At 37.9% G+C, this 60,948-nt stretch overlaps 4 protein-coding genes and 1 long non-coding RNA gene across 8 annotated transcripts; 2 read left to right on the top strand and 3 right to left on the bottom strand.

The window, feature by feature from the left end:
* Positions 1 to 5,838: 5,838 nt before the first annotated feature.
* LOC110884731 (kinetochore protein NUF2 homolog) lies at positions 5,839 to 9,142 on the top strand. The gene is made up of 11 exons (XM_022132443.2): positions 5,839 to 6,164; positions 6,245 to 6,466; positions 7,169 to 7,259; positions 7,341 to 7,520; positions 7,732 to 7,821; positions 7,940 to 8,047; positions 8,141 to 8,194; positions 8,308 to 8,422; positions 8,500 to 8,657; positions 8,753 to 8,848; positions 8,919 to 9,142. Exons 1-11 carry the CDS (start codon positions 6,004 to 6,006, stop codon positions 8,982 to 8,984), a joined length of 1,341 nt encoding a protein of 446 aa, XP_021988135.1. The 5' UTR covers positions 5,839 to 6,003; the 3' UTR covers positions 8,985 to 9,142.
* Positions 9,143 to 10,664: 1,522 nt separating this feature from the next.
* On the bottom strand, positions 10,665 to 15,478 carry LOC110884730. 2 transcript variants are annotated; one of them, XM_035978495.1, is made up of 12 exons: positions 14,999 to 15,255; positions 13,782 to 13,836; positions 13,086 to 13,414; positions 12,926 to 13,003; positions 12,706 to 12,808; positions 12,488 to 12,576; positions 12,092 to 12,203; positions 11,961 to 12,014; positions 11,825 to 11,873; positions 11,604 to 11,704; positions 11,279 to 11,397; positions 10,665 to 11,101 (listed from the first exon to the last, which is right to left on the bottom strand). In XM_035978495.1, exons 1-12 carry the CDS (start codon positions 15,010 to 15,012, stop codon positions 10,756 to 10,758), a joined length of 1,449 nt encoding a protein of 482 aa, XP_035834388.1. In that variant the 5' UTR covers positions 15,013 to 15,255; the 3' UTR covers positions 10,665 to 10,755. The 2 variants fall into 2 exon arrangements, with proteins under 2 accessions (XP_035834388.1, XP_021988134.1); XM_022132442.2 differs by lacking the exon at positions 13,782 to 13,836 and having other exon boundaries at positions 14,999 to 15,478.
* A 3,696-nt stretch (positions 15,479 to 19,174) lies between these two features.
* Positions 19,175 to 24,033, bottom strand: LOC110884729. Of its 2 annotated transcripts, none has more exons than XR_002561496.2 (3): positions 23,719 to 24,033; positions 23,565 to 23,632; positions 19,175 to 21,542 (listed from the first exon to the last, which is right to left on the bottom strand). It is a non-coding gene; the product is annotated as an uncharacterized LOC110884729 (long non-coding RNA). The 2 variants fall into 2 exon arrangements; XR_002561497.2 differs by having other exon boundaries at positions 19,233 to 20,113.
* Positions 24,027 to 25,912, top strand: LOC118482858. Its single transcript, XM_035978494.1, has 2 exons — positions 24,027 to 25,367; positions 25,607 to 25,912. Exon 1 carries the CDS (start codon positions 24,240 to 24,242, stop codon positions 25,302 to 25,304), a length of 1,065 nt encoding a protein of 354 aa, XP_035834387.1. The 5' UTR covers positions 24,027 to 24,239; the 3' UTR covers positions 25,305 to 25,367; positions 25,607 to 25,912.
* A 2,845-nt stretch (positions 25,913 to 28,757) lies between these two features.
* LOC110884727 lies at positions 28,758 to 37,286 on the bottom strand. 2 transcript variants are annotated; one of them, XM_022132441.2, is made up of 7 exons: positions 36,769 to 37,286; positions 35,489 to 35,817; positions 35,329 to 35,406; positions 33,873 to 33,978; positions 33,655 to 33,743; positions 31,260 to 31,714; positions 28,758 to 31,181 (listed from the first exon to the last, which is right to left on the bottom strand). In XM_022132441.2, exons 2-7 carry the CDS (start codon positions 35,506 to 35,508, stop codon positions 29,155 to 29,157), a joined length of 2,775 nt encoding a protein of 924 aa, XP_021988133.1. In that variant the 5' UTR covers positions 35,509 to 35,817; positions 36,769 to 37,286; the 3' UTR covers positions 28,758 to 29,154. The 2 variants fall into 2 exon arrangements, with proteins under 2 accessions (XP_021988133.1, XP_021988132.1); XM_022132440.2 differs by having other exon boundaries at positions 28,758 to 31,714; positions 36,769 to 37,284.
* Positions 37,287 to 60,948: the final 23,662 nt, after the last annotated feature.

The raw sequence follows: 60,948 nt of genomic DNA, 5'->3' as shown, positions 1-60,948 counted from the left end.
CTTCTTTCATGTGTTGATGCAGTGTTTGTCTCCACGAAAATCGGGAACTGATACAATGGGTAATGATCTTGTGTCTGGAATGATTGGGTTAACTTATAACCAGCCATACAATTTCTCTCTAATGATTCTCCAAGCTCTCAAACACCAGATCGGTCTGAAGGCAAATGATAAGCGATTGATGATTTTGTATCCTTGATTTCTTTGTCTTATTTTTCGACATTTGTTGCCGAATCTTTCATTCGAAGGAACTTTGCCTGCCTACGCTCTAGCACCAATGCCTAGTCGTATTTTCACTGATTGTGCCAAAGTTAACAAGTCCACAAGGACTGATGCACGTCCAATTCCGACTCCCTTGTGTGGTGTTATTCTTCAAGACAACTACAATCCAGAAATTGATTCGAATTGGTTAAACATTAGAGATGGTATTGATCAAATCTTAGTTGGAGATGCTCAAGAGCCCGTGGTTGTTCAACCTCAGGTTGATCTTCAACAACCACCGGCTGCTATTTCGGAACCTGAACCTGTTCAAGAGCCAGTGAATTCTGAACCAGTTGTTGTTGCTTCTATTCAAGAAGCTGTGCCTGTTCAAGCTCCAGTCTCTACGTCTTCGGCAACAGGGGTTGCTGTAGAAACTGATGATGTGATTTTAGAGCTTGATGCTGCTTTAGAAGCGTGTCCGTCCTCCCGTACAGTTGACAAAGGGAAACGGCCTATGGAGGAAGTTATTGTGGATGAATTGATTGATGATATGCCATCCGAAAAACAATATCTTCGTTTAGTAATGAAAGAACTTCAAAATCGTCTTCCACCCCCGAAAGAAGAAAGCTTGAGTTATTTCGAGCGAAGGTTGCTTCTCTCGGTCCCTCTTCCGATTGGAGTATTCGCCTAGCTAGATGGAATGACAAAACAAATGATTTAGATTCCATTGTGTATAGCTCGTCTTCTGATGATGATGATGATGCGCACCGTCGACGTCCTGTTTCTGATACGGTTCGTGTACCAGTTCCTTTCAGGGCATACAAGCGACAACGTGTCGCTGTTTCGGATCTTCAGTCTTCTAGTCCGATGGTTGCTTCAGTCACAGTTACATCCAGTTCTGCTCCATCAGACTCCAGAGGTCTTCTTAATATGGAGTTATCGGTAACTCTCCCGTCACTGTCTTCCTCGCTTCCATTTCCTTCCTTTGTGGAAGCTACCAGTGTGGTTACTTCTTCTCAACCGGTAACGCCGATTATGTCGTCTCCAATTCCTGTAGTACCGCTATTTGAGTCGTTAGCATCTCAAACGGGTACGGGCAATTTGTTTGCCTTATCAGGAAGTTCCTCTCTGCCAGTGCAACCTAGTACTCTCACTGATTTGCCAGCATCATCAGAGTCACGTCAAGCAGGTCCGAAGGTCGCTTACGGTCGGAATCCGCCAGCAGTGCGACCGAAGAAAGGTTCTTTGCGTCCTCCAGTGACACCATCCTCAGGTCCTAGACCATCCAGGACACAGCCGTCTGGCTCAAGACCGCCTGCTCCTAGATCTTCTACAGTTTCTGCTTCGAGACCGTCAGGTTCAGGTCAAGGACAGAACTTTCAGCAGTTTGTCCGTGGCAAGTTTCAGGATGCAGCCAAGGTTATGGTTCAACACAAGGATCAGATTTCTAGGCAACAGGAAGAAATTGCCTTCTTGAAGAAAAGGGATGCAGAACGAGACCAGCAGATGGCTCAGCTTTTTCGTTTAACCAAGGATCAGAGTGTTCAGTTGGGTAAGTTCATAACCCAAGATGCCTCGACGGCTGCTCGACAACAGACCTTGGTTAGTACTACGGATCGGCTTCTCGGGATTGTGACAGATCTCGTATCACTCCTTGCTGCTCAGGGGGAGATTTCGGCTTCGGATTTTCAGGTTCAGGCTAAGTGCAAGATGGATGAACTAAAGAAAATTAGAGACGATCTTGACAAGGACAAGGATCCCAACGCGTCGAAGCAGGGGGAGCAGTCAAGGAGCGCACGTGCTCCTGAAGCTGCAATCCCGGCTCATGTTGAGGGGGAGTCCTCAGGTGCAGCTGCAGGGGGAGATAAGGGCCCTGCAGAGGCTGATGCTGAATTGGTTTTGGAAGCTGGTGAAGTGGTTGAGGAAACGTTTGAGGATTGGCGAACAGACGACGACTTGGCTGGCAAGTTCAGTTTCATTGAGACTGCGAAAGGGAAGACAATTGAGTATGAGTCCTTACCGGTCAACAGCGATATTATCAGAAGCTTTGTGTTTGGCGTTGAAATGCCTGAAGAAATCTTCAACCCAATACGAATTCCCAAAGAAGTCAGTGTGGCAGCTCGCAGATGGTTTAGGGATCTTCCAGATGACACGCAAAGGAAGAGATACCTATCGACAAAAGGTGAGTACTCGGGTCAAATTCGTAGTTGGGATTTCGACGAGCAGCACGGCGTGGTGATGATCAAAAGGACCGATGGGGTTCAGTACTTCAGGCCTAGGGCTAAGGATCTTCAGACTCTTCCAGCACGTGATCTTCATCACATTGCTCAACTCGATCTCAACAACCATACAAACGTTGCCAGTATCAGAGGATTGATTCCTCATCTAGTTGCTGAGAGTCGTGAGAGCAAGTGGAAGCTGTTCAAGCCAGCAGTCGGTCAAGGAGTTAAATATCTAAATAAGTTCACTAGTAAAGAGGAATGGAAAGTGGTATACCCTCCATCGAGTTGCCTTCGTAAAATACCTATGCGAAAGTTCGATCTCGACAAATTCGACAAAATAGGTTATTGGTATCTCAATGGGAAGACTGGGGAAGCCGTGATTACTGAAAAGAATTTGACGGAGGAGATTGCTAAGATTCTGGATCCAATTTGGCTTGCCAACCTTAGAGAAGCTCAGTTGAAGAAGCTTCGGCGCCTACCTCTAAAGTACAATGAAGAAGATCGTGTTCTTGCGGACCAGTTCATCAAGGTGGTTCAGTTCTGTGTGAAGAACAAGGTCTGGGCAGGAAGCAGCTTTTCGAAGAGGGTTTGAAGATCTCAAGTTCAATGAAGACCATGCACTGATCAAGGGGGAGTTTGTTAATGCACTTTTGGTGATAAGTGCATGTCTCCCAATTTATTAGGGTCTTTATTGTACATATGCTCAAAATTAGTCCCAAGATGTTCCTAGGGACAACTTGTCCAAGTTTTAGGAGGATTTCCTTAGTCAGAGTTTTGTGTTTAGGACTAAGGTCAGAGTTTTGTATGTGTAACTTTTTGTCTGAGTTTTTTGGTTAGGACTTTTGTCTGAGTTTTGTATAGGGACAAAAGTCAGAGTTTCTTTGTGTAATTGTTTTGTCCGAGCTTTCTAGTTAGTCTTGAAAGTCCGGGCTTTGCCTTGTATATATACTTTAATGTGGAATAGACAAGGCGGCGATTCTGTGTGAAATTCTGTGCACCTAACCCTAATCATTGTGTTTTGTCTGGCGGCTGCTTTGTGTGAGTGACGTCATTCATCTTCATCAAGAATACTCAGTGTATTCTTGATTTTTCTCTCAAATCCTTGCATTCTAGTGTTTCATCTACAGTGGTTGATCATCAGGTGGATTCCGTACACCTGTTGGTTGCTTCAGCTGAGTGAGATCTTGGATTAGGAGGCCTTACAGAATGTCAGTGTCCCCAAATCTCAAGGGGTAAAACTACCGTTTACTCATAAATCAATTTATTAAAAGTACAGTAAAATCTTTATAAATTAATAATGTTGGGATCAGTTTATTTTATTAATTTAGCAAGATATTATTATATCGATAAATTAATAAATTATTAATATAAAGAGTTGGCTTATATTCGTGAGCAACTCTCAAATTAATGCATCGACCTTCAAAATTTCCATGTTTGTTCACTTTACCTATTTAAATAAAACAGAAACAAGGACATTCAAAATTCCCATGTACATTCACACATTAATGAACTTGTCAAGTTTAATGTACATAGATCTAGATTGATCACTATAAATTGTCCAATGATAAATTTTAAAATCACCTCAAATATGGCTTTTAAACTCTTAACTGCAATTGGGAGATTTAAAGATGAACTCAATATAGATTTAAGGTTCACAAAAAACAACTGACTATAGATTCATTTTTTACTAGACAATCCTAGAATTTTGTAATATTTTAGTAATTATTAATTTATAATTTCGTTGGAACCAATATATTTAGATTGGGATTTCAAAAAAAATATTATCTTATTATTTTATCTATTGGGGTCCAATTTTGTACTGGTGCCAAGTTAGGACCGGACAAATTATTAATTTTATCCAGGTTATTAATTTATAGAGGTTCTATTGTAGATGATAAGGTGGAGGTTTGGATTGTTTTAGTTTTGGAGGAAAAAATAAGAGTTATGTGTCTGGTTGGTCCCCGTGGTTTGCAAAAATTGCAGACTTGGTCACAATGGTTCACTAATTACACACTTAAACCAAGTGGTTGCAACTTCTAAACCCGGGTGGTCCTTAACACTAACATTTGTTAAATTTTCTAGTTAAGTTTTTGTGAAATGACTAACTTGTCGCTTAACAATTAAAAAAAAACAAAAAAAGAGATAGACACCCCTCATCTTCTTCTCCCCCAACTCTCTCTCTCTCTCTCTCTCTAACCCACCACCACCACCTCCACCTCCACCTCCACCTCCACCTCCACCTCCACCTTCAACCCATCACTACACCACCACCTCCACCTTCAACCCACCACCACCACCTCTACCGTCAACCCACCACCACCACCGCAACCTTGACATGAATTTGACTAATATATGTTACAGAGCCAAAATTTACCATAAAAAATGTCAACAATCAACTAATTAGAGGAGCATGGGCGGTGATAAGGGTGTGCGGGGAGGACCACCGCACAGGGCCTGTGATTTCGAGGGGCATGTGTTTTTTTATAAAAAAAAATCCGATACATATGTTATTTTTTTAAATAGTTACCTATATCGGCTCCAAAGATAGGCCCATTTACAAAATATTTTTTTATGATTTGGAAGTTAGCCCATTGGTATTAGCTTTAGTGAGCCTAATACTCATTTGATTTTAAAATTAAATAATAATAATAATAATAAAATATTACAGAAGAACACATTTTTCAAGCTCGAACAGGGTACATGAATTCTCAGAGACGCCTCTATAGATGAGCATCTAATTAGATCTACAACATAACAATCACCTAAAATCAAGTAAAAAATCACCTGACAACCGTCAATTTCATGAGCCAAAACACGGATATGCTGAATTGCTCGCGCTTCAGAAAACCGATCGAGAGGAGCATCGAGACCTAACAGCGTGATGAACTTCACTTACATAACGTAATACACCACCATTGACAACACTATGTACATAACCGCCAACGAAAACAGTAGCTTGAATCCGGCAACATCGTCGGAGCTTAACCGGAACATAAAGTAAAACCGTTTCGGAATATATTAGTCAAATTCATGTCAAGGATGTGGTGGTGGTGATGGTGGGTTGACGGTAGAGGTGGTGGTGGTGGGTTGAAGGTGGAGGTGGTGGTGTGGTGATGGTGGGTTGAATGTGGAGGTGGTGGTAGTGGTGGGTTAGAGAGAGAGAGAGTTGGGGGAGAAGAAGATGAGGGGTGGCCCATCTTTTTTTTTAATTGTTCAGTGACAATTTAGTCATTTTACAAACACTTAACTGAAAATTTTTACAAATGTTAGTGTTATAAGGACCACCCGAGTTTAAAAATTGCAACCATTAGGACCAAGTTGCAATTTTCGCAAACCACAAGGACCAACTTGGCATTTAACTCAAAAAAATAACTTTTAAAGGATAAAGGTGGGAATTATATGTCTTTGATTTTGAATTTGGGTTTATATCACAGCAAGGCCAAATGGGACCAATGTTCCGGACTTGCACTTGACCTGGCGGGAAAGTTGAGACTAAACCTTCTTCGTCCAATTTGAGTGTCCTCTCTCTCTCCCTCTCTCTCTCTCTCACACACACACACACACAATCAGAACCAGAAACAATATGTCAAAGTTCGAATACCCTCGGCTCCCCAGAAAAGAAATCATCGCAGTACTCGCCGAATCCCAAATCGCTTCCATCTCAGAACACGATCTAACCAACCCTACCTCCGATTTCGTCTCCAACCTCTACGCTCAACTGCTCATCCACATCGGCAGTCTCCAGTACGTTTTAAACCCTAAATTTCCCTTTTAAACCCTAATATTCATTTACTTTTAACAACTTTTTGTTCAATTTTCCACAGGGAAGATAGTGGGCTGTTGGAATTTGCAGACCTAGATCAACTGGAGAACCCTGATTTACATGTTGATTCAGTTAGAATGATGAGTTTGTTTAGGAAAGTTAGAGAGGTTATTGATGCTATTTGCCCTAAGATGTTCGTCTTCACGTTGAGAGATCTTGTTAAGCCTGATCCTGATCGGACTGAGTTCTTTGTTGGTGCTATTCTTAACTTTTGTCTTTATAGGTATATAAATTTTTAATTTCTTGGTTATTGTGTTATTTAATTTTGAGAGCCACATGTTACTGGTGTTTTTAGATTGTTTGAATTGGGCATTTCAAACTTCAACGAGCATCGAAATGAACATTTATGCTTTCAAAAGAGGATCCCGGTGCTCAAATCGATGTTTGTAGGAAGCCTTGAAGTTGCCTAACCTTTGCTAAAACTAGAATTCAGTACTTAGACCATGCGTAGTGGAAGACACCCCACCCTTGGGCGTTTTGCGCCATGTGACAGTCCAGTCAGCAATAGGGCATTATGGGGCGTTTTTGTAAAATGGGTGTAGTGGGGATGTGGGCATTATGTTAAAAGGGGTGTAATAGAATTTAAATTAAAGAAAACCTTCAAAAATTGTTATTGGCCAACCAAAAAGAGATGCATGGTGATTGGCCGAAGAATTGGAACTTTGGCGTGGAAAAAAGGACACCTCTTGCATTTTTTTGGTGAAAAACGCCCAGGGGGCGGTTGAAGGGGCGTTTGGGGGCGTTGTTGGGCAAAAAACGCCCAAATTCTGTCCACTACGGGTGGTCTTAAATTGATAGCTTTATGAATGTGATTGGTTGTGCTTATCTTGTAATATCCATAGTACATATCGGCTTCTTCTAACCATGAGAATTGTTTTATCATCGTCATCTTGGTGACTTACATAGTCTTCTTTAAACATTATAGAGATACTAAAATGAATATGATAAGGCCAGCTGTGGATGAGTTGACAGCTCTTGATGAGCAACGACAAGAGCTGGAGGCTAAAATATTGCAGGTAGTGTAGGAAACATACTTGCGTAATTTATCAACCAGATTGAAATTTAGTTAAATTAACTTAAGTTTATATTTGTTCTAGTGGAATGCAGAAATATCAGAGCTCAATGAACTAAGGGAGAGGGAGACACCTGACATTAAAGAACTCGAAACCAAAATCGAAGAGCTGAGACAGGCCATTGCAGCTCGTAACAAACAACAGTCGTCCTTGCAAGCTACAATTAGAAAAAAGAGGGACGTGTCTAAGGAAATGGATGAAAAGGTACACTTTATATTTGTTATAAAGCGACGTCTTGACTGCTGAAACAGGTGGACTTTGTTTGTATGTGTAATATCATCCAATTCACTAAGAAACGGAGATCCTGATACTCGAGTATTATCATTAAATGATTCTATTGGTGTTTATCTGAAATTATTGTCTAATAATTTGTATTTACTTGTTTAAAGTTTATAGTTTATTCTGTTTTTGTTAGATTTCTAGTGCTGAGTTTGCTTTAGTACAAAGTGCTCAAGAAAATGCCAGCCTGCGTTCAAAAATTGTTCAGTCTCCCGATAAACTACAGGTACAACTTATTCTAGCTTGTAATTTCTAAACTACTGTAGGCTGTCTTATGAGAAGAGGACATATACGCACATTATTTCAAACTCTCTTAAACTATTTGTTGGTTTAATATATTGAAGAGGAAATTGGAGGAGAAGAAAACAGCTCTAACTGAGGCAAAGAACGCAGAAAAGGCAGCAATTCAGTCTTTTAATGAAAAAACTGCCATCCTTGAAGTATATTCAAAGGTTTTTAGTCAGATATGTGATATGTCAAGTTGTATTTTCCGTTCCAACTTGTATGCATGGTGGTTAATAGTTGTGCGATATGTTCTTTATCAGGCTAGCAAGAAAATGAACAAGCATCTGAAGCTAATGCAGACTTTACAAGAGCAGGTTTTGTTTCTATGGTTTACACCTGCTTGTTTGTGAACGAGTCAAATTTGGGCTGTGATTTGTCTGAAACGGGTCAAATTCTGAAATAAAAAAAAATGGCTAAAATTGAACAGGTGAACTCAGCCAAACAGGTTGAGAAAGATGTGAAGGTCCTGAAAGCTAAGAACAGTGATGATGGGGTGTTGGATAAATCACTTGAAGCCAAATTATTTGAACTTCAAGGCAGAGGTGCTTCTTGTTAACTTAACGTCGTAACCCACCCAAAACTTTTAAAATTATATTTTTTTAAAAAATCTGTTTATCAGTGGACCAGTTAGAGGAATTACTAAAACAGTTGCAAAAAGAAAGAGATGTCAAGTGTGAAGAGGCTTCCAAAGAGCTAAATAATGTGAGATCACAAATGGAATATGATCACTGCGGCCTCGAACAAAGACAAAGGGAAGTAGAAGCTCTTGTTGCAGAGGTATGTGTGTTAAGAAATTCTTAAACGAAAAGCATTTATAACAACTGAGATTTTGCTGATGAACGTTTCCGAGTTTTTTTTAAATCATGGTAAAGGGGGACGCTATCAATGAAAAGTTCAATAAAGAGAAAGAATCAGCAGCAGCTAAGCAGCAAATGTTACTCCGCAAATGTGAAGAGATCACTAAAGAGGTCAGAGTCCATTGGACATTTTTATTTATACTTCCTTTAGCTGAAAGCATTGTATCGTATTTGTGTGCAGGTTTTCCAGTATTCAAATGCTACTGGGCAATTGCTATCTCGGATAGAGGCTGGAGCTTCAGAATGACCATTTGGGTCACAACGCTCGGCTCTTAATCTATGTCTTTTCTTGTTTGATGGTTTTCTAGTTGAATGTTAAAAGTTTGTATTAGTGTATTTAATCGTCTGAATAGCTTATGACAATCTTAAATGAAAATGTTAAAACTTCAATAGTTTGTTAGCGGATGAAATTGCTTGCAAAACTGGGAAGTCAACCCTTGTGCCATATTTTCAGCATCTAGTTTGACATTTTGTCGTCCTGTGGTCAAATCTTTTTCACGATCCCATGGTTTCCAAGGATGCTGGCATTCCCATTCTTCTTTCTGCTTTTCTTTGTCTTTGACTGAACTCTAGTTGACTCTTGATGCTTTTCCATCAATGATTTTGACCTTTTCGCTTTGTTGTACTGGTCCACAAATTCAGGATCAGCGTTGCTTGTTTTCTTCTCTTGATCATTCGCTGCAACTGCTGCTGCCTCATTATATGCCTCCAGATAACTAAGTAAACAAATATGGTGGAAGACAAGTATGGTGCAGTTTTTCTAGTATTCAAATGCTACTGGGCAATTGCTATCTCGGATAGAGGCTGGAGCTTCAGAATGACCATTCGGGTCACAACGCCTTAATTTATGGTTTTTTTTTTTTTTTTTTGTTTGAAGATGGGTTTGGGTAATGGGTCAAGATGGGTTTGGGTCAGGATGAGTATATTAAGAAAAGGTCAACATTAGTTTGGGTTTGGGTTGGTTCGGGTTAGAATGAGATGAAAAAAAAATTAAAAACAAAAAAATATAAATATAAAAATTTAGAAAAAAGATTAAAAAAAAGTTAGAAAAAATGAAAAATTAAAAAAAGTAAAAAAATTTAGAAAAAAATAAAGGTAAAAACGAAAAAATATATAAAATAATAATAATAATAATAATAATAATAATAATAATAATAATAATAATAATAATAATAATAATAATAATAATAATCAGAATATGTTTCGGTCACATTTAACACTAGTCCAACCTGGTTCGGGTGAGGGTCAGAACAGGTTTTAACCATAATACGTTCGGGTCAAAACAGGTACTAACCAGAATACGTTCGGGTCACATTTAAAACTAGTCTAACCTGGTTCGGGTCAAGACGGGTTTTAACCAAAATATGATCAAGTAAAAACGGGTTCTAACCGGAATATGTTCGAGTCAGAACATGTCGCTTTTAAATAGTATTATTATAATTTAACATGCGTGATTAGAGTTTTATAACGTTAATCACGTACGCTTTAATGAATATTGTACTTTAACCTTCCCTATATATATATATCAAGTATAAATACACGTATAGCATATCAGTTTTCTTTCTAAAGATTTTCGAGATCATGAACACGCACACATATGCAACTACATGAATATATACATGACAGCTACATGTATAACAACAGTGGCGGACATAAGGCTTACCGGGGGGCAACCTTCGCTACGGCTTGGCGCGGAAAAATTTAGAAAAATTAGTGTAAATTTTGGAAAAATTTGACGTTTTTTCGATTTCGTTACGGCTTATTTATAAAACGTTACGGCTTAGTTTCGTTTCTAGATCCACGACTGTATAACAACAAAACTAGTGTAATAGTTTTTTTAGTATTTTGATGACATGTAAAGATTTTGATTTATTATTTTGGATATTAATGTTGTATGTTAGTTTTAAATGAATAGCTTATGTCGATCTTAAATGAATCTAAATGAAAATCTTGAAATTGCTTGAAAAATTGGTACATGTCTTACTAAAAACCGATTTGTATGAGTACAACAAATTATTCTATAAAAAATTTCTTTGAAAAGATCCAGAAGAAAACCGGGAAGTCAACCCTTGTGCCATATTTTCAGCATCTAGTTTGACGTTTTGTCGTCCTCCAGTCAAATCTTTTTCACGATCCCATGGTTTCCAAGGATGCTGACCTTCCCATTCTTCTTTCTGTTTTTCTTTGTCCGTCTTTGACTTCTTCTTTGACCGAACCCGGGTTGATTCTTGATGCTTCTCCACCAATGATTTTGACCTTTTCGCTTTATTGTATTGGTCCACCAATTCAGCATCAGCGTTACTTGTTTTCTTATCTTGATCATTTGCAGCAAGCGCTGCTGCCTCGTTATATGCCTCCAGATAACTGCCAAGTTGCATGATAATAAAAAAAAATAAATAAATCATGGTGCAGTGATGATTGATTTGAGTAAATAAATAGCAAAAGGGTATTTAAGGTATAATCATAACTAAGTAAATAAATAGCAAAAGGGTATTTATGGTATAATCCAAATACGGTGGAAGATGGTATAAGATGACGTACTTCGTTTTAGCCTTCTGGGCTCTGTCCGAAGGGGTATCGGTCCAAGCACTAGTATCACCACGCCCTTCTCTAGAAGTCCTACTAAAACTTTTTGTTGATTGCTGTGTTGCCACACCAGGCTGACATAAAAGCATCACATAAATTTCCTTTAGTAAAATAAATAAATAAAGAGTTCATACAGAACAAGTTGATATTCAAGAAAATATATGGAAAATATCAGTGCGGCGTTACATAAGAACACTGAACTTATTTTGAGGAACTATAACCAAAAATGATAAAAAAAATTACAGAAATAAATTAAGAAAGCATTTAAAAGAAGCCTTACTTTCCTTTCAGGAGGAAGTGTTGTCATCCATTCATCTCTTTTTTTCTCTTCTTTTACATCCAGATCGGCTAAGAGTGCCTCGTCACCCTCCATAGATATACCTGAAAACAAGCATGTATTTTTTCTTGTTGTAACAAACTTTTAAAGAGTGTGTGTTTGTGTGTGTATCGCGGTGCATTCACCATGCAATATAACACCAAGATACAAAGAAAAATAGTCACCTTGCAAACGCCTCCATTGTGCAGCTTCACGCATAGCTTTTAACTCCAACTACAAAAGGAAAGCAACATATTAAAGGTTGAATAACAAGTAGTCCGAATATATAATATTTTGCTAAAAAGCCAGATAGACATGTACCTTAAATCTTTCCTTTTCCTCCTTCTCGTCAATCTTGTCATCCATTGCTTTTCGCTGTAGCAGAATACACGGTAAGAAAAGTAGTAAAGATCACAGATTCCACAAGTGTTTAACAAATATATAATAGTTACCTTCACAGGATCTTGTAAATCCTTAAAAGCTTTATTCAACTTGATAAAAGCTTGGTGGGCTTCTGGATGAGGACATTTGTCAGGGTGAACCATAAGAGACAGCTTCCAATACCTAAAACAAATAAACATTACATTAATTAAACATAATATTACTGCTAGTAATCACACAGAAATCATAAAATGGCTTTACTATCAGTTAGCACAGAAAGGCAAACTGATGTTAACAACTATAAGTGATTATCACATAGTTAACAACTATAAAATCAGTTAGCACAGAAAGGCAAAAGCTAATAGATATATACGAAAACCGTTTTAAGTGATTATCATATCTAAAAGAGTTTTAAATTGTAAAAAGAGACGACAAGCATGATTGCAACAATGTTGAGAAAAGCTTGCCTTTTCTTAATGCTGTCAGCTGCCATATTCCTATTGACTCCAACAACATCGTATGGGTTATCGATCTCTGCCACCATAATTCTTGTGACCTAATCAGATGAAAGTCAAGAAGTTTATAAGCTACAGTCAACACGTATACAATATACATCAAGATAAACAACAACTGAAATTATTTCCCTTTATTCCTTTAAACAATGTTAATTGACTATTGAAACTACCTCCTCAAAACGCTCTGCGTCATTTGCAGATGCAGCCTCATTGACTACAGCAGGAGGTGGAGGTCCAATAAATAGTTCATCATCTTCACCAATTTCAGCTTCCCTACATTTGAATTAAGCTAACATTAAACAGATGTTCTAAATCACACTTCAAAAACGTAATCAACAAAAAAAACAAGTATATTTAAGATATCATATTAAATAAAAGATGTTACCATACCTTAACTCAGCCTCTGCTTCGGTTAACTTAGCTGCTGCAGCAAGCAATTCAGCAGATGGCATGGCAGGTCCAATAACCCTGAAAACTCATAACAGATTTTATTAATCCCAACAACGTAAAAATAAACCTCTTTAAATCTATTATTAAATGTGTTTGTTACCTCTTCTTAGGAGCTGGCATGTCATCATGTGTGTATGTAGGATTAGAGCCACCATCATCAAGTTTACGTTCCTCATTTGGTAGTTCAGTGTGTAAATTATTAGGTGGTTCATGATTATCATTAACACTCGGACCTTGAGATTTAGATCTAGATATAACAGACCCGACGACCTCTAAAGTGGGAGGAACACCAGAAGGCAACAAAAAGACCAAGTTACCCTTTTCGTTGAGGTTCAAGGACAAGAACAGCTTTTTAAGATATTTTACTAATGACTTCTCAGATAAACCAGATATATCAACTGCTTGTCCATCGTCAATCATGCGCAGAAGCTGAGAAATAAATCAAAAGTTCAGTAATTCTGGAAAAACATTTTTTTTTAAATTATAGCAAGTCAGGAATAGTACCAAGAGAAAAAAAAACAATTTCATGCTAGGTGATGTGCAAATAAATTATATTTTTTCAGAAAGTAATTGTTCTAGACTTTTAGTTCAAGATTGTCACTGTCCTGATTATTCAAATACAGTAAAAAGATGTTTGTGGAGGTAAGATCAAACAGATCTACATTCTATAAAGCTTTTTATATCATACCCAAGTGACCAACCTCTTATCAACCCTATGTCATGCGCTTCAGATCGATTCTAACATTCTAGTTTTGCTTAATATTACCATTTCAACACTAAACAGATCTTAACTTACCCCACCACCATTCACATCCAAATGATAAGTTGAGTAGCCACCCAAAAAGGCAACACTGCAAATGCAAGACCATTATCATTATCATCCATCAAAACCCTAATCCGGGATCACCTAACAGTATAAAAGTCAACATTTTATCCTAGATGTTGCAAATATCATAGATTCATAGTCAAAGTACCTGTTTGCATGTTATTCAATAATGTTTGGGGAAATGACAGCTAACAAAGAGAAGCTATCTTGCGAACTTTATCATCATCATCATCATACTCAGTAAATCCCATCAATAGCAAAGCTAAGATAGGGTCTGAGGAGGGTAAGATGTAGACAGCCTTACCTCTACCCCGTAGGAATAGAGAGGCTGCTTCCAGTGAGACCCCCGACTCGATAGTAGTTTTGCATCAAGCCTTGGACACAAGGCACATAACACTCAACAATCGGGACAAAGGCCGATTAGTGCATGTACCCTTTTGTCTTTCGGCTACCAACGCCACCACATGATGCATGATTAACCATCCCCCTCTTTTAACGTTATTTTCACGAAATTAGCAAAATAACGTTAAAATTAGTGCACTTTCACTTTTGCCCCCCGAGCATCCACACATATCATACTCCCAAAATCTCCACTAAATCCAACTCCAAAAGTATATATTTCTTATGGTTTTAAACCAGAATACCTGCTAATTTTTTATGTTAGACCAGATACTTCCCAAATTCAGAACTGATTAGGGTTTTGTTATATATCGAACACCAATAATATTTAACTCATTTGAAACTTATCAAGATGCAACTATCTACTAAGGGCATGTTTGGCTAAGCTTTTTGAAAACAGCTTATTGACTTATTAGCTTTTTGGAAAAGTCAGTATGGAGTGACTTTTTGGAAAAGTCACTTTTCCCCTCACATACAACCTGGTTGCCAAACATCATTTGGAAGCCTTATAACTTTTCAAAAAGTCAATAAGTAAGTTGTTTCAAAAAGCTTAGCCAAACATGCCCTAAGAAGAAGTAAGCAGCTACAAAGCATCACCTTCTACAATGGTCAACAACATGAAACCCTATCAAATAATGTTAGTACCAAAATAACCTATTTCTTTGCCTAGCTTCACAATTCCTGTTAGTAACACGAAACAAATGCTATTCTTCTACTGAAGCTAGAAACCACTATTCCAAAATCAGATGCAATTCAAAGTTCAAACACAAACAGAAAACGAAAATTACCTGCTCCAAATCATCAGCTACAGCAGGAAACTCCTCCAATATGAATTTCACCACATCTAAAGGATCACTACCACCATCATTCAATCCATACTCCTTCTCCTCCTCTGAATCAGAATCAGAATCCGAAACCCTAGGTTTTGATCTCCGGCTACTGCTGCCTCTCTTTCTATCTTTCTCTCTCTTCTTTTTCTTCCGCTTCTCTCTCCTCTTCTCCTTCTCTCTCCTAGAACTCCCCCTCTCGCTGCTCCGCCTCCGGCGATGCTTCCGGCTGCTTTTGTGCCGCTTCGAGGAAGATTCGTCGTCGGTTTCTGAAGTGGAAATTGAAGAAGATGACGATGGAGATGAAGATGAGGTTGAATCTTCCGAGTACCGACGCTTCTTCTTCTTCGATTTGCCGGAATATTCCCCCATTTGGGTGGTTTGTTTATCGGAGAAACCTCAGGGTGGAGATATGTGTATGCGTTTACTAATTTACTTTAGGTCACTTATACGGTTATGGTTATATATTATTAGTTGAGTAAACTGCATTTTGGTCCATGAGGTTTATAACTTTTGTCACTTTAGTCCAAAACTCAAACCTTTTGCATATGAGTCCCTGTGGTTTCAATTTTATTGCCATTTTGGTCCAAAAATGAAATCGAGGTTGCAGAGTTTGTTTACTCTTTTTTTTTGTTAACGGCGTATCGTTAGGATGTCGTTAATCGAGGTTGCAGAGTTTGTTTCTTTTTTTCGGGAATTTGTATTTTATTATTGTGTCTAATCGTTTTTTTGTTTGAATATGACTGACTCGTTCATGTTTGTTATGTTTATACTTATAGACCTAGTTAAAAAAATACTGGAAACTTTATTTATTCATTTTTTAAATCATACTAGTTTTGTGTGTTCATATTCGTTTGGTTTGTTTATAAACCTAGTTAAAAATAGTATTGAGAATTTTGTTTATTCATTTTTTAAATCATACTAGTTTTATGTTGTAAGGAAAGGAAAGAAAAGGATGGAACAAGAAAAATATAATTGTATTTAGTGTTTTTCGAGTTTGAAGGAAAGGAAAAGAAGGTAAACCTTTTATTTGTTCTCAAGTTGAAAGGAAGAGAAAAAACAATAGTTTCCAATTAAACCTTGTTCGATTTTGTAATAGGTTCGGGGTAATGTAAGTTATAGAACACAATTTATAGACTTGAGGACAAACCCTATACCAAATTTACATAGGCATTACAATCTGATGTTAATATAAACTAGTAAGTGATGCAACCAGTGCCAAAAACAGTTAGAAACGAAGATTCGACAACATCGTAACCAGGATGGCATATCATAGTTAAAACCAAAACACAACACTAGCTTTAAGATTAGCATCCATATTAGAGATGGACATAATAACAGGTTCCAAACCCGACCTGGTAGATCCGACTTGGAACCGGTTCCAGTTCCTACCCGCTGTATTGAAGAACCGGTTTCGGGTTCAGAAAACCCGTAGGTTCTTACCAGGTTCCACATTTTATAAAAAAATTCTGTTCGTACCTGGTTCCTACCAGGAACCGATTCCTCGTAACCAAATTCAACCCTATGCATTAAATTCTACCATTTAATGGTTTTGTTACCGTTGGAATCGATTCCTAGCCGTTGGAATCGATTCTTAGCCGTTGCAACCAACCATTTAATGCATTGTTACCGTTGGAATCGATTCCTAGCCGTTGGAATGGATTCCTGATAGTATATATAGTGTACATAATTCATTCTAAGGAACCGGTTACAACCCTACATGGAATCGGTTAGTATCGGTTCCAGTAGTATTAATGGTCTAAAACCGGGTAGGAACTGGAACCGGTTCCTACAAGAACCGGTTCCACCAACACTCATACAAGAACCAGGTCCGGTTAGGAACCGGTTCCGGGTATAAAAAAACCCGATATGCCCATCTCTAATCCATATGATACATCCAAGTCCGGCCCAATAGGCCTGTAAGTCTAGGCAAGGGCCCTCATTTTTCAAAAGAAATTGTGTATTGTTTTGGGTCCAAAAAAAAAAAATCAGCAATGTCCACATAGAGAGGAAGGGAAGGAATCAGGGCATACAACTTAAGCCTAACATCATCATTGATACAATTTTTTTTTGTGAGTTATACAAATTCAAAGTGGTCCCAACTTTATAGTTTGCTTAGAGCCTACAAAAACATTGGGCTGACCTTGAATACATCCTCACTGATAAGGTAATCGATCATAAATAGTTTTGACAACAAAAGTATGTAAGCTAAGACGGATGACACGAATAGCAGCAATGTTCAAGGTATGTATGATAGGGACCAACAACATGTTCCAATGGCATGAGCTACCAAACCTGATCCATTTGGTTCTAGTCCAATCTTTTGAATTAACAATTCCGACTTAATATTAGCAATATTTAGAGGACAACTATCTTTATATAAAAGAAGAGAAGTTGAATAGTGTCAATATGGTAACATAAGCTTTGGAGACTTTGCTAACTTGAACCTCTTTTCTGTGAGTTTAGTATTTTGCTAACTAGTGCCTTTTTTTAGTTTAGTTTTTTAGCGGTACGGAAAACCCTTTTTAACTTTCGAAAACTTTTTAACGAACTGAATAAGCGCAGATACCCTTTTGAACAACTTTTTTAACTTTTTTTTCGTTTGCAATAACGAACGCACGAAACCGACCGACTTCCTATCGTTTTCTTTTATGTTTACTTTTGTTATTTACCTTATTGTTTTAGCTTTTCTTATTATTTTGACTTTTAGAGCAGAGCTACGACACAAATAGCATTAACACATTTAGATATCATTTTGTTTGATTTTACGAATTTATTCATTGGTTATCATAGTGTGCGATATGTAGAGAATTCCAATCGCGTCCCGAGGTGACTACGACCCTAGTTAGGAATAACAACAGTGAACAGGACCACACAGTGCTAATATGTATTAATGAACAATTCAATCATAAATTGACAAAGTTGGTGTAAAATATATTAAGATTAAAATGTTTTTATTTCAGTTCTAAACTTCTAATATGGGATGTTAAGTTGTTGGGCTTGCTTTATTGGTGGACGGTGGACCACTTCTTCATTAATTGGGCCACCACATATGGGCCTCAAAGTTGAAGATGTGAGTAGGGCTGCAAACGAACCAAACGTTCGGCAAACAGTTTGTGAACCGTTTGGCGGGAAGTTTGTTTGTGTTCGTTCGTTTATTAAACAAACGAACACGAACAAGAAATTTTGTTCGTTTAGTTAAATGAACAAACATGAACAGAGGTGGTGTTCGTTCGTTTATGTTCGTGAACGTTCGGTAACGTGTTCGTTTATGTTCGATTGTTCATTATTGTTTTTAATTTTTGTATTTATTTAAATACTTCAAAATTTCGACAAATTAAATATCTAATAAGTGTCAGTGTATTATATATTTTGTTTATGAACGATTGTTTGTGTTCGTCTGTTTCTATTTGTGTTCATGAACATTATTTTGTGCTCATTTGTGTTCGTCAATGTTCGTTTTTGTCCGTTGTCTAAAATTAACAAACAAACACAAACGAACACGAACTAGTTCATTTTCTTAACAAACGAACACGAACATAAAATCTCGTTCGATAAGTGTTCGTGAACAGTTCGCGAACACATATATTTCTTAACAAACAAACACGAACAAGCTCTTGTTCGTGTTAGTTTGGTTCGTTTGCAGCCCTAGATGTGAGTGTGTGACTGGTAAATTGGTATTTGCATGAGATGGATGGCACAAGTGTGTGGAGGACCTTTCATTTTCAAGATGGCTTCGAGCGTCTTTTTGTGGTTCAGGAGTTTTATTGTTTGTATTGTTAGATTGTTAGCTTCTTTGTATCATTTGACTGAGATTCATATATGTGATTAATTGTTTTGGGTTAAGGTTTTCTTGGTAAATAATAATAATAATAATAATAATAATAATAATAATAATAATAATAATAATAACAACAACAACAACAACAAATAATCTCGCTTGAAAATATTTCTTTCATGTTTGATTTCTTGTTCCGAGTCAGTTTGTAGATTTATCTGAAGTTTGGTAAGAAGGGAAGTAACATTGAACCACAGACATGCCATACTCCATAGCTTCAATGAATTTCCACTGCACATTATTTTTCATTTTCATTTTTTAAATGCAAATAATAGTTTTATATATTCTAACAAATTGTAAATAAAAATTAAATGTAACTTAAATAAACGATTAATCATTTAAAAGATTACATAATACTAACTAAAAACATATTTAAATATAATAAAAAAATACTAAAAATAAAATAAACAAATTACAACCCCAACGCTGTTTGGGAATCTTCGCATTTAAAATTTGGCCCCTTCACAAGCAAACGATTCAAGGTGTTCGGTGTCCAGTGTTAATACTTTTAAATTCTCCCAACCTTCGCATCATCATTTAATTGCATTTTTTGTTTTCGACCTCCTCGCATTTGGTGCTAAAACTCGTCAACTTTGACAACGCTTTATCCAATTTTTCATCTTCCACTAAGGATGTTGTTGCCTGTCTTGAATTTGTTTTGTCCTCCTAGGGGGCATTGTGGTTCATGTGATAATTAGTCGATGCTCCCATTGAGATCCACGAAACAACATGCATCTGAACCGCTGGTTGTGTTGTCGGGTGTCTTCGACTTTTTCCTTTGTGAATTGCTTATTTGTTTAAGCATTTTGAGTATTGTCGTCCACTTTAAGCTGTGTCGGAGAACGTCCTAAGTGAATAGATTTTTGAAATGTTGACTTTGATCCTTACTATATTCTTCAAGTGAGGTGTTCAAGACTTCGACATCACTTGTAACACCCCGATTTCTAAAAATATGCAATTACATGTCATGGGTGTGGCCCAACCTTCAAATGGGCATATCCCGAGATAGGAAATGGGTTACAAAAATCATAATATATGAAACTGAGGTTTCTTGACAATCTGAATGTGAAAAAAAGGGCTTAGCGGACCGCGACTGCTACCTGAAGCTTGGTGGTCCACTACGTGACAAGAAAGGCATAAGCGAGTAGTTGGCACGTGTAGCATGACTAATCATCCTCGACAGGCAGTAGCGAACTGCTACCAAGTCAATGATGGTCTGCTACAGAATCTGGAACAACCTATAATTAAGGCTTTCAGATGATCATTTAAGGTTACGAGTCTTAACTCTATTGAGAACACTCTTATAGATAATCCCAACCTTCTGGTACACCCTTGGGTGTTGTGAGCTAGTTATTTTAAGCATAGAGCAAGGAGACTCTACACAACATGTCGTTCATAATCATCAAGTATAATCTCGTTAAGCTTAACTAAACGTTAGGGTCAATGCAAACTTTTTAAAACCAATATCATATAATCACACTTTTAAAACCAAGATTAGTATCAACATATATGTGTATCTAATCTATGCCAAGACATTTATAGAGTATAATATAGAGCTAAATGGGATGAAGCCATCATCAAGTTTATTTATTTATTTGAACGACAAATGGTACTCCTCTAAATTATACCAATAAATCTAAACTACGTCTTTGCCTAGATTTGAACCTGAGACCTCTCTTCTAAGAGGCGCGTGCATGTACCAAGTGGGCTAGCCACACATTGACAGCGATCATCAAGTGGATGCTCGATGCCCCATCTTTGCGAAGGAGAGGATGTGGGCTGGATCAGGGCCAATGAGCCGAACTTGCCCAAGCCCAGGCCCAAAAAGCTTGGTCCATAGGATATGCACGTCATCATAATAATTTATTTTTTTACCTCCAATTTGTTTAAATTTGTTCCAATTTGAGTAACACCCGGGATCACCCTTCCACCTGAAGAACATGATGACTTGGCTCATCTGCTAAGGAGGAAACCCACAACTGCGAAAATCCCCTGGCTCAACCCGGAACAAAATGTCCCAGACGAGACTCCAAGCCATTACCTCCAATTCGGAAAGTCAAAGGGCTAGCGCTACCACTCAATTGGGTGGGGCAGTATATGCAAATAGAAGGCTCGGTTGTTAATGTTATCTTTCATTGTTTAATAATGTTATTTTTTGGCTAACTTTATGCTAAATTCTTTTACATCAATAATGTCCTTTTTTGGTTAACTATATGCTAAATTGAGATCGGCCCTCTCTGAATTCTCTTAATTTTAAAGTGTTACATATAAGGAGGTTTGGATAACAACAGGGATGTGCGCTTATGATTGCTTGAGGCGTCGAACATACATGAGGCGTAGGTCAAAATGCTAATGATGATTGCACATCGGGTGTGCCTCTTGTACAAGATCAGATTTTCAATGCGCATGCCACTTGTACATGGGCAGATTTTGTGCAACAAGAGGTTTGTACATATAGCTAATTAGGTTGTATACAGAGGTTATTTATATCTAAATATGCGACGATAGAACCTTATAACAAATATAAAAAAAAAAACTATATAAACACATTTCCTCTCGCGTACGTACGCGATGTGTGAGCCTTCGCTTTGCGCCTTGTGCCCCGTTGCCAAGGTCCCTATCGCCTCAGTGCACCTCGCGAAATATAATGTATTCAAGTGGTATACACTGATGCATTCAAGTAGGGATATTAAACCAAGCAGCAATCATAGAAACAAAATCTAGATCATAAACTACCTGCAAATGTTATTCAAAAACTAAATGATAGGAGTCTAATCCAGAATGGTTTAATCTGCAGTTGTCTTACTAGTCGAACTAAAAATCTGTTTCAGCTCAAAACACGTAAATGTATTGGCTGCTTGGTTTAAAAAAGCGCGAGGCGCTCAGAAGCGTTTTGGTTCCAAAAGCTTTAAGCAAAGCTTCAAGCGCGAAGCAAGAGCTTCACGTATACGAAGCGCTCAAAATAAAAAAAAAAAATATTGTACACATCAATATGACCTATTCTACTTGTTAATCAATAATAAACACAAAAACATTATTAAAAAACACACTTAACACATTAAAAAACATAGTTAAAACATAAATTAAAGTCGAAACACACTTAAAACATAAACATAAAAATAGTCTTTAATCAATAATCATCATAATCAGGTACGTATTCATCTCCATCAACATCACTCAATCCAATATTTTCTTCAAACATAGAAATAAACCTCTTTGAATGCTGATTATTGGAGAAAGTATGAAGAATCGCAGGAGAAGAGGAAGGGAGCAGCTGAATATGTTAAAAGATAGCTAACGTTCTTTTTTTAGGGTAAAGAAATAGCAGCCTCATTTAAACCCTATTTAAAGACTATTGGGCCTAAATAAATGACCCAAATGTGACCTGATTGGGATGAAGCGTCGCCTCAAACCAAGGTCGCTTCGCGCTTAAAGCTCGCCTCAAAATGCTTCACGTGTTGTGACGCCTCAGAGATAAAAAAGCGACATTCCCAGCGCCTCACGCTTTAAGTTCGCTTAAAGCGCGCTTTTTTAAACCAAGATCGGCTGCAAATGCAATGGAATAGTTTATGTTCACCACTTTAGTCTACACGTAAATCAAGATCGAATGAATGCAGAAGTGGGTTTCGACCAATATAGCTATGAATGGGTCAATTTGGGTATCAGTTATCGTTTATCGCTAGTAGGTTAACTGTGTCAAATTATAGAGAAAATTAGCTAAAAAGGAAACGGGTCAGATGGGTTGGAAGAAGTTGCCCAAATTGCATTTTTGTTGCTTATAGCCTCATAAATTATTATACTTACAGAAAGAAGTTTATTGTGACAACATAATTTAACAATTAACATATTATCTGCTGACCAGTTTCACCTAAGGGTGGCAAAATGGGTGGGTTGGGTAGGTTTGGGTAGTGGGTTAGGATGGGTTTATTAAGAAATGAGTTTAGGTCAAGATGGGTTTTTGTCAAGATGGATTTGGGCATGATAGGCTAAAAATATAAATAAATTAAAAAAATCAAAAAAAGTTAAAAAAAAAATAAAAAAAAAATCCACCATGCTTTATTTTACTTTCTTAAATACCACGCAAATTATTAATATTATTCTCCTTCTGGGTTGCTTTATCTTTACTTTTCATATTCGAGCACCCTATTTTATTTAACACACTCATTTTCAGGCTTGGACTCCAGCTTAATTAAGCTCAGCTCAACTCGAGTTTTTAGCAAGCACATCTCGAGTAGTTCACGAGCGTTTTTGGCTCGTTTACACAATACACCCCAAGTTTGCATTCAGCATTCCCATTACAGAACCTAATACTCAGTTCATTTATCTTCAAATTTATAATTTAAGGTCCTAAAAATGCTAACTCGCTTGTATAAACACAAAAGCACTTTGACAGTTAACAGTCATTGTCTGCTCTTTGTACACATGCTACTGACTTGGAATTACTTTTCAAACTATGCCTGAATTTGACCATCTGCTAGGCAAGGTTAATACTTATTTTTCCTCATTTTCTTGAATTACTTAGGCAAGAGTAATATTTATTTTTCCTCATTTTCTTGAATTACTTTTCAACAAACAACCTAATTTCAATATATCATCACAAACGAGCCCTAATCTTAAACATATAAACCCTATCAAATAAACATCTATTACTGTCCCAAAAAAAGTCATACAAGTGATGAAAATTCATACCTGTGTTTGGATGAACAGCAATAAGCAAATTCTTACAAGTCGCCCAACCTAAAATCCATCAAATCTCCCTGTATCAATAATAATAATATATCAACCGACTGATTAAATAATAATAATCGAATTGAATGAATGTATAAATTTCCAGAAATCTCACCCATCCTGACCCAAAGTTGAATGTGTGGGTTGAGTTTGCCGGGTCTACTTATTTATTATCGACCATTGTGAGTCCCAAACAAGATCCGGATCACAGTGATAGTGATTGACAACATCCAAAAACCTATTGATTAGGTGTTTGAATGGTGAAAAGTAAGAAAACAAGATGAAGGTGAAGATTCTAGACAAAGACCTAATCAACTAGTGTTGATATGTAAACTCATAATGTAATAAATTAATAATCAATAACGATCCTGGATATTCGTATTAGATAGCGTATATATATAGTAATGATTTGTTTACTTTGATAGGTGATTGATATTATATTGAGAGGAGATCTCGCTGTAACGTGTATATATATTCAGATTATTGTAATCAATAGAAATGACGGAATACCAATCTTACATGGTATCAGCCTATTCACGATCCATACCCTAACCCTACCTCCCTTCTGCAACTTCTCCTCTCTCCTACAGCCTCTCATCTTCACTCCGATCACCTATTTTCACCCTATCTTCTATCATGGACAGCAAACTTCATCCAGCCATGACAGTGTCCAACATCAAAAACGTTGTGCCTATAACCCTCGAAGTTGAAACTGCCCATTACACAACCTGGGCAGAACTTTTTCAGAATTCTTGCAAGGCTTACCAGGTTCATGATCATTTGGAACCAAGAAAACCGGCGCCGACAACTACCTCCTCTGGTTCTGACAAGGACAAGGTCACTGCTCCTCCCTCTGATGATGAAGCTCTTTGGTCTCGTCTAGATGCCATTGTCAAGCAATGGATATATGGCACCATCTCACCAGATCTCCTTCATACCATACTTACTCCGGGTCAGACTGCTTATGACGCCTGGACTACTCTGGCCAACCTCTTCTGGGACAACAAAAACACCAGGTCTGTCTTTCTTCAGCAAGAGTTCTCCAATATTCGTTTGGAAAACTTTCCAAACATGTCAGCCTACTGTCAACAGGTTAAACTCCTGTCCGACCAACTTGCTAGTGTGGGGTCCCCCGTTGACAATCAAAGACTGGTACTTCAGCTTTTAAACGGTCTTACCGAACAATACGATGGGATTTCAACGATCCTACAGCATCGGGACCCTTTGCCTGATTTTCATGAGGCCCGATCAAGTCTCACAATGGAGGAAAGCAAAAAGAAACACCATGTTGCTCAGGCCGCCCATTCCTCTGCCACTGCACTTGCGGCTGTCTCAGCCAGCCCCTCTAAGTCTGACAGCACCAACACAACACATTCTGACCGTAACCGTGGACGAGGAAGGAACCGCGGACGTGGCAGAGGGCGCGGAAACAATGGTCGCGAGGGTCGGTCTTACAATACTCAGAATACCCAGCACCCATACATTGTTTTTCCACAATCTTGGACAAACAATCAGTGGGTTGGTCTCATGAATCAGCAGGCCCACAATGGCCAGCAGCAACCTCGAGCCCACCCTGCCCGTATCCATCAGTGCCCAGACCCAATACAGGTGCGGGTTTACTTGGGCCTGCCCCCGCTCAGGCCTACACTGCTGGTCCAGTTCCAACCGACATCGCTCAGGCCCTCTACACCTTATCTCTAAATCAGCAAGACCCGTTCGGCTACATGGATACCGGAGCGACAGGCCACATGAATAACCAACAAGGTAACTTTTCCCCGTCTGTTTTTAATGCTTGCACTTCCAAAAATATTATAGTCGGAAATGGCATGTCCATTCCCGTCCTTGGACAGGGCAACCATACCTTACCACCCCCGTTCCCTCCACTTAAACTTAATAATGTCCTTTACGCTCCTCAACTAATTAAAAACCTTATATCTGTTCGTCGTCTTACCACTGATAATTTAATATCTATTGAATTTGACCCTTTCGGTTTTCTCGTGAAGGACCTCAAGACCAAGGCCCCTATCCTTCGATGCAATAGCTCGGGTGATCTTTATCCTCTCACCGCTCCACTCCAAAGTCTCTCCCCTTCACCTTCCACATTTGCTGCCATTACCCAGGACCGTTGGCATCAACGACTTGGGCACCCGGGACAAAATTTACTGCATTCATTAAAATCTTCTTCTTGTATTGATTATGGAAAACTTAGTACTACTACTTGTCAATCATGTGTTTTTGGCAAAAGTGTTAAGCTACCCTTTTATGATTCCTTGAATAAGACTTCTTTACCATTTGACATTATTCACAGTGATTTATGGATCTCGCCGGTGCTTAGCATCGGTGGGCATCGTTATTACCTATTGTTTCTTGATGACTTTACTAATTTTCTATGGACATACCCAATAAGTAACAAGTCACAAGTTTTCGAGATTTTTTCACGCTTTAACAATTACATAACTACCCAATTTGAGCGAAAAATAAAACAATTCCAGTGCGACAATGGGACAGAATATGCAAATAATAATTTCCAAAATTTTTGTCATCAAAACGGCATGTACTTCCGCTTCTCTTGTCCTCACACCTCCTCTCAAAATGGAAAGGCGGAACGCAAAATCCGCACAATCAACAACATGCTTCGCACCCTTCTCGCTCAATCTTCTCTCCCACCAAACCTTTGGCATCACGCACTAGAAGTTGCCACCTATCTTCTCAATATTCTCCCAAACAAAAATCACAATTTCCTTTCACCCACCACTCTTCTTTACAAGTGCCAGCCCACCTATGAACACTTACGTGTTTTTGGCTGCTTGTGTTATCCCATTCTCCCTTCCAACACAATTCATAAATTAGCTAACCGGTCCCAACCCTGTGTGTTTCTTGGTTACCCTACTAACCACCGAGGCTACAAATGCCTCGACCTTCAAACTCACAAAATCTTCATTAACCGCCATGTTCACTTCGAGGAATCCATCTTCCCGTATCAAATTCGTTCCCCCACCCCTACCCAATCGTACGATTTTCTTTCCCCTCCCCTACATCCACTTTTGTGGTCTCATGTCTCCCAACCAAACTCCCAACCTTCTCAATCACCTCCCACCTCTCAAACCGACCCATCACCTCCAACTAGCCCCATACCCCCAGCCCAACCGGCTTTGTCTAACACTGTTTCTCCAACCGCCCCACCCACATCTATCCACCAACCTTCCCAGCCAACCTCGCCTCCTATAATTCACACATATACCCGCCGACAACATATTACCACCCATCCCAGGTCTGTCTTCTTCCCGGGTAATGCTACGGCTCATCAACCCACCTCGACTGTTCCTCCTCCGTCTCCACCACCTCCACCTCCACCTCCTACCCGCACCATGCGCACACGCGCAATGGATGGCATTTCTAAGCAAATTAAACCAAACCTTAACCTTCACGCTTCCACCATCGCTCCAATTCCCAAAAACCCGCAGGTTGCTCTGTCCTCACCAGAATGGTACAATGCTATGAACGATGAATTTAGTGCTCTCATTAAAAATGAGACCCGGGAACTAGTTCCTAGAACACCAGATATGAATATTATTCGCAGCATGTGGCTTTTCAAACATAAGTTTAAATCGGATGGAAGTCTTGAACGCTATAAGGCACGGTTGGTATGTGATGGTAGAAAACAGCAGGTTGGTATTGATTGTGGAGAAACATTTAGTCCGGTAGTTAAACCGGCAACTATACGGTTGGTGTTATCCTTAGCTCTTTCTCAGTCATGGAAAATTCACCAACTCGATGTCACCAACGCCTTTTTGCACGGAAATTTGGCTGAAACAGTCTACATGTATCAGCCCATGGGGTTTCGACATCGGAATTATCCGGATCATGTGTGTCGCCTCAAGAAGTCTCTGTACGGTCTGAAGCAGGCTCCTCGCGCGTGGTATCAACGCTTCACGGACTTTGTCCTTACGCTAGGTTTCGTGCAGAGCAAGTCTGACCACTCTCTTTTTATATACCACCAGGGATCACACACAGCATATTTATTGATCTATGTGGATGACATTATCCTCACTACCTCGTCTCATGATCTTCGCAAACGCCTAATGTCTTCTCTTGCTGGTGAATTTGCAATGAAAGATTTGGGTCCCTTGACTTACTTTCTCGGTATTTCTGTCACCCGCACAGGTGATTACATGTTCTTATCTCAACAAGCTTATGCTAAAGATATTCTGCATCGGGCCGCCATGGATTCTTGCAAGCCTGTCTCCACTCCTGTTGACACCCAATCTAAGCTGAGTGACTCCTCCGGTCCTTTGTTCGACGACCCGACTTCCTACAGGAGTCTTGCGGGTGCGCTACAGTATCTTACTTTCACACGTCCCGACATTACATACGCAGTTCAGCAGATTTGTATGCACATGCACTCCCCTCGGGTTGATCATTGGAACGCCCTAAAGAGGATTTTACGGTACATTCAGGGCACCTCTGATCTTGGTTTACTTTTAGGACCAATGCCACGGTTATCATTGCTTGCCTACACCGATGCTGACTGGGCTGGATGTCCTGACACTCGCCGTTCAACTTCCGGCTACTGTGTTTATCTCGGGGACAATCTTATTTCCTGGTCTTCCAAACGTCAGTCTACCGTCTCCCGCTCCAGTGCAGAAGCTGAATACCGAGGTGTCGCCAATGTCGTAGCTGAAATTTGTTGGCTTCGAAACCTGCTCCTCGAGTTGCACCGTCCGCTCTCACGCGCAACCTTAATCTATTGCGACAATGTTAGTGCAATTTACTTATCTGGAAATCCGGTTCATCATCAACGTACAAAACATATTGAACTGGATATTCACTTTGTGCGGGAACAAGTTCAGCGCGGTAATGTTCGTATCCTCCATGTGCCATCTCGTTACCAGATCGCTGATATCTTCACCAAAGGACTCCCGCGGATCTTATTTGAAGACTTTCGGTCCAGTCTCAGCATCCGCTCTCCTCCCGCTTCGACTGCGGGGGTGTATTAGATAGCGTATATATATATAGTAATGATTTGTTTACTTTGATAGGTGATTGATATTATATTGAGAGGAGATCTCGCTGTAACGTGTATATATTCAGATTATTGTAATCAATACAAATCACGGAATACCAATCTTACAATTCGAATCAAGAACAATAATCAGAGCACAACACAAAGATGAACACAAAATGCCTTGTCCAAGAACCTTGGACATAAGGGTTTCATAGGATTCATATTTGCAATTATAGTAAAACTAGCCTTGAGGTTAGTTTTACAATAATTGTGCATTTAGTCCCTATAGCTTTCTAACTATTACAAAGTAAACCTAAACCTAATAAACACAAGTACCAACGGTCTCAAATGGTCTAACAATATCCCCCCTAGACCGTTGCGTACTTGAGCGTTCTTCATTCTTTGGCTTCGGTTTCAGGAGTTGTTGCAGTTTCTTCAACGGTCTGTTGCGGTGGAGTTTGGTTAACATCAGCTTCACTAGACTTTGGTTGATCCTCCATTGTGACTTCATATGTGGATGAAGTCGGAGGCTGAGTTTCTTGCACCTCAGGTTTGGATGACGGGTCCTTTTTGTTGAGCAGGAGACTTTCGTTGTTTCTTGTCTTTGTTTTTCTTTTTCTTGGCCTCGTCTCGCTCTTTCATCTTCTCGGTTCTATTCAGAATCTCGATCATCTCTATTTTCCTCTCCCTGGCTCGTTCTACGGCACGCTGGAATAACATGCCTTCCTCTTTATACTCGTTTCCAGCTCCAACATGAATTGTGTGCCCATATAGAATGTTGAGATCAGACAAGCAGAACATAAAAACATCCATTGGATCGAGGATACGAATGTCTTCATTTGAGGTTGATCGGATGACAGCTTCACCAGTTTTACCGTCATAAAACCACTTCTTAAAGTTGGTGAGCATCACTGGATGTTCGGGAGGGATTTTGACTTTTGTCACCACTTTGGCAGGATCTATAACCCACGTAACCTTGCCCTTTCCTGTGATGGGATCCTTGGTAGTCTTGGAAACCCTTCTTCGTGGACGTCGAGGCTTGAAGATGGTGAATCCACGCACGCATTCGCGAAGTATCAATCTCTCAAAGTCAGCACCAATGTTGCTATGAGTAGGATTAATCATGTCAAGTCTTCCTATTTCACGGATATCCCATCTTGGCAAGCTTTGCATATGGAGACCTGTCTTGAAATGTTGAATCACACCACCTCGACGTTTCACAATGAACATCCCTTTCATGTCGCAGTACTTCCAGCTGATGATTTTATCAGTAGCTTCTGTTTTCTCCACAGTTACCATTTGGTAAAAATCGGAAAGCTTTTCACGTTCTTTCTTAAACCACTCGGGATGTTGAGGGGCAACTTCCTCGCCCCCGTCCGTCTCGTACATCACTTCGTCTTCCAAACCCCACTCTACGAACCGTGCCGGCATTTCATCTTTGTCCACTTCTTCCTCCTCACTTTCATCGTCTTCATTGACATTCACAGTCGATTCAAGTCTTCTTTCCTTTCTTTCAGCGTTTTCGGCCTTACGTTTCTCTTCTTCCTCCTTGAACTTATCGAATCTGAAAAGATCTTCAGATGAAAATCTTGGCTCCATTTCTGCTTTGGAGTATAACTCTTTAATCATCTCGTACATTTTCGTCATTCCATCCTGCTGGAATCTGATAAATCGTGTTTGTTCAGTTACGAACGCATGAAGCTCTTTATTCTTCTTCCTTTGTTGTTTTAACTTCTCCCTCAACACGTTCGTATCATTGACTTGATGTTTAAGAATGCATATTTCTTTAGTAGGGCCCGCCCCGGTGTCTTTGGACAAACGATCATACAAATCTTGAAAAGGACGTGACCTTCTTGGAGCTTGACGCGGTGGTGGTTGAGTGATAGGAGTTTGTTTTACCGGAGAATCCTTCGATGATCCCTCCCAAGTTTTTCTCTTTTTGGACGGAGATTTGCTCGGTGTCGTTTCATGTGGATCAACCAATATATCTTCAACAAATGCATCCAACTGTTCTTCCTCAGTCGTCACCACAACCGGAGTTTCAAACTCCGTCATTTCTCGTCTTTTCAACCTTCTTTCTCTTTTCTCAGGTTCCTGCACAACATGAATAGCTTGTAATCTTTCGATGTGTTCTCTTGTTGATCCAGCACAAATGCTATCAGCCATTACCCTCTCGGGATTTGGCGTATCTTTCTTCTTCTTCTTTGATTCCCCCTCTTGATCTGCTTGTTTTCCTTTATCTTTACATTTTCTAACAAGTTGGGGTTCTTCTTCGGCTTCATCCTCTTCTTCATCCAGTTTCTCTCTAGCTTCTGTCACACCGTCACGATACTTTTTATACGCTGCCTTGACCAGTGGGAGTCTCTCTTCCCTGTACATCCAATGATGAAGCATCACCCATTCATTGGTTTTTAATTCTGTAATTTGTCTTCCAGTTGGCAGCTGAAATTTATACACATTTCCATCGTGAGGGAGCTGTGGATGTTGATCGTTTATCAGCAGCTGGACGAAACGAGGATACATTGCCCAAGTCATTCTGTTTGCATTATCGACCATACAGTAAAAGATTAATCCTGAAATGTTGAACGGTTGTTTAGTGCAGAGATTAAGCATCGCAGCAGACCATTCTAAGTTTAAACCGTCATAACCACCTTTTCTGTGCCCCATGCTCATTGCAAACACATGAAAGATAAACCGCCAATCTTGTGTTAGCCTATTTCTCTTGATTTCATTCTTTACTTGAAAATCTCCCACGTACTTCATTCCTCTGAAACCTTCGAGAATATCCTCTTTTGAAAGTCGCATTGGATCCTTATGATTATCTCCGAGGCTCAGAACAGTTCGTATTCTATCTTCCGTAACAATTACTTCTTTGTTTCGAACGGTCGCTGTGATCATTTTGACTTTATCAACTGTTTTCACCTTTGCCGTTCTCCAGAATTCTTCTATATGAATGTTGTAGATTACGGGATTTGCTTGCACCGCGAAACTGATTTTGCTTCTTTCCAACCAATCCATAACATCTTCAAAATCCTTTGCAGCTGGCACCAGGGTTGTTGGTTGGTTGTGTTTTCTCGTTTTATCCCATGCAATTTGCTTTGCCATTCTGGAATGCACGAAAACCAGTCAAGTAAGATCCAGGTTCCGAAACGTAACTATTTGTTAGGTAGAATATTTACAAAAATATTTACATAATACAAAATTATAAAATAAAAGTATTTATATTAGCAAAATTTGAAAACAAGAAATAAAAATAAAATTTAATTTTAAAAAATAGGTTAACTACGCCGATAAAACCGCTGATAAAACCCAAAAACATTGCTGATTAAGGTTAAATACGCCGGCAACAGGAGTCAACTACGCGGTTATTTACACTCGACATTTGGTTAAAAACGTTGTTGTTTACGTGACAAAGCATAAATTCGCTGGCAAAGTGAATTAAATATACCGGTCATATCTTCAATAGATTAAAAACGCTGGTTAATAATGAGATAAAACCGCTGATCAAAGTCACTTATTTATGCTGATAATAGGCCACGTATTTAAGTCCGATCTCAAGCCCACTGTCAGCGTAGATGTTCATCCACGCTGAAATACCGGCATAGTTGTCAATTACGCCTTTGCTCGAACTCGCGTTCGAGACTTAACTACACGACCCATCATCTTCCTGCTAATTATGCTATGTTCAATAAGTTCGCTGGCTTCATAAATTTCTTCATAAACCCCTAAAACAAAACCCATACTGATTCATCTAAACACATGTAATTCCTGATCTAATCGGCTAGATGAATGATGCACGATAGTCTTCATTATACCTTAATGATCAAGTTAATATGATTCTAGAATTGCTAATCAGATCAGGTTATAAGCGTTGTAGGTGTTTGGCGTTTTTGAGAGTTGTTTGAAATGATGAAATGGTGAAAGTGAAAAAGATCTTCATACAGACATATATATACACAACATATCTTACGTTTTAGCGTATTTAATAAATACGCTCAAAACATAAAAACGCCGCGTTGAATGTGTTTAAAAAAGGAATCTTTTTCAAAACACAAACAAATACGCTCGTAAATTTCAAATTTTCTAGAAAAACATGCCCTTTTTGAGATTTAAAAATATGTCACAGAATAGTAACCAAGTTTCAAAAGTGTTCTAATTAGGTCACTCGTATCGTTTTTGTCTCAATTAGATAACTTAACATTCAAATCGAGTCATGTCCTTTTTTCTCTGTGTCAAGAAAAAAATGAAGAATAAGATGTTGGGGTCGGATTATTTTAATATATGAAATTATATTTATTAAAAATAAAAACATTCTAATTACATTAAAAATTAAAAAAAAACAAGTTACAATTCACGTCATCACTCAAAGTTAGCATCAAATAAAAGGGAAAAAAGAAACAAAAATCCACATCACCATGGTTACTTATGAAATGGATGAAAAAACCCTTAATTTTAATGAAAAATAAATGTTGAGTGACCTGATTGGAACACTTTTGAAACTTGAGTGACCTAATTGGAACACATTTAAAACTTAGTTACTATTCTACAAAGTTACCCCATAAATGCAAAAATGGAAAATACTTTAGGGAAAACAAAAAATTGGGCAATTTGGACACCGAAATTCTTTCCTTTTTTTTTTTTTGACCCGGGAAGATTCCTTTAGCTATTTTTCTTTTATTTGACGCTCCTCGACTTTCCTACAAAAGATCATGCTGTCAACACTTGTTAGTTTTTTTTTTTTTTTAATTTTGTTTTCGACTAATCGAGGCACAAGAAAAATTGTCAGTATGCTTGTCCCTCTAAATCCATGCATTTCTTTCAACCTGCTTTCGGTGAACGTTTTATCATGTTTTGGTAATATTGACAAAAATTGCAATGGCCATAAGTGATTATCACAGTTAACAACTATAAAATCAGCTAGCACAGAAAGGCAAAAGCTAATAGATATATACGAAAACCGTTTTAAGTGATTATCATATCTAAAAGAGTATTAAATTGTAAAAAGAGACGACAAGCATGATTGCTACAATGTTGACAAAAGCTTGCCTTTTCTTAATGCTGTCAGCTGCCATATTCCTATTGATTCCAACGACATCGTATGGGCTATCGATCTCTGCCCCTATAATTCTCGTGACCTAATCAGTTGAAAGTCAAGAAGTTTATAAGCTACAGTCAACCCGTATACAATATACATCAAGATAAACAACAATTGAAATTATTTCCCTTTATTCCGTTAAACAATGTTAATTGACTATTGAAACTACCTCCTCAAGACGCTCTGCGTCATTTGCAGATGCAGCCTCATTGACTGCAGCAGGAGGTGGAGGTTCAATAAATAGCTGTTCATCATCTTCACCAATTTCAGCTTCCCTACATTTGAATTAAGCTAACATTAAACAGCTGTTCTAAATCACACTTCAAAAAGGTAATCAACAAAAAAACAAGTATATTTAAGATAGGGTAAATTACACTTTTCGTCCTTTATGTTTGTATCGAATTGCAATGGATAGCCTTTAACTTCAATAATTACAGTCACAATCCTTTATTTGCAAAACCCATTACACCTTACGTCCTTCAGCCTTAACCTAGTTAGAATTTTTAGTTAAGTTTATTGATATAAGGGTAGTTTTGTAATTTTACCTTTTTACTTAAAAAATATATTAAATAGAAAAGGAAAAAAAAGAAAATACGTTTATAAACCAAAGTACCAAACAGTCACGTTCACTTTCAACTCTCACTCTCACTCTCTCCCTCTCTCTCTCTAAAACCCCTGTAACTAAGATTCTCACCATATCACCATCGCAAATCTCAAACTTCAGGTGACAAATCGGTGTTGTGGAGTGCGGAGGGAGGTGGTTCCGGCGGGTTGGAGGACGACGGTTCCGGTAGAGTGGGGAGGGAGGCGGTTCCGGCGGCAACGGCGGCGAGGTGGAGGAGGTGGTGGGGGTTGATCGACGTGGTCCTCCATTCACGGATCTACAGGCCTCAGTTCCAGAAATTGCAACGGCGGTTTCAGACTTCAGTGTTCTCCAAATGGACGACCAATGATGGCGACAGAGGTAGGTTATGTATTTCGATCTTTGATTTTCCGGCAGAGGCAAATGGCAGCGGCGGCTACTTGGAGCCAGTGGTGGGTAGGATAAAAATTTAGGGTTTTTTTCAACCTATAATTGTTAAAGAGGTGGATTGTGTTTTGAAGATGAAGAACCCTAGATCTGTTAAGAGTGATTTGGGGAATTTTGAGTGTTTTCTGTGATTGAAGGGCTTTTGATTCATGATGCAGGTTTTGATAGGTTTCATCCATTGGAATTGATACGAGTGTGAGTGGTGATTTGAATATTATTAGGGTTTTTTTTGTTAAAGAGAGATACAGAGGGTTGAGGATCTGGGCAGAGGCGGTGGCGGTGTGGTGAATCTGGATGAAGGCGGCGGTGTGGTGTGATGGTGGTGTGTGGCAAAATATATTTATTGCACAAATAGTCCTTAAAATAGAAAAAGACGAATTTGCCCTTGTGTGCAATGCACATGACTGAAATTAACTTAAAATTTTAACTAGGTTAGGGCTAAAGGACCTAAGGTGTAATGAGTTTTGCAAATAAAGGATTGTGACTGTAATTATTGAAGTTAAAGGTTATCCATTGCAATTCGATATAAACATAAAGGACGAAAGGTGTAATTTACCCTTTAAGATATCATATTAAATAAAAGATGTTACCATACCTTAACTCAGCCTCTGCTTCGGTTAACTTAGCTGCTGCAGCAAGCAATTCAGCAAATGGCATGGCAGGTCCAATAACCCTGAAAACTCATAACAGATTTTATTAATCCCAACAACGTAAAAATAAACCTCTTTAAATCTATTATTAAATGTGTTTATTACCTCTTCTTAGGAGCTGGCATGTCATCTTGTGTGTATGTAGGATTAGAGCCACCATCATCAAGTTTACATTCCTCATTTGGTTGTTCAGTATGTAAATTATTAGGTGGTTCATGATTATCGTTAATACTTGGACCTTGAGATTTTGATTTAGATATAACAGACCCAACGACCTCTAAAGTGGGAGGAACACCAGAAGGCAACAAAAAGACTAAGTTACCCTTTTCGTTGAGGCTCAAGGACAAGAACAGCTTTTAAAGATATTTTACTAATGACTTCTCAGATAAACCAGATATATCAACTGCTTGTCCATCGTCAATCATGCGCAGAAGCTGAGAAAAAATCAACAGTTCAGTAATTCTGGAAAAAAACAGTTTTTTTTTTAAATTATAGTAAGTCAGGAATAGTACCAAGAGAAAAAATAAGTAATTTCATGCTAAAGACTTAAGTGATGTGCAAATAAATTATATTTTTTCAGAAAGTTATTGTTCTAGACTTTTAGTTCAAGATTGTCACTGTCCTGATTATTCAAATACAGTAAAAAGATGTTTGTGGAGGTAAGATCAAACAGATCTACATTCTATAAAGCTTTCTATATCATACCCAAGTGACCGACCTCTTATCAACCCTATGTCATGCGCTTCAGATCGATTCTAACATTATAATTTTGCTTAATTTCACCATTCACATCCAAATGACAAGTTGAGTAGCCACCCAAAAAGGCAACACTTCAAATGCAAGACCATTATCATTATCATCCATCAAAACCCTAATCCGGGATCACCTAACAGTATAAAAGTCAACAATTTATCCTAGATGTCGCAAATATCATAGATTCATAGTCAAAGTACCTGTTTGCATGTTATTCAATAATGTTTGGGGAGATGACAGCTAACAAAGAGAAGCTATCTTGCTAACTTTACTTAACTACAATTCAACAAACAGAAGTAACACTTAGAAGCACAACCTATCATACTCCTAAAAATCTCCACTAAATCCAACTCCAAAAGTATATACGGAACACCAATAATATTTAGCTCATTTGAAACTTATCAAGATGCAACTATCTACTAAGAAAGAAGAAGTAAGAAGCTACAAAGCATCACCTTCTAAAATGGTCAACATGAAACCCTATCAAATGTTAGTACCAAAATAACCTATTTCTTTGACCTAGCTTCACAATTCCTAACACAAAACAAATGCTATTCTAGTGAAGCTAGAAACCACTATTCCAAAATGAGATGCAATTCAAAGTTCAAACACAAACAGAAAACAAAAATTACCTGCTCCAAATCATCAGCTACAGCAGGAAACTCCTCCAATATGAATTTCACCACATCTACAGGATCACTACCACCATCATTCAATCCATACTCCTTCTCCTCCTCTGAATCAGAATCCGAAACCCTAGGTTTTGATCTCCGGTTACTGCTGCCTCTCTTTCTATCTTTCTCTCTCTTCTTTTTCTTCCGCTTCTCTCTCCTCTTCTGCTTCTCTCTCCTCGAACTCCCCCTCTCGCTGCTCCGCCTCCGGCGATGCTTCCGGCTGCTTTTGTGCCGCTTCGAGGAAGATTCGTCGTCGGTTTCTGAAGAGGAAATTGAAGAAGATGATGATGGAGATGAAGATGAGGTTGAATCTTCCGAGTACCGACGCTTCTTCTTCTTCGATTTGCCGGAATATTCCCCCATTTGGTGGTTTGTTTATCGGAGAAACCTCTGGGTGGAGATGACGGCATTGTTTTAAAAATCGGTAAATACCCGCGCCGGTTATACCGGTATTACCGGTGCCGGATACAAATTCGGTACGAAACACCCTAGTAAATAAGTGAAACAGATTCGTACCGGCAGTAAAATCTGGTATACCGGTTTTTGAACCGTAATACTAGTACTGGCCCATAGTTATTTTGGTTTGAGTTTTAGTATTCTAGAGTTTCATTAGATACATAGATCATCGATCAACATTCAAAAGAATCATCACTTACAGTTCATCACTTCATCCACAAGATTCAGCTCCATCTTCCTCGGTTCATCACTCCGTCTTCACCATGCTTTCAGTTTCATCTTCATCGGTAGTTTTACTTATTTCAGTAAAATAATCTGAGAGTAAATAGATCCACAAGTGGGTCAAAAAGTGAAAGACTTGAAATAATTCGATGTGTCTCTCTCTCCATATGTATGTATGTATGTATGTATGTATGTATGTATGTATGTATGTATGTATGTATGTGCGTGTGTGTGCGCGTGTGTGTGTGTGTGCGCGCACGCATACAGGTAAAGCAATGTTATGTGAAAGATTGCATTTTGGAACTTAAAAAGAAAAAGGATATGATGATAGCTATATTATAATTTATTATGTTAATGAAAAAAATTAAAATTGATAAGTTATGTCAATATAATTCGTGTAGGTATGTATCTCTATGAAATTATAGAGTTAACTAGTTCATCTGGTTGAACCACCCGGTACAAACCGGTTCTACCGGTTGAACCATTTTTAAGGTCATCTCGGTATGATTTAAAAACCGGTTTTAAAACATTGGATGACGGAGATATGTGTATGCGTTTACTAATTTACTTTAGGTCACTTACACGGTTATGATTATATTAAATGAATTGAACGTAGCAGTCAATTTTTTTTTGTTAATAATGTATGGTTAGGATGTCGCTAACTGAGGTTGCAAAGTTTGTTTTTTTTTCGGGAATTTGTATTTTATTATTGTGTCTAATCGTTTGTTTGAATATGACTGACTCGTTCATATTCGGTTGAACCATTTTTAAGGTCATCTCGGTATGATTTAAAAACCGGTTTTAAAACATTGGATGACGGAGATATGTGTATGCGTTTACTAATTTACTTTAGGTCACTTACACGGTTATGATTATATTAAATGAATTGAACGTAGCAGTCAATTTTTTTTTGTTAATAATGTATGGTTAGGATGTCGCTAACTGAGGTTGCAAAGTTTGTTTTTTTTTCGGGAATTTGTATTTTATTATTGTGTCTAATCGTTTGTTTGAATATGACTGACTCGTTCATATTCGTTTCTTCTGTTTATAGACCTAGTTAAAAAAAGTACTGGTAATTTTATTTATTCATTTTTAAAGAGTTAATTACACAGATAGACCCTGTGGTTTATAGCCAGTTTCGCCTTTGAGTACTAACTTTTTTTAACAGGTTTGAGGCTTTTGATTATCAATTTGTAACGAGTTTGGGTATTAACACTAACTTTTGTTAATTTTTCTGTTAAATTTGAGTGGAATGACTAAAATACTCTTTTTTGAGAATTTACAAAAATGGTCCCTGTAATAATCAATGATTTATTATACAAATGGTCCTCGTAGTTACAAAGGGTATTTTAGTCATTCCACTCAAATTTAACAGAAAAATTAACAAAACTTAGTGTTAATACCCAAACTCGTTACAAACTGATAATCACAAGCCTCAAACCTGTTAAAAAAGTTATTACCCAAAGGTGAAACTAGCTATAAACCACAGAGTCCATATGTGTAATTAACTCTTTTTTAAATCATACTAGTTTTGTGTGTTCATATTCGTTTAGTTTGTTTATAGATCTACTTAAAAAAATAGTATTGAGAATTTTGTTTATTCCTTCTTTATAAATCATACTAGTTTTATGTATACTTGTTGAAACTTAAAAGGAAAGAAAAGGATGGAACAAAAAATATAAATGTATTTTGTGTTTTCGAGTTTGAAGGAAAGGAAAAGAATGTAAAAGTTTTATTTGTTCTCAAGTTGAAACGAAGAGAAAAAAATAATTTTGCAATTATACCTAGTTCGGTTTTATAATAGACTACCTGGGGGTAATGTAAGTTCTAGAACACAATTTAGAGACTTTGAGGACAAACCCTATACCAAATATACATATGCATTACAATCTAATGTTTTTCTAAACCAGTAAGTGATGCAACTGGTGCCAAAACAGTTAGAAACGAAGATCCAACAACATCGTATCAGGATGGCATATCATAATTAAAACAAGGGGCGGAACCATAATGTTAGGAGCCGGCTCAGCCCCGTCTTTGTAATGTTTTTTTCGGTTTATGCAAAGGATACCCCTAAAAAATACGAGGATACCCCTAATAAAAAATAGGATATTTAATATTACTAAAATCCTATTTTTTTATAAAGCCAAAACATTATATAGCCTAAAAACTTGTACAATAATTAAGCCCGAATGATAAAATAAACCCAAATTAATAATAATAGAATTGAAAGGAGGCCCTAAATATAATTGATGAAGTTAGCCCAAGACCCAAAACAATATTATAATAGAATAAGTGATTTTACTCGTCTTATGGTGGAAACCGGAAGACATAGTTCTTGTCCTTTGGTTTATCAAATAGTGAAGCTAGTTTTGGGCTCAAAAAAACACCAAGGTCCACAGAGAGAGCAAGGGAAGGAATCAGGGCATACAACTTAAGCCTAACAACATCATCATTGATATCAAACGCTTCAGCACATCAGGTGAGTCTATCGACTCTAAAATGTTCATTTTGTTGCCAAAACAGATACATTTTTTTTTTGTGAATTATACAAATTCAAAGTGGCCCCAACTTTATAGTTCGCTTATGCTCTCTAAAAACGTTGGGTTGGCCTTAGATACATCCTCACTAAGAAGGTAATTGATCATAAATAGTTTTGACAACAAAAGTATGTAAGCTAAGACGGGTGACACAAATAGCAGCAATAAGGTATGTATAATAGGGACCAACAACATGTTCCAAAGACAGGATCTACCAAATCAAATCCAATTGGTTCTAGTCCACTTGACCAGATGTTGTCACGTATATAATTCCAAACCACTTGCCGCAACTCCACAAAGTTCTAAGCCCTATGTTATCATCATCAGGCCCTTTATTCTAGCCAATCTTTTGAATAACAATTCCAACTCAACATTAGTAATATTTGTTATTTAGAGGACAGTTAGGAACAACAGTGAAGAGGACCACAATGTGTTATTCAATCATAAATTGACAAAGTTGATGTAAAATATATTAAGATTGAAATGTTTTTTTATTTCAGTTCTATACTTCTAATATGGGATGTTAATTTGTTGGGCTTACTTTATTAGTGGACCGCATCTTCATTAAATGGGCCACCACATATGGGCCTCAAAGTTGAAGGTGTGAGTGTGTGACTGGTAAATTGGCAATCGCATGAGACGGATGGCACAAGTGTGTGGAGTACTTTTCATTTTCAAGATGGCTTCGAGTGTCTTTTTGTGGTTCAGGAGTATTATTGTTTGTATTGTTAGATTGTTTATTGTTAGGTTCTTTGTATCATTTGATTGGGATTCATATTTGTGATTAATTGTTTTGGGTTAAGGTTTTCTTGGTAAATAATAATCTATCTCTTATACTAAAGCAAAATAGTGTTGACTATTTGACTTTGATGTGGCTATTCTCTTTGGCCAGAGAATTGAGATTTTAGGCGGCATTCTCTTTCTCTCTATTTTCCTTCAATTTCCTTCAATTCTCTAAGCGCTTTATTTAGATTATATATGGAAGGTTGAAAACTTATTCAATAATCGGAAGTTTTTTTAGGAAATTATGGAACTGTTTCCAATTCTATCGCCTATATACAAATTATTGTTTTTAATCGGATGTTTCAAACGATCACTGAAGAAGCGTGCTCTGTTTTATGTTCATTATCAGACTTCGAAATACAAGGATCGGTAAATTGGATTCCACCACTGTATGTGATTTTTTAGTTTTTATTAGAAAACCCCAATTATGTTGAATGATTTGTATGTTGTTGTTGATGTTAACGGATCCGCTAATTCTTTTTTATATGAGATTTTAACCAGTTGATTGTTGTAATTTGTCTGTTTATTGATGTTCTTATACACCGTAATGGATTTTTATTTGTGTCTGGTTAATCCTCTTTTGTTAGTTTTCCAGTTCATTCATTCCATCATAAACCCTAATCGCTTTTTTTGATTATGTAGACAGATTTATGTTACCATGTTGTTACAAAGTTAGAAAATTTAATAAAACAAACTTTTTGTTCTGCTTTTTTGAATATAACATTTTTCTAATTTCAATTTTTTTGTGTGTATTCTTATTTTCTTTGCAGATATGGAAGTTGGGTTTCTGGTTCATATGACGGATCCGTATAAATCTGAGTTGGTTAGGAACTCTGCTTTATTTGCCAATTTTATTTTGTTAGATGTTATAAATTTTAATTTGTTTTTATGTTTATATTGTTTACCTTCTGTTATAACTATATTGTTATTTTTGTTTTCAGGAATTGCCTAAGCGGTATAATTCATTGATAGATGTTGTTAATTATCCTGTAGGATGTGTAGATTTAATAACAGATAGTGGTTGTAAGTGGTCTGTTGTTATTGAATCGAACACAAGGGGGTTTTTTATAATTCAAGGTTGGGTGACAGTTATTATAATGCTTACTGGTGAGCAGAATGATTTGATAGTATTTGAAAAAGTGGATATAAAAACATTTAAATTGAAACATATTAAAGGCCACCACGGTACATATGTCAATCCTATGTTCTATTGTGTGATGACGGATACAGAATCAAAAGATCTGGTATTATTCTCATATGTTATCTATTTGTATTGTATTTTTTAACTTATTTTGTTTCATTATGTTTACTAAATATTTTTTCTTCAGTTGCTTCATTCCGCCTTCATAGATAATTATTTCAAGAATGATCCCTTGGATTGTCGTTTCACAATACGTTTTCGAAACCAATTGGTCTGGACGGTATACATCCTACGCCGTTTTGGTACCAACTATAGTATCGTTGATTGGATACATATTTCAAATGATCTCCATCTAGAAACAGGGGATTTTGTTATATTTCAATTATTGGGATATAATGATTTCAGTATTTCAGTTTTCCACAAGGATGGTTTGCATCATATCCATCAATAGCCTTTAAGAGTAGAAGAAGTATTTGAAGTTCAAGAGTATGGTATTTTAGAAGATGAAACACATCGTTTGTCGGTCTTGGTACCGTCTGATGTTGACGATCCTGATTATGAAATTGATGTTGAGTTTGAAGATTCTGAAGTTGAATCTAATGCTAACCAACATGTGTCCGCAAAGGATGTTGAAGATGGTATAGTAGAATCCCCTATACATGTGGGTAATTTTTATGAACTGAAATGGGTTTTAACGAACCGTTTTGTAAGTTTGTTCTTTTAATAATTTTTTTATCTGTTTAGTTTTATACGGTTGACTTAATTGCATACTAATATTGGTTTTTGTTTTTTAAATGTAGATATTTCCAAATGATTTTGCTGCCAACGTTAACCTAGCCGACATAGAATACATGACTGTTGTGTCTGGAAATGGCTTTTCAAAGACTTTGGCTCTCCGTTCCGACACCGGTAACAAAAAGCTTAGATATGCATTTAGAGGTTGGACAATGTTTATGCGCCAAGCTGGTTGTCACACCCCGATTTCCACGTGTTTCACCGGTGGGCCCGGTGGGGGATTACCGTGACGTAGTTGGCAACAATATAGTCAAACCACACAATATTTAAATGCACAGCGGAAGCATAAAGATAGATTATATTTCAACCATCAAATGTAATATCCAAGTATCACAAGTAGTTGAAATGAATCCACAGGGGATTAAATAAATAGAAAAATATTGTTCAACAGATAACGGCATCCCAAGCTTGCGAGACTCTAACGATGCTAAGGAGTGGCCAGCCTATTACGTGTAGAACCTGCATTTAATCTTTTTGGGGAAAATACGTCAGTTTACACTGGTAAATACATTCAACCGACACTTTTGTAAAATGTTTAATAAAAATTGATTTGAATGCACAAGGCACAAACTCTTTATAACTTGGGATAATTAATCAATTTAATCTTGTAAAAGAATTACATGTTCACTATGCGTTCAGTCGCCCGGGTCGTGCCGGGTTTAAGGTTAGTAGACACGCCACAAAGCATAAAGTCGTGGCGGGAAAACCAACGGTTATACCTTTATAAATATAGACACATTGTCGGGTGTACGCCTACACCCGTGTGTCGAGGTCATGGCCATTTCGTAAAATGATGCCAGGAATATCCGGGACATGGTCATTAAGCTCCCAAAGGCGTAAAGCCAACAAAACCAATTTTTAAACGGGTCACATTGATAATACCCAACTACTAATGAGTTGGGGTCAATTGCCCGACCAAGCGGTATTTTAAATACCGTAACCCAAGCCCGTATAACGGAAAATAAGTTAAAAGTATTTACCTGAGCAAGTAATAACCTCAATAAACAAATGCAAGTATCTTTTACTGGTCTCCTATTCTGGAACGAAGGTTTATAACAACCTATTAGAATCCTAACGGGTCTTTAATTTAGCCTTAGCTTAGACCGGTCAGTTTCAAAGGATAATTACGGTTTAATCGCGTGAAAGGCGAAAACCAGGAATGGAATATGGTTTGGACCCAACAAGTTTGAAGACTTGTTTTATATGGGTATAATAACCACACTCTGGATTTTGAAGTAAAAATGATAAGGTTTGACCCGTTTCGGCTAGTTTATGTAAACTAGTTACATAAACCGAACCGTGCGCGCAAAAAGCGTAACGGGTAACCGTAAGAGTCCTACACAGGTTTCCTAAGTTAATATGCTCTAAAGAGGTTGTGGTATCAGTAGGATGCCTTCCATAATGCCCGTAACGAGTTTAATCCCAATATACGCCCCGTAGGGGTATTTCGGTCTTTTTAAAGATTATAAAAGAGGTTTCCGAGTTCTACAGGAAATCTGAGTTTTACGAACAGTTTATAAAGTTCAAAATACTTTATTTGTTATTTAAAATCAGTAGCAACTGGAATCGGGTCAAAATACCATGTAGAACTCAAGTTATGTCCGAAAAGGGTATATTCGGTATTTTACCGAATCGATGCCATAACCACAGGTTATGAGCAGGTTAAAAATAATTAAAAATCTTTAAAAATCTCAAAATATTATTTTACATCAGTGTGTAAAAGGTTTGGTGTCGAAATTTGGGTTTAGATAGGCTTTATGCTAACTGCGCCGTTTAATTACTAAAGTTTCCGTAATTGCGCTATTTAGCATAACTCCTATTCTAGACCTCGGATTGACGTGAAATGTTAGGGACATGCTTAGATATCAGTAACTAAGGTTATTGTCCTTTCACATGTCCAAAATTCTTGTTTTAAAGTAAAAAGGGCGGTATGGTCAACTTTTGAGCTTTTAACGGAAATGTGTGAAAGACTCGAACAAACAACGAACCGGTCACAGAGGGTTATATCATCATGTAACCTGGTCCTAAGAGAGTCCTAAGGCATATCTAAATCATACCATAACGGGTCAGAACTGAAGTCAAAGCAAAAGTCAAAGTTTTGCGACTTTCGGTTCCGAACCGGGTCAATACAGCAAATGGTCGGATCAAACAAGCTTAGACCATTTATAATACTTATTATCATGTTGTATGAGTGTTAAAATAGGTTGCACGCCATCTACATTACTGATTATGCATAAAATCGAAAGTTAACATTCTGTTGACTTTTTCTAAGCAAGTTTGACTCGACATTCGGACTAGTTAGAGTGGGAATCAGAGGGTGCCCTTTTAAGGGTTTAAAGCCCACATGATTATCAACATATAACTACCTTTATTTCGATTAATCACAGGACCATTTGTGATTAACCATTAAGTCAATCGTTAATTACGACAAATTGACTTTTAAGCTATAACTATGCAAAAACTAAACCACAAAGGGTTAAACATACTTACAAGAGTCCTATGCACGACTTGTGAAGCTTAGAGAGAATGCTAGAGCCTCAGAGATGATCAGAAGGCAGAATGAAGGTGTGAAGAACTTGGTTGCAACACATTGGCCTTTTATAGTGTTCTAAATCCTCCAAGATGGTGACAACTAGGTCTATGGGGTGATCCAGATCATTTACAAGTGTTTCCTAGTGTCTAGGAAAGGTTAGGGGTCACCCATGTCTCTGAAAATATCTTACTAAGTCGGTTAAACTGTTATAACAGCCAACAGCCAACTTTCTGTCGCTGGGCGTTCCTTACGGACCGTAAGGCAGGGCCTTTGCGGTCCGTAAGCCTTTGACAGAGAAAACGTTTTACCCTTTCGCACCTTACGGACCGTAAGGCAGGACCCTTGCGGTCCGTAAGCCCTTGTCAGAAGCAAAAAAAATAACCTTTCATGATTTGAACGGACAACTTGTAATGCATGATTTTGAGTCTGGAAAATGTCAGTATGAGGCCCTTTTAACCCATGCTTGATCAGGTGTGCCAACCCATCATGAAGATTATTGGCTTGCATAAAGAGGAGATTCATGAACAAAGGTTTAAATTGCATTATTTTCTTTGGATCCATACTTAATAAACTTGGACCTCTATTGTTATTTGTAATCACCGGATTAAAGGTATAATAGATGTTTGTTAATCATGTTAGGGTCTTGGGATTCATAATGAAGTCGTTCAGAGGTATAAATTAACATGTCGACATGTTCAAAAATCCTACCATACATCTTTAATTAGATCTGGGTTTACAATACTTTTTGTCGTATGTGACACGTGTCGTTTATTTATTGGACACAAATTTTCGAGGTGTTACATCCTCACCCCCTTAAAAGAAATCTCGACTTCGAGATTTACTGAAATAAATGAGGGTACTTTTCTTTCATTGTGGATTCTACCTCCCATGTGTACTCGGAACCTCTACGGGCATCCCATTTTACCTTCACAATCGGTATATACTTCCTGTGAAGTTTCTTAACCTGTCGATCCTCGATCGACACAGGTTTTTCAATGAACGTTAAGCTCTCATCGATGTGTACATCTGTATGTGGTATAACTAGTGATTCATCAGCGAAACACTTCTTTAGATTGCAGATGTGGAACACACTGTGGATACCACTGAGCTCTTCTAGTAAGTTTAACTTATAGGCAACCGATCCGACACGTTCGATTACTTCGAATGGTCCAATATATCTCGGGCTTAACTTGCCTTTCTTACCGAATCGCATCACCCCCTTCCAGGGTGATACCTTAAGCAATACCTTGTCGCCTACTTCGAAATTGAAAGGCTTACGCTTCAAATCTGCGTAGCTTTTCTGCCTATCTCGGGCAGCTTTCAATCTATCGCGAATTTGGACAATCTTGTCCGTTGTTTCAAATATTATATCAGGTCCTGTCATCTGGACATCTCCAACTTCTGCCCAACAAACGGGCGTTCTACACTTTCTACCATATAGGGCTTCAAAAGGTGCAGCCTTAATGCTTGTATGGTAGCTGTTGTTATAGTAGAATTCGACTAAGGGTAGGTGGTTATCCCAACTACCACCTAAGTCAATCGCACATGCACGAAGCATGTCTTCCAACGTTTGGATTGTACGCTCACTCTGTCCATCTGTCTGAGGGTGGTAAGCTGTACTGAAGTTCAAACGCGTGCCCAAAGATTGTTGGAAACTTTTCCAAAAGTGTGACGTGTATCTGGTATCTCTATCAGAGATGATAGATACAGGCACGCCATGAAGGGCTACAATCTTATCTACAAACAACTGGGCTAGTATATCGGAGCTATGAGTCTCCTTTATGGGTAGGAAATGTGCTGACTTAGTCAGTCTATCAACTATTACCCATATTGTATCGTTTCCCTTCTTTGTCTTTGGCAACTTGGTGATGAAATCCATCGTCACCATTTCCCATTTCCACTCGGGAAGTTCAGGCTGTTGTAGCAAGCCTGACGGCTTTTGATGTTCAGCTTTCACTTGCGCACAAGTCAAGCATTTTGCTACGTAGGTGGCTATAGACTTCTTCAAGCCTATCCACCAAAAGTTTGCCTTCAAGTCCTGGTACATTTTATCAGCTCCAGGATGGACGGAATATCAGGAGCTGTGGGCTTCCTGAAGGATAACGTCACGAAGACCCCCATAAACAGGAACCCATATCCTTCCATTCAGTCTCAGAATTCCGTATTTTCCATAGGATAACTGCTCTTCAGGTACTCCTAGCTTCTCGTTTGGATAGTTGGCTTCTAACACAGCTTCCCTCTGTGCGGCTAACAATCTCTCATTCAGATTGTTCCTGATTTCAATGCTCTTGGCATTGATCCTAATTGGTTTCACTCTTTCTTTTCTGCTCAATGCATCTGCGACTACGTTGGCCTTGCCTGGATGGTATCTTATTTCACAGTCATAGTCGTTCAGAGTTTCCATCCAACGTCGCTGCCTCATATTCAAATCTTTCTGATTGAATAGGTGCTGGAGGCTTTTGTGGTCGGAGTAGATCACAAATTTAATACCATACAAATAGTGTCTCCATAGCTTTAGTGCAAATACAACGGCACCCAAATCCAAGTCATGGGTGGTGTAATTCTTTTCATGCACCTTTAATTGTCGCGAAGCATAGGCAATCACCTTGCCCCTCTGCATAAGCACACAACCCATACCGGTGTGCGATGCATCACAATATACGATAAATTCTTCTATTCCGTCCGGCAATGTCAACACTGGAGCATTGCTCAGCTTTTGTTTGAGGATATCAAAAGCTTCTTGCTGCTTAGGGCCCCAATTAAACTTTATATTCTTCCTAGTTAAGGAAGTTAGGGGTGCAGCAATCCTTGAGAAGTTTTCGATGAAGCGTCTGTAGTATCCTGCTAAACCTAAGAAACTGCGAATCTCCGTAGGTGTCTTCGGCTCCTGCCAATTCATGACGGCTTCAACCTTGGCGGGATCCACTTGGATACCACGCTCGCTGAATACATGTCCAAGGAATTGGACTTCTCGTAGCCAAAATTCACATTTAGAGAATTTGGCATAAAGCTTTTCTTGATGAAGCAGTTTAAGAATACATCTAAGGTGCTTCTCGTGGTCAGCTTGACTTTTGGAGTAAATGAGGATGTCATCGATGAAGACAATGACGAATTTATCCAAATAAGGCTTACAAACGCGATTCATGAGATCCATGAATGCGGCAGGTGCATTAGTGAGCCCAAAAGGCATCACTAGGAACTCGAAATGACCATAATGAGTCCTAAATGCAGTTTTATGCACATCTTCGCCCTTGACCTTCAATTGATGGTAGCCTGACCTTAGGTCAATCTTGGAAAAGTAGCTCGCTCCTTGCAACTGATCGAACAGATCGTCGATCCTGGGCAAGGGATACCTATTCTTGATTGTAACTTTATTAAGTTCACGGCAATCGATGCATAGACGCATCGAACCATCTTTCTTCTTGACGAACAGGATTGGTGCTCCCCAAGGAGATGAACTTGGTCTAACAAAACCTTTGGCTAGCAGATCATCTAGTTGCGTCCTCAATTCTTTCATTTCCGTGGGTGCCAATCTATAAGTGCTCTCGCAATAGGCGCGGCTCCTAGAATGATGTCGATACTGAGTTCCACTTGCCTATCCGGTGGCAAACCAGGCAGTTCTTCCGGGAAAACTTCAGGATAGTCAGAGATGACTGGAATGTCTTCAATCTTGGGTCTCTCTTCACCAATAGTCACCTGTGCCATATAAATGACACATCCTTTCTTCAAACATCTGGATGCCTTTAGCATAGATACTTGTGCAGGCAATCCATGACGAGTATCTCCCTGGATGGTAAGTGGTTCTCCAGTCGGAGTCTTGATTACCACTTGTTTCTTGTTGCACACAATTTGGGCTTGGTTATGCGACAACCAATCCATACCCAACACTACATCGAAACCAGCGAGTTTAAAGGGTAACAGGGATAGAGGAAATGAGTGATTCCTAATGGATATAACACATCCATCTAAAACAGTTGAGACTGTTCCCATAGTCCCATCAGCTAGTTCTACTTCATATTTCACATTCAAGGTTTTAACAGGCAATTTTAACAACTCACAGAACTTATCATCCACAAAGGATTTATCTGCTCCAGAATCAAATAATACTCTTGCGAATACATCATTGATAAGAAACGTACCGGTTATGACGTTGTCGTTCTGGATAGCCTCTTGAACATTCATCTGAAAGACCCTCGCATTGGTCTTTTTCCCTTCTTCAGCCTTCTTCACTATCTTCGGGCAGCTAGTCTTGATGTGCCCTTTTTCGTTGCAACTATAGCAAGTTGCATCCTTGAGTTTCTTGCACTCAAGAGTCATATACTCAGAGGACTTGCATATCCCACATGCCTTCGGCTGGGATTTCTTTTCATACCCGCACCTTCCGAAATGGTGCTTCTGACAAACCTTGCACATGGGCTTGTCGCCCGACTGTCGGTCATTCTTCTTGTTTTCTGACCCCTTCTTGTGGTCTCGATTCCCCCGGTTCTTCTTGTTAGACCTACGTGAATCATCATCTTCACGTTTCCTTTTCTCACTATCAGCATTTCTCAATGATCTCTGCCTCACTGCATCCAGTGTGAGAGACAGAGATATATCTGCCACGGATCTGAAGGTAGCAGGCCTAGAAGTCTTCAAGCTAGCTTTTATCTCTGGGGCCAAACCCCCAATGAAACGCGCGATCCGTTTGGGTTTCGGTGTTACAAGGTATGGAACCAATCTCGACAGAGTGTTGAAACTTGTGAGATATGCCTGGCAATCCAGGTTCTTCATGACCAACGATAGGAAATCAGACTCTATCTTCTCAATCTCGTGCCGAGGGCAGTAATTTTCTTTAATGAGAGCGATAAATTCCTCCTATGACATGCTATACAAAACAGCCTTCCCAGAGGCTTGAACCAATGATCTCCACCATGCTAGGGCTTCACCCTTGAACGACTGTGATACAAACTTCACCACATCTCTCTCAGCACAACCACTGATGTCCACGACAGTGTCCATTTCGTCTAACCAGGTCATACAATCCATTGCGCCTTTTTCCCCTGTAAAATCTCGGGGTTTGCAGGAAACAAAGTATTTATACGTGCAACCCCTGGCGCGCGGTGCATCATCGACCACTTTCTTCCTAGGACGGACACTATTCTCATTCAATGAGTGCCGATCGTCGTCCTTCTTAGGTTTAGACGGGGTCGAGGGTGGTTTGCTGTGAGATTTAGAATGGGTTCTTGGCTTCGAGTGTGGTGTAGATAAGGTTCTGCTTCGAGACTCGCTGTATTCTTCATATTGCCGATCTAAGGCCGTCTTCACAGCGTTGTCTACCAAAGCTTTCAATTCAGCGCCCGTTATATTAATTTGGGCGTTACTGTTGTCATCCTCCTTTGAATGACTATTAACTTCATTTGGGTCAGTCATTGAGATCTTGATCTGCTACAAAGAATATGACAGAATTTTATTTAGGAGTTTATTATGGAATTGTCTTTTATGGCAATTCATTAACCATGGTAAACATAGATCATATCTGGTTAATTTGTTACTCACCTTCATTTAGGATTTGAATATAACTTATCCTAATTACAAACAATATTGTTAGTGGCACAAAAGCCTAGTTACAAGGACGTTTTATATATATTAGTAGCCAGGATTTCAGAGAATCAAGGCATGAAGGTTTGAACCATAGTTCTTTTGCCTTTTCTGACAGGGAATCATAGACTACAACTGTCTGTTGCCTTATATGACAATAAGTATGGCCCGTAGGCACTACATCACTAATGGATGTCTGATAAGTGATCATCTTAATTGATGATTTAAACCCATGATTCTTAAATCATTAGTTTAGGTCTTGGAATCCTCTGAAGGATTCTTATATAAGAATGACGCGTGTGATTTTAACGAATCACATCCGCCAAGAATGTTAACATGTTTACAGAGGTTAACAGGAATCTGAACCTTTTACTCAGGTCTCACCATCTTGGCCGGGTCTCATAATGACACCAGGCTAGGTCTCACCATTAAGATTCTTTATTTAGGCAGACTTAATTAAAAGGAATGATTTTTAATTTATTTCATATAATAATGTATTAAAATGACAAAAATGAAATTTATAAGCTTAACATTCCATTAATCATATAATGATTACACACTGCCCTAAACGGGACTTTTAATAGACAAATACCTACGCAGAGGTTTACAGAAAACAAGTCCACGCAGGGACCAAATACAAGGATAGATGTCCGCACAGGGACAAAAAGATAAGTCCACGCAGGGACTGAAAGGCAATTGTCCACGCAGGGACTAAGCATAAAAATGTCCACGCAGGGACTAAAACAAATAGATGTCCACTCAGAGACTTGATTTAAAATAGGAAATACAATAGAACATATAAAGACTAATGATCTCGCTTCTTCTTCCCCTTTAGCAGGTTTGCTAGGCCTTTAAGGAATCCACGATTGTTCTTACGTTCTTGCTCAAAGTCTCGTTCTACCCTATTTAAACGGTGAAGGATTTCTTCCTGCTCCGGTGGGAAAAAACGTGGCTGTTGCGACGGTTGTCGAACCGGAGGTCTAGTAGGTGCTGGATACCCATGAGCTGCGTATCCTAATCCCCAAGGATCCCCATAAGGTCCTTCAGGATGGAGGGCGTTGTAATTGGCCGCTACCACGTATGGGTCGGTATCCGCATAATTATAGTTGTAGCGCGTGTGAGCTGGTTGCTCAAATGGATTGTACGCTGCGGAACCGGCGTACGCAGGTATCGGGTTATCATACCCAAATGGTGGCGGAGGTGGTGCAACTGGTGCAGAATTCACCTCTGCAGGGTGGCTCGAAGGTTCACCTAATTGCGGTTCTTCAGGCAACGGCGGATAATGACTTGCACTCGAGTGGCGAGGGGTGCTAAAGTGGAATTCCCCTCCTCGGGTGGACATCCGCGCACCTGATCTCCTACGCCTCAGCGGATCTGGAGGTGCTTGTTGAACTGGTGGTGGTGGAGGCGGTGGTGTAACTGCCACGAAACGCGAATCCTCGGAAGGATCCTGTTGCTGCTGCTGCTGCTGGTGAGGTGATGAATGGTGAGAGGGTGTAAAGTACCACTCGCACTGGTTAAATCTTGCCTGGTAGTTGTCGGGACCTTGATAGGGTGTTCCATGAAAGGATGACCCATCAGAGATCTTGATAGGATGGTTGGGAGTACCTCTTGCAGGTTCGATGGGATCCGTGTCCTCGTCCATATCTACCGCATTATCCTCGGAGAAATGGTCTTCGGATCCTAAAGGGTTATAACCTATTGGTTCTTGGACATAATCAGCCGGGTTGAACTGGCCTTGGAAGAAAGGAGTGGGATCGCCATAGGAATGGTGCGAAACAGAACGCTGGAGAGGTATGAAAGAAGGTTGAGGGTTACTGGGCTCGTTCTCCGAATTTGGTCCAAAAGAGTGACGGTATGAAGGTGTCGAACTGTGTGAGGTAGACCATCTTGCGGGCTCAAAGAGGTTCCTTCTACACCTCTGAGGTTCTTCACTTCTTGTGCTGGAAGGAGCTCGCATATGTGAAGGTCCGGCCTCGTGATCATTGTGAGTAGTGATCGGCCCTTTGCCTCTTCCTCCTCTTCTAATTGCTGGTGGCATAATTCCTGCTTAACAACTTTTTTTTAAATCACAATAAACAATAAAAGACAAACTAGAATAACAATTCGAATTTGTCCTATGTTCTTGTCTAGACTCGAGTATGTTGTCATTGAGATTAAACACATAAAGATAGTGTTTAATTCACTCAACGTTGGCTCTGATACCAACCTGTCACACCCCGATTTCCACGTGTTTCACCGGTGGGCCCGGTGGGGGATTACCGTGACGTAGTTGGCAACAATATAGTCAAACCACCCAATATTTAAATGCACAGCGGAAGCATAAAGATAGATTATATTTCAACCATCAAATGTAATATCCAAGTATCACAAGTAGTTGAAATGAATCCACAGGGGATCAAAACAAATAGAAAAATATTGTTCAACAGATAACGGCATCCCAAGCTTGCGAGACTCTAACGATGCTAAGGAGTGGCCAGCCTATTACGTGTAGAACCTGCATTTAATCTTTTTGGGGAAAATACGTCAGTTTACACTGGTAAATACATTCAACCGACACTTTTGTAAAATGTTTAATAAAAATTGATTTGAATGCACAAGGCACAAACTCTTTATAACTTGGGATAATTAATCAATTTAATCTTGTAAAAGAATTACATGTTCACTATGCGTTCAGTCGCCCGGGTCGTGCCGGGTTTAAGGTTAGTAGACACGCCACAAAGCATAAAGTCGTGGCGGGAAAACCAACGGTTATACCTTTATAAATATAGACACATTGTCGGGTGTACGCCTACACCCGTGTGTCGAGGTCATGGCCATTTCGTAAAATGATGCCAGGGATATCCGGGACATGGTCATTAAGCTCCCAAAGGCGTAAAGCCAACAAAACCAATTTTTAAACGGGTCACATTGATAATACCCAACTACTATGAGTTGGGGTCAATTGCCCGACCAAGCGGTATTTTAAATACCGTAACCCAAGCCCGTATAACGGAAAATAAGTTAAAAGTATTTACCTGAGCAAGTAATAACCTCAATAAACAAATGCAAGTATCTTTTACTGGTCTCCTATTCTGGAACGAAGGTTTATAACAACCTATTAGAATCCTAACGGGTCTTTAATTTAGCCTTAGCTTAGACCGGTCAGTTTCAAAGGATAATTACGGTTTAATCGCGTGAAGGGCGAAAACCAGGAATGGAATGTGGTTTGGACCCAACAAGTTTGAAGACTTGTTTTATATGGGTATAATAACCACACTCTGGATTTTGAAGTAAAAATGATAAGGTTTGACCCGTTTCGGCTAGTTTATGTAAACTAGTTACATAAACCGAACCGTGCGCGCAAAAAGCGTAACGGGTAACCGTAAGAGTCCTACACGGGTTTCCTAAGTTAATATGATCTCAAGAGGTTGTGGTTTCAGTAGGATGCCTTCCATAATGCCCGTAACGAGTTTAATCCCAATATACGCCCCATAGGGGTATTTCGGTCTTTTTAAAGATTATAAAAGAGGTTTCTGAGTTCTACAGGAAATCTGAGTTTTACGAACAGTTTATAAAGTTCAAAATACTTTATTTATTATTTAAAATCAGTAGCAACTGGAATCGGGTCAAAATACCATGTAGAACTCAAGTTATGTCCGAAAAGGGTATATTCGGTATTTTACCGAATCGATGCCATAACCACAGGTTATGAGCAGGTTAAAAATAATTAAAAATCTTTAAAAATCTCAAAATATTATTTTACATTAGTGTGTAAAAGGTTTGGTGTCGAAATTTGGGTTTAGATAGGCTTTATGCTAACTGCGCCGTTTAATTACTAAAGTTTCCGTAATTGCGCTATTTAGCATAACTCCTATTCTAGACCTCGGATTGACGTGAAATTTTAGGGATATGCTTAGATATCAGTAACTAAGGTTATTGTCCTTTCACATGTCCAAAATTCTTGTTTTAAAGTAAAAAGGGCGGTATGGTCAACTTTTGAGCTTTTAACGGAAATGTGTGAAAGACTCGAACAAACAACGAACCGGTCACAGAGGGTTATTCCATCATGTAACCTGGTCCTAAGAGAGTCCTAAGGCATATCTAAATCATACCATAGCGGGTCAGAACTGAAGTCAAAGCAAAAGTCAAAGTTTTGCGACTTTCAGTTCCGAACCGGGTCAATACAACAAATGGTCGGATCAAACAAGCTTAGACCATTTATAATACTTATTATCATGTTGTATGAGTGTTAAAATAGGTTGCACGCCATCTACATTACTGATTATGCATAAAATCGAAAGTTAACATTCTGTTGACTTTTTCTAAGCAAGTTTGACTCGACATTCGGACTAGTTAGAGTGGGAATCAGAGGGTGCCCTTTTAAGGGTTTAAAGCCCACATGATTATCAACATATAACTACCTTTATTTCGATTAATCACAGGACCATTTGTGATTAACCGTTAAGTCAATCGTTAATTACGACAGATTGACTTTTAAGCTATAACTATGCAAAAACTAAACCACAAAGGGTTAAACATACTTACAAGAGTCCTATGCACTACTTGTGAAGCTTAGAGAGAATGCTAGAGCCTCAGAGATGATCAGAAAGCAGAATGAAGGTGTGAAGAACTTGGTTGCAACACATTGGCCTTTTATAGTGTTCTAAATCCTCCAAGATGGTGACAACTAGGTCTATGGGGTGATCTAGATCATTTACAAGTGTTTCCTAGTGTCTAGGAAAGGTTAGGGGTCGCCCATGTCTCTGAAAATATCTTACTAAGTCGGTTAAACTGTTATAACAGCCAACAGCCAACTTTCTGTCGCTGGGCGTTCCTTACGGACCGTAAGGCAGGGCCTTTGCGGTCCGTAAGCCTTTGACAGAGAAAACGTTTTACCCTTTCGCACCTTACGGACCGTAAGGCAGGACCCTTGCGGTCCGTAAGCCCTTGTCAGAAGCAAAAAAAATAACCTTTCATGATTTGAACGGACAACTTGTAATGCATGATTTTGAGTCTGGAAAATGTCAGTATGAGGCCCTTTTAACCCATGCTTGATCAGGTGTGCCAACCCATCATGAAGATTATTGGCTTGCATAAAGAGGAGATTCATGAACAAAGGTTTAAATTGCATTATTTTCTTTGGATCCATACTTAATAAACTTGGACCTCTATTGTTATTTGTAATCACCGGATTAAAGGTATAATAGATGTTTGTTAATCATGTTAGGGTCTTGGGATTCATAATGAAGTCGTTCAGAGGTATAAATTAACATGTCGACATGTTCAAAAATCCTACCATACATCTTTAATTAGATCCGGGTTTACAATACTTTTTGTCGTATGTGACATGTGTCGTTTATTTATTGGACACAAATTTTCGAGGTGTTACACTGGTTTGGAGAATGGATATCTTTTTCTACTTCGTTATTATTTTAATAGTGCTACCTTGATGATTACCTACGCAACTTAGGAATATTAATGTTTTTATCATTCTTATAATGTCATGAACATGTATCTATCAGCTAACTTATATTTTGATTACACCTTTTAAGCATAATGGAAATGATAATAAAAAATTCTTTTGTTTATTTATGCATCTGTATTTTTTTATTTTATTTTGAAGTTTATTTTGTTTTATGTTTGTCGTTTAACCATAATGTATTACTATTTCTCTGAACAATTTTTATTTACCGATAATGTTTTGGTTTACAGTATCTTAATACTATTTATATAGTATCGTCCTATGTTAGAACATTATGACATCTTTATACTACGTCATTTGATAACATTTTTTGGTCAGAAGTTGTTAATATTACATATTAAATTTATAGTATCCCGCTGTATGTTTGATAGATATTCTTTATTAACGAACATGAATATGCCCCCGTTTGTGTCCAGTTGGTTCGTTTACAGACCTATAACTAGTAGAATAAAGTTATTGATTTTAGTGCAAAGTGTGAAAAAATTCCCCGCTGAAATTTGTGTCCTAACTTTAATTGTTTATATTCTGATTTGAGTCACTGAGAATGTAATTTTTTTTGTGAATGATGTTGATCAGGGTTGCACATTATATCGACTTTGCGCCTGAATGTGTGAGAGATCATATTATAGATATTGTTGTGCAGTGCTATACAAGGCTCAAGAACATATTTGTTATGTTGGTTTCGGGATGCGTGTCGAAGAAGGAGGTCAGTGCTGAAGTTGCTGCTGCTAAGGTTGTAGAATGCTGGAAAGCTTCTGTTTCAAGTAAAGCTAGTAGGAACTTCAAATTTCAAAGGAGTTTAAGACGGTGGTTAGTGGCATTTTAATTTAGCATAGTTAAAAACTTCAAATGTTTGTATGTTGTATCTGGCATTTCTAATGAAGTGTAGAGGTATAAGCTAACATGTATCGATGCAAAACTAACCAGAGATAAGTATTTTGATCTGTTGGATATATAAAAATTCTTATACTTTGTTTTTTGCTCTCAACTAATTCATAATGTGGAACAGGAGATGATATCAAGTGCTTGGTTTTGATAATTGATGGTGGTGATGAAGATCTGGAAGAAGATCTTGAAGCAAGTGATAGTGTGGAGGATGAATCTCACCCGGATTTAGCATGTAAATTGGTTGACGTTGCAAGGAAAATTGCTGAAAACAACTGACACGATGGAGAAAGTAGACATTCTTTCAGCTTTGGCAGAGGTGTTAATATGACATCTTTATACTACGTTATTTGATAACATTTTTCTGTTAGTAGGTGTTAATATGCCATATTAAATGTATAGTATACTGTTGATAACATTTTTATTCAGAACCTTATAATCTACTTAACTTTTTATGTTTCCCCTTTTTATACTTTTAATTTTTGAAATTTATTTATTATATGTTAATCTTCATAAGTGTTTAAATTAACCTATTTATGGACATGTAAACTGATTGACTGTATTTTTAGAAAATGCTATTCTTTGAAATATTTCCATGTTTATGCGTTTTTTATAATTGATTTTTTAGACATTTTAATTTTGTATAATATACAATGTTTCCTTAATTAACATTGCCTACCTATTATAAATATTCTTTAAACATTTCACATTTATTTCATTCTTCTGTACTCAGAAAATTGTCTATCAATTTTCATAAGCCTAGGTAAGAATACCATTGACTGTTCTATAAGAGATTGCTTGATTATTTATTACAATGTGTTAGTATATATTGTTGTATTTTTTTACTAATCTTTCTTTTGAATTTTATGCAGAAATGGAACAACCTGCAATCACACTGTTGAATAATTTGGACCTCAACGTTGATAACTACACCATCAGAATTCGCATTGTTCGTTTGTGGACAAGAGCTGATTTCAATAATGCTAGAAAAGTTTATTGCTATGATATGATAGTCATGGACAGTGAGGTAAGCGTTCATAGACTTCTGTTTTAATTTAATATTATATAAAGGTAATTTTTAAAGTACGTATTTTTTGTATAAAATAATGCTGTTTTTTGTCAGGGAACAAAAATGCAAGCTTTTGTTTTAGCTAAAAACGCAACTGAATATCAACATCTTTTAGAAGAAAAGCGTTGTTTGACGATTCGAAATCCTTCGTTGGGTGAGAATCGTTAGAAGGTCAAATACGCTCATGGTGGTTTGAAGATTAACCTTAATAAGAACACCGTTGTTGAGGAATGCCACGTGGCTATTGGTTCTGAATGGGGTTTTGATTTTACTCCGTTTGATTCTGTTGTGGAGGATCCAACAGATGACAACAAGTTTTTTAAAAGTCCATTTGGTATCATATACAATTAACACTATATAATACAACATAATACATATTTATTTTGTTGACACTATTTATATTTTCCTCAGATGTAATTGGATTTGTGGTCAAAAGTTTTCCCTTCGAGGTAGACATGGAAACTAATAATGGAAAAAACCAGAAGAACGTCACGTTTATGCTTGAAGACTTGAAGTATTTTTTTTTTCACTTTTATTCCTGATAGTATTATCTTTGTTATGTTATGTTTTCTACACTAATAATTTTATTTTTGACTACCTTTAATGTTCAGCAATAAGCAGATCTTTGTGACACTTTGGGACAATTATGCGGATCAAATAATGGAGTATGAGAGCATCAATCGAGGTGAAAAAAATGTGGTCGTAATCATTCAGGTTGGAAAATACAAATTCTGGGGAGGTATCATATTACTTTAAATCTGTTATGTATTTTCTTTACTGTTTCAATTTTAATAGCTGTTTAGATTAATCAATTTTTTTTATTATTATGTACAGGACATTTGTCTGTATCTAATTTGTATACCGTCACTTGAATCTGTTGAGATTCATGTCCAAATAGAATGAAACGAGTATTAATTTAGTAAAAAGTGAATACGTTTAGATTCAATGTTCTAAATTGTTTATAAGTCTTACAAAGTGTATATATTATGTGTAAATTTCTTTAAGTAAAATAATTGTTTGCCAGCCAAAGTAGTATGTTATCCAATTTCATAAATAGTCTTTGTACAAGATAACTTTAATTGTACAATATATACTATATTTGGTGTTAATTACCTCTCTATATTTTTTTTTCTTAAACAAGGCAAAGAAACAGTTAACTGTTGTTCAAAATGTGAAGCATCGAAAGAAGGTTACAAGGAATGCAAGCAAAGTTTCCGGTGTCGGCATTGATCCTGAATTCTTCAACTTTAGTCGTAAAGGAGAATATAGGCTGGTAGGTTTTTTTTACATGATTTACCATCATGTTTTTTTTTTCATTTTTTCTATTCACTTATATTTTGCTTTCTTTCAACGCATTTAGCGGCTTCCTGTTGAGGTTGTAAATAGAGCAGGCCTGTCTAAAAACTTGCAACCTCTATCTGTGCAAAACATGAATGGTGATGTTGAAGTTTATAAAACAAAGACTGAGTTAAACGGTGGTAAGTTACATTACGCCGTTGATGGTTGGAGGAAATTCATGGCAGATAACCAGCTGCAGTTTGGACACATGCTGCACTTCACATATATAACTTGACAGAGGAAGATTGTGTTGAATGATGTAACCTCGATCTAAGGAAGACTGGTATACATTTTGTTTAAAACAGTTATGGTTTGGTAAGTTGTTTGTTAGTCTTTTAAATAGATACATTTTGGTGGTTGGTTGATAGACATGAAAACTTTGCTTACTTTACTATAGTTTAGTTTATGTAGATGTTTTGTAATGGTACAAATAACTTATTTAGTAATAGTTCAGTGGTGTTAGTGTTTGATATGTCTATTTTGATAAGTAGTTACAATCTTCATATTTTCGCAATACAATTTTCTTATTTAATTTGAAAGATATGATCAATCTCGTTTTCCTTAAAAAAATCTTGAATATAAGGTAAGTAAATTTATTTATGGGAATCTATATTACAATTTAATCACTTCCAAAAGTAAGATAGTACATAAATATATTTTCATTTTTTTTGTAGCATCTATCTCTATATATTGATATAGAGTTGGTTTCAATTTGTTAGTTCTATATCACCATTTCATTTCTTATTGGCTGATTCAATAAGAATTTATCAAAACACGTTTCTTCCGGTGTAATTTGCTCCTGGTGATTCAACCTTTGAACTCGGTTAGTTTGTTTAGTTTGTATTTAAATCTATTGTTATGCTAATGATTTTTCATTTTATTTGAACTTATATGTTTTTTTTTCACAATAGTTGTTTTTGCATATTAGCATTCACTTAACTTACATGCTTGGATTAGAATATATCTTTATATTAATATATATATATATATAGATATACACAATTCATCATCGTTATGTATTTCATATTTTTTTCTTTCGATGTAGTTCAGATCATGGAAGCTATTGATTTTGACACTACTGATTTTGACACGTCAGTCGTGGAAGTTTTGTCTAGGCTCCATGCAAAATCAATTTGTCAATTCAAATGTGTTAGTAAAGCATGGTGTGTGGAATTATCAACTAATCAGTTTGCCATGTTGCATTGTGTATGCCTTAATAAAGCTAAAAATCGGAAGCTAATATCTTTGAACGATATGTCAATGGATGTTGATAACATAATCTATGGCAAGATTGAATTTGGTTCAACGAAAAGTATATCTTTTCCTTTCGAGACTCCA

The sequence above is a fragment of the Helianthus annuus genome, chromosome 10 (genome assembly GCF_002127325.2).
Source record: "Helianthus annuus cultivar XRQ/B chromosome 10, HanXRQr2.0-SUNRISE, whole genome shotgun sequence".
Lineage (NCBI taxonomy): Eukaryota > Viridiplantae > Streptophyta > Magnoliopsida > Asterales > Asteraceae > Helianthus > Helianthus annuus.
Note: the sequence above shows the minus strand (reverse complement) of the source record. Positions and strands in the feature narration are given on the sequence as shown.

Coding starts and splice junctions, on each gene's coding strand:
- LOC110884731 (XM_022132443.2), top strand. CDS start 6,004: ATGTCAAAGTTCGAATACCCTCGGCTCCCCAGAAAAGAAATCATCGCA. Junction 8,658..8,752: donor TAGAAGCTCTTGTTGCAGAG/GTATGTGTGTTA, acceptor ATCATGGTAAAG/GGGGACGCTATCAATGAAAA. Junction 8,849..8,918: donor GTGAAGAGATCACTAAAGAG/GTCAGAGTCCAT, acceptor ATTTGTGTGCAG/GTTTTCCAGTATTCAAATGC.
- LOC110884730 (XM_022132442.2), bottom strand. CDS start 15,409: ATGGGGGAATATTCCGGCAAATCGAAGAAGAAGAAGCGTCGGTACTCG. Junction 12,809..12,925: donor GAAGCAGAGGCTGAGTTAAG/GTATGGTAACAT, acceptor ATTCAAATGTAG/GGAAGCTGAAATTGGTGAAG. Junction 12,577..12,705: donor ACGCAGAGCGTTTTGAGGAG/GTAGTTTCAATA, acceptor TCATCTGATTAG/GTCACAAGAATTATGGTGGC.
- LOC118482858 (XM_035978494.1), top strand. CDS start 24,240: ATGGACAGCAAACTTCATCCAGCCATGACAGTGTCCAACATCAAAAAC.
- LOC110884727 (XM_022132440.2), bottom strand. CDS start 35,508: ATGCCAGCTCCTAAGAAGAG. Junction 33,744..33,872: donor ACGCAGAGCGTCTTGAGGAG/GTAGTTTCAATA, acceptor TCAACTGATTAG/GTCACGAGAATTATAGGGGC. Junction 31,715..33,654: donor GCTGACAGCATTAAGAAAAG/GCAAGCTTTTGT, acceptor CGTGCATTCCAG/AATGGCAAAGCAAATTGCAT.